Source organism: Python bivittatus, unplaced genomic scaffold, assembly GCF_059951505.1.
Source record: "Python bivittatus isolate LINGU-HERP-01145 unplaced genomic scaffold, Pbiv_v1 ctg000570_np1212, whole genome shotgun sequence".
NCBI classification, from domain to species: Eukaryota; Metazoa; Chordata; class Lepidosauria; order Squamata; family Pythonidae; genus Python; species Python bivittatus.
The window spans coordinates 7,976,433-8,037,380 of record NW_028277097.1 but is presented as its reverse complement, the minus strand read 5'-3'; the positions used below and the strand labels follow the sequence as shown (position 1 = coordinate 8,037,380).

The 60,948-nt window shown below is 40.3% G+C and overlaps 1 protein-coding gene across 1 annotated transcript; it reads right to left on the bottom strand.

Annotated features, from left to right (window-relative positions):
• Nucleotides 1–514: 514 nt before the first annotated feature.
• Nucleotides 515–29,505, bottom strand: GDNF (glial cell derived neurotrophic factor). Its single transcript, XM_088152806.1, has 3 exons — nt 29,140–29,505; nt 14,050–14,247; nt 515–7,571 (listed from the first exon to the last, which is right to left on the bottom strand). The coding sequence occupies exons 2-3, from the start codon at nt 14,219–14,221 to the stop codon at nt 7,084–7,086; spliced, it is 660 nt and encodes a 219-aa protein (XP_088008932.1). The 5' UTR covers nt 14,222–14,247; nt 29,140–29,505; the 3' UTR covers nt 515–7,083.
• Between the last annotated feature and the right edge of the window lie 31,443 nt (nt 29,506–60,948).

Sequence of the window (60,948 nt, the reverse complement as noted above, 5' to 3'; positions counted from 1 at the left end):
CTGAATTCATCTTTCCCATGTGCTTCAACTAGCTGTCTGTCCATATGTATGTAAAATGGCAAACTCAAGGCCAGTTATTGGACAGAGGGGCAAAATTGTTCACTGCCAGCCTTACATTGCCTAAGAAATCAACCAGCCGTACTTCAGTAGTACCCACAAACAAGCATCCTTCAGAGTACCTAAAGGAGCCCCAGAGCAGCATGTCCGTCAGCTAATATACACCTGATTCCAATAAGGCATTCTGGTATTGAACCAGGACATCTGTGGAGAGAGGTAAAACACTCAAGATGGCACCCACAACCATGTGATCCAAGCTCTGCACGAGCAACATCAGAGAAAAGGGGCGGAGCTTCACTCATGCAATTGCAACTGACATCTTGACTCTTTTTGAGGCAGGCATCCCAAAACCTTGCCTGACTTTGATATTCTGCTCCAAAAATCAGAGGCAAAAGCCATCCTTAAAGTTGTGCAACAAGGATAGTTGGTTACCTCATAACAATAGAAAGAAGCTTTATTTCATAAAAAGTTTATAAAATGCATATTGTACAAAAATAAAGTCTGTAGAGAACTTTGCTTAACACAAACGGCTGAGACATCAATTGGAGGTGAAGTAAAAATCCCCAATAGCAACAACGTCCTGTTTTAATTTTTTTTTTTCAATTCTTATTTTCAGAGTGGGCAAAAATCACAAACTTTACCTTTTTGGTTTTTTAGCATTAGGCTGCCATTAAAGGGTGAGACAGGCTGGGGAAAGAGGCTGAGGGAAAGCTATTGGATGCTGAAAGAGGCTCCCAGCAAAGGCCAGATTGATTCCTGTAAAGGTGCTGAATGCTTCATGCAGAGGGATGGAACTGGCCGCCCTCCGGTTGCGTGGGATGAGTATTTTGAGGGTATCACTTTCCTTTATGCAGGCTTGTCTCTCTTAAAAGATAAATGTACTCCTGCATACAGAAAAAACTTGAGAATAGGATCCAATGTTCTTAGATCGTCCTAAATAATTGCTATTATTGTAATCCATAAGGTTTTCCCATTGATGACCACGCAGTATCATGTTATTTGATTAAGGACAAACCAGTCATGTAATTACAACATATCCTAAATATGACGGCTAATTGTTCAGAACACCTACCAGCCAAATTTATGCCTCCTACTGATTTATCCTACAGGAAACAGTATGAGGTACATGCATTACACTAAACCATAAACCATGGTTTGTACAGAGGCTAGAAGCCAAAAATAAAACAGTACATTATGGTTTAGTACAAGGTGTAAAACTGCTCATGGTCCTGACTTGCCAAAAGCAACCATGATTTAGCAGACCAATGGTGTGTAAGTAGCCTGTTGGTAATATTCCTGCAGGAAAAGGATTGCCTTCCATGTTAAGATTCAGACTGTGCAAACTCATTAAAGGACAAACTTTTGTGAAGTCTTGTGTCCTATCATGTGACCATTCTATCACTATTCCTTCACCATTTTTTTGTTTTGGATAAAATCCCGTCAAATTAACAAATTCCCTTTGTTTCAGTGGCAATATTAAACAAATGTTTAAATCCCCCCTACGAAAGCTAGCCTTACAGGAAACATGAAAGGTTCACTGGAAATTAAAATTGGAAGTCAACGTGACAATGGTTCTGGTTGAAAGATTCTTAGGTTGCCCTGTGGAGCAAGTCCTATTGAATGCAATCAGTTTTACTTCTGACTAGATAGACATTTTTGTTGTTAGGATCTGTTTATATTCAAATGTGGAAATATAGGGTAGCAGCTGGCTGTGCTACTGTATCTCAACAGTTTGGACTTCAGTGGCTCTTGGTCTCCACCAGCATGGCTGATGGCAAGGGTCAAAATATCTCGATGGTTCTAGACTGCCTTCCTCTGTGCTAGCTTATAGGGTTATGCCTGCTTCAAAAAGTATATCAGATAAGTCCTTTGAACTTTGCATGTGTGAGTGCAGGACTTCTCTGCTGGACAGTAAGGAGGCTCATAGTTTTTCAGGATGCCATTTGAGCTTGAAGAAAAGTTACAGCAGCTTTAAGAATCACATTATAAGTCAACTCCTTAAAGCAGTGACATTTTTTAGAGTCCTGCCAAAGTCTGAGGAAAAGAAAGCTGTTGAGCTACTGAGCTTGGGTAAAAAGTCTGGAGCCCCTTGTCAGAATCATTTTTGAAGCAGGTGCACCCCTTTTAAACAATTCAAATTAGGGTTACATTCCTTCTCCTTCTCCTTCTAAATGGGAATAAATGCCACTGAATTCAGCAGGACGTATCTTTAAATGAACATGGATAGGAACAGACTGCGCAAATTTCTGGAGCAGCAGCATAAGAAATGGCTTAAAGACAAACATTAGGAATCAAATGGCAGGCACGTAGAATGTAATCCACAGAAAGGTCAACATCCCTAGGACAAAATCAAAATATTTTGCTGGAAGCTTTAGAAACCTTTTCCCAAATGGATGGAACACATACTTGATGACAGAGATATACTGAATTGTTGGCTTAAATCCCACTCAGATCCCGTTCTTGGAATAGATATTCCTGGGATGCATATGCTGTGTGAATAAAGCGTATGCCTAGCATGGCAAAATTACTTATAGACATTTACAAAAAAAAGTGCTTGGAATTATTTTTAAAATAACTCTCATATACCCACTTGAAGGAAATTAATTGAATTTAAATCTATTTCATTTCAGTGGAAAGCTAATGTGATTGGACTTGGGAGTATGTTCCATTGACTTCAGAAAACTTATCCTCAATTTTAATTCGCATAGAATTACAGCCTGGGATATGATACATGTTCCCTGGATTATAGTCCCTTATGTTTGTTGGAGACCGGCAGTATAAAAAATAGAGGGTCGAAAAGAGATAGAAATTGCACTTAAAGTATTTGGACTATAATTATAGTGGTTCCCATTTATAGACTAATCAACAGTAGTCCCACTCCTGTAGTACATTTGCAACGTTAGCAGTATCAGACATATAAAGTCGTGTTTGCAAGTTTAGTCAAAAAAGTCCTGATGGTATTCATGATGGTGTTATTGAAGCTCTGCCTGTTTTTTATGTGTACATGACACACACAAAACAGGCGGAATTTGGAACCCACCATTGTGGCTACCATCTTGCATTTCTTTTTAAGCAATACTTTGAGGACATCCCTGTGGGCAAATGAATAGAAAACAGGGACATCAATTCGACTGTACCTGCTTCCTGGTGAAAAAAATAAGGCTCTATTTGCATGAAGCTTTGATTACAGGATTAATTGATGTTCAGTGCAGATTTAATGTTTTAACTATTAGATAATCCACATCTGTTCTGTAATTTTTGGCGGAACGGGAAAATTGTGACTTTCTTTTCTCTTTGGCCCCTAATCTTATGACATGCTCAGGGTTTCTTCATATTCCACATTAATGATTTTCTAGAATCGTTTTCTGTGTTTCATGGTGTTGCAATTCCAGTAAATAAATGCTCTACCTGCTATAACAAAGAAGTACCTGTTGAATTTCTGCCAGAGGGTTAAAAGGCGCTGACTCTCTTGTTTCTGGGAAAAGACCTCTGAACACTGTAGAACTTGGGGAATTTCTCTGTTTGCATCCAGATGGCAGACTTAATTTGAGGAGATTGTGGAACAAATTGTGCTTGATAGCTCCTAGACATCTCACATTGGTAAATTGTATATATTGGAGCTTGGCTCCTCTGCCCCCATATTCCAATGATATGAAAGTGGGGTTGGCAATTAAGATTGCAGATGGCTCAAATAGGAAATGGTGTATAAAAAAGTTATCTGTCCCAAGAAGCCACAAGTAGTCTTCCTATGAGATATTGCATGGAAAAGGAAAGGGCGGGGCAGGAAGAATGGAAAGCTTAATTCAAGAATATACTGTTAAGTTTTCGGGAAAGTTCCTATACCTCAGTAGTAATAGGCAGTAGTAGTAGCAGCAGCAGCAAACTGGCTTCAAATGTGTAAGGTTCATTCCCTGGTACCTCTGCTTTAAGAACATTAGGTAAGAAGACTGGGAAATAGAGCTCTTTTTAGCTATTGTCACAGAGTCAAAAGAGGGGACAAGATGATCTGGATTATGAACAATTGTCATATGATGGTAAGAATTCTAAAATTTGCATATTTTCCATTTTGTTCCCCATGCTTCTCTTTAAAAACAAGGAGACCCCTATTAGAAATATCTATTAAATTCCTCTGTGTATTTAAGCAGTGTTTTAGCAGCTCAGAACAATACTAAGAACTTGTATCTGCTAAAGACTGCAGAGATGTGACCTCTTTTTCATAATGTGTGAAATGTTCAAGTGCTATGAACATCTTTCCAGGTACAGCATGCTCTTGATCAAGATTATACAAGGACTTTTTAAAAGGCTTCTCAGGAGAAGGGTTTGATTTACAGTATGCTATAAGCAGCCCAAGAAGCGTTATGATCCATCTGAAGTACAAAACTGTTGAAAATGAATAGAGCCAAACTGGGCACTTTCAAATGTTGTTCAGTGGGACAGCATTAAACAAAAGCTTAATTCTCTTGTTTACGTGACCAGTGACGACTAAGCTTTTGCTGCACTGTGTTTGCCTCACCGCTTACTGACTTTCTCATATATATATTTTTATAGCTGTTATTTTAGGGGTTATTTTAAATGATGCAAGCTTGGGCATCCAACAATTTGAATGTAGGTTTCCACTGAAATGTACTTGAAATAATTGAAAAGAGCATCATATTTAAAAATGTGTGCGTGCTTGCAGATGTTCAGCTACTGCACACAAGTCTGCACCTGTTGACCCATTTGCCTCTTATTAAAGGTAATGGTCTTCTAAAAGGATATATCTCAGTTGTTTGAAAACTATCATTAAGTTATTGTTTCAAATAGCTTACATTTGATGGCCATCACTAACTTGACAACCTGCAAACACTTTCCTATGCTGAATGAGGTCAAGGAAGGAACATCTCAAAGTCACATCCATCAACATCTGACAGAAAATTCAAATATTAGAATATTCTTGTTCTTGGTATTTACTGGTCTTTATGATGCTTTGCCCCCAAAAGAGGTAACAAAATATGACATTTCCGGTGGCCTCAACCCTCCCCATCAGCATTGTTAGAAGTTAGGGAATCTTTCAACTGGTTAAAGAAGATCAATGATAAAACATAGTTGCAATCTGTGTGATGAAGTACTATCAAACTGGGCTTCTCTGATTTTTGTTCAAATGGTAAAGTAAGTGATTTAAAAAAAAAAACAGCTTGCATTCCTGTTATTAATCCTTAATACTTTAAAAAAAGAAAAACTATAGACCTTGATCCCAGCATCACTGCCTCATTGTAACTTTGGCACCTCTTTTGAAGAAAGAACCTTTAATAAATAAAGAAACTGAAACTCATGTCTGAACTGTAATAAATAATAATAATAATAACTTAAATCTTAATAAATATTTTCTCTAGATTTGACTTTAACAGGATGCATTGCATCAAGTAGTCTCTCTGTTCACTCACGATGACTGCAAATAAAAACGTAGTTCATTAAGTAAGTGACCTTAGTCCTTCTGTAAACCAACAAACAATCCACATTTTTAAAACGGCATTTTGCCTAGACAGGTGATTAAAAACACAGCCTGCTTTCTTGGGGAACAGAAAAGGGTAACTTCTCTCTCTCCCCCACCTCCAAAAACATTAATCCTTTTCCAGTTAAATTCTAAATGAGTTAGATTTTAGAAATCATCCATCCTTTTGATAATGATTTGGTTAGAATTTAGCTAGCTAACTAAAAGACAAGCTTGGCTTCTTCCCAATATATAAAAAATGTGTCCTTGCTTTCAACTTATATGTAGCTCCACTTGAAGTCTTGTGCCAAGGGGACTCTGTTGCGATTCAACTTTCTGACTGACTGGTATGGGTAGAATAATAATTCTACCTTATTCATAAGGCACAGGAAAAGAAGCTTGTTGTTATCTTTACACTACAGAAAGGAGTGATGTTGGAATGTACAATTTGGCCAAGGGATCTGTAAATCAAGGGCAGAATTTCAAGTTTAGATTTCTGTGAAGGGTTTCTAAAAGAGATTATTAGTAATGGAAGACTAAGGTCTACAATTGCTAGGCTTCCATAAACAAATATCAAGAAAGTGCTGAGTGAATTCTTGGGAACTGTCAATTCACGAGCTGGACAAATTTAGCCAGCAATCTGTATGAACCGAGAGCCCTGCTAGGATAATTTCTCCAAATCATCAAGTGTGTTTTATCCATTGTAGCATTTCTATATATTCCACTCTTCCATCCCAAATATCCCAGATAAATTCCTCAGGATTGCTCACAGTGGCCTTCCCCAACCTGGGATCTCAGTTCCCAGAATTCTTCAGCCAGCATGGCCATTATCAAGAATTCTGGAAGTCCAGTCCATACAATTGGAGGATGCAAGGTTAGGGAAGGTTTGGATCAGGGGTGTCTATGAGGGGAGGGGTCAACAAGAGCAAAATAATGGCACGACTGGGCAATTGAAGCATTGTTCCGTTTTAACATGCATCACACACGTTTAAAAAGGGTTGGGACTTCAGTCACCTGATCATGCTTGCCATTTTGACATTGTTGACTCTCCCCACCCTGCCATGGGAGCTCCTGCAGCTGATCGTAAAACACCCTCTAGTTAACATGAAATTATGCCAGATTATGCCTCCAATTGGGATTAAGGCCAGTGATCATTAGTTTTCCTTCCATTTTGGGGGAGAAAACAAAGAAGGAAGGAAGGATGTTTTTAAAGGGAGCTTGTGTTGATAAGCACCTGTTCAGCCAAGTTTTGCCAGTGGTGGATCATTTCAAAACCAATGGTGTAAGTAATTTCCATTCATCCTGGATCTCAGCCCCTGAGCATTGATGTCTATTTGCCTTCCTGAAGAAACAAAAAGCTCCAACAGTTGTATCTTCTCCAGTTATCCTGTGCTGGATTTCCATCAACCAGGCTCCCACTACAGTTGTTCTCCTGTATACTTGGTCCTCTTCCTTCATTTGAAGCCAACCTTTTCTTTCCTCGGGAGCCCTGGTCCCATTCTTTGCCATTTTAGCAGGAATGCAATATCATAGCAGTGTCCAAACACACAAGGACATCAAACGCACCCACATTTTTTAGCGGAATGTTTCCTCAGTATATGATAAGTTGATAGGTCATCATCCAAAAATGAAAGGTCATCATCATAAGCAATGGGTCTGCAACAAGGCTGTGGCCTGATTTTGTCACTGACCAACTTTCTATTTTGGGTTAAATTGTTTAAAATTTGGTCATACAGGGTTACAGCAGACTCGCACGAACCACTACAATATCGGAAAATCAACTCTTCTTTGGTAGTGTATCCCAAACCCAAGTCAGTCACATTTAAGTGAATCTCACTTAAGACACAGTCCCGCGATTTGAGCCTTTGACCTCTCCGTCCTTTCCTGCTGCTGGAATTATTATTGTTCCTTCCTGCATTTTGCCGGTTTCTTGCCCGTTTGGAGAAAAGTGGTTTATCTGGCGACCTCTTCAGTCTTTTTAAAGTGGTTTGAATAAAATCCATGACATCGGCAAGTTGGCTGGGATAATCCACAGGTATATTAGCTGTTTTGAAAAGGACAAAAACAGTTTGTCAAATGATTGCGTATCCATCCTATTTCATATGAAGAAAATCATCTTACTTATTGAAATTTCTAGCAGGCACATGGTTAAATCTGGGAGTGACAACTGCATATGCTAAAGGCTGTAAAATTCAATTTTTAAAATTTTGTTTATTACTGAATTTATGAGACCAATGATACTCTGGGTGGTGTACAACAACAAAACACAAGTCATAAACTAAAACAGAACCACATAGTGTTAAAACATATACAATATATAAATATGAACATGAAATACAGAATATAAAATGATGACCAGCACCATAATAAAAACAACCAAAAGGGGACTCTGCTCAACTGGGCCTACATTATGCCATGACAATGCTAGTTTTACAGAATTTATATTCTATAAGTATGTATTCAATATTCACAAGGATCAAGGCATTTTTATCAAGGCTAGAAAATCCATTGCTGCCTTCTTCTTTTGAATTATAGGTACAAAAGTTGTATAAGGTGATTGTGAAAATTCCAACCTTACTATTGATGTTTAAAGAGGTCCATAAGACTCGGTAACCTATTTAATGCATACCCATTGGTTGACTAAGTGTTTCCATGGAAAACTAGATGAAGTGAAATATTAGACTGTGATGTATTCTCGCAGCACCTAGTCACTCTTGAACAGGCAGAAAACTTCCTTAACTTGATACTCCCAATGTACTGGAGTACAACTGTAATTCCTATCCAGGGTAGCCACTGGGAATTATGAAAGTGGTGATCTGATACATTTGGAGGGATCAGATTACAGAAAATTGGTCTATTCCTTGTCCATGACACTCTGTAGGTTGTCTGTTCATAGTTCCATTCCATTTCCATAACTGTCTGAGCATTGTTACCCACCTTTTAATGGTAAGAGTGGGCAAGAATTCCACCTGGGGGAAAGGAACACTTTTTTGGGGGTCATCTGCAGGGGCATGATAATGACACAGTGATATCACTCAAGTGGACAGGATTGAAATGTTGGTCTTTAAATTTTATTTTTATTCAGGATAGGTTTACACAAAAAGGTACATTAAGACTTCAAACGTAACACATCACTTTTAAAGTTTGAACAAACTGGTCCCATGAAATATATGGGACCTGCAAAACAGGTCTTCAGGCCGCATATAGCCCATGGTTTATGACCACTCCTGATCTACTGGAAAATGTCTGCTTGGATTCAACACTCTTTCAATCTAGATGTGATTGCTAAAATGGCTGACTGCATCTCCTCCTTCAAGTGGCACTTGCTCCGGTGAACTGCATCACAGATATCCCCTCAACAAATATTCTTACTCTTCCCCATCCCAGCATAATTGGTACTATTCAAAGACTGAGTATAATGATTATGAATTCTGGTAATCATAAGCAACAATAATAAAGATAATCCTGGTATATGTAGAAAGTAAGGAAGATCACCTTGACAGAATATGCAAGCTCCTTTGCCAAGGGAACAAGGGGTAAAACATTTTTCATGTCCAAAATGTCCAGATAATGTTTGGAAGCAACCCAGGCAGATGCCTCCCTAATTCACTAAACTATTAGAAGGAGGCGGAAGATATGGAAAGTAAGGAAGTTGACCTTGACAGAAATAAGCCAGATCTGTTACCAAAGCAATGAGGAGAAAAAGATAGCATAAGTCCTAACCAAGAAGAAAGTATGTGGAAGCGGGTCAGACAGACACCTCCCTAATTCACTGGAATATAAAAAGGAGGAGGAGATACTGAACAATTACACTTGCAAGATTCTGTTATTATAGCCCATATCAAAATAGTTTTAGCCTGCCTGTGGAATTGATTTCTTGGTCTAACCATGAGCTGATGGCATGCAAACACATACAGGTAGTCCTTGACTTACAACCATTTGTTTAATGACTGTTCGAAGTTATGATGGCGCTGAAAAAAGTGACTTAGATCGGTCCTTGCATTTACAACCATCACAGTGTCCTTGTGGACATGTGATCAAAATTCAGGCACTTGGCAAATGGCATATATTTACGATGGTTGCAGCATCCTGGCGTCACGTGATTGCCATTTGTGACTTTCCCGAGGGGGCTTCCAACAAGCAAAGTCAACGGGGGAAGCCAGATTCGCTTAACGACCATGGTGATTTGCTTAACAGCCATGGCAAAAAAGGTCATGAAATCAGGCATGACTTACTTAACGACCACATCGCTTAGCGACGGAAGTTCCAGTCCCAATTGTGGTTGTACGTCAAGGGCTACCTGTATCTAACTGGATGAGGAATTATTGGCCAATAGGTGCAATGCATGCAGTTCCTTCTCTCAGTCCATCTGGTAGGTTGTTTACCCAGCTCTGATAGAGAATCAGCAACTATACTAATCAACTATTTGGGAAAGCAGAAGAACTGATTATGTTCTGCCTTTCTCTGTTGAACAGCTGATTTGCCACAATTGTGGATGGCTGCTGTGCAAATATGACATAACACAGGGTTTCTCCTACCGAAGATACTGTCTACTATTTCCTTCCAGATTTCCTCCCTTATGTATGGTTCATGTCTAAAGCTGTACACTTTAATTCCATCAACGTGTTTCTTGGTTTGCTTGGTGCCAGAAAGAATGGAGATGAAGCACTAAAGGAAATGCTGCCCTCTGTCTATCTGTCACAGTGTGATGGGGTTCTTTTTTTTTGAACTGGAGGTATATTGTTTTGCAAGGGTGACAATTGACACAGAAAAACGTGACAGTAGAGCCTTTTATGCTTTTTACTATATACAGTGATGTTACTTACAGCAGGCGTTTACAACAGGGATGTACAACACAATATATTCACCTGGTGTCAGGGTTCTTCCTAAGTCTCTCTCCCAGAGATTATCCCCTGTATCTCTCTTGCTTTCTCTCTCTCTCCATCTCCCTTCCCATTTCTGGGCTTGATGAGAGGGGAGGGGGAGGGGGAGGGCTGAGCTGGAGTTTACCGTAGCATGCTCAACATGGCTTGACCTTCTCCTGCTCAGCCAAACACCTACTGCTTCTCCATTGGGGGAAGAACCTCTCTCAGGGTCTTTTGCCCAGTCCTTCCCCAGAGACCAGGGCTTTGCCACTGACAGCTGATCCCCTCCTTCCCCCCTTGGGTCTTGGGTGGGGCGCTCATCCCTCTGGGTCTTCACTTCCCTTCTTCCAGGGAAGCCACCCCTGGACCTTTCTTCTCCCTTCCCAACCAGGAATTAACAACTGCTCCACACACTTAATTTCTATCTCCAACTTTCCTCTCTGGCCAGTCTGTTCACTCCATGTGCAGACTTTTTCTCTCCTTCCCTTCTCTTTCTTTACTCTCCTATTTTTAATCAGACTGGCAGAATGTTCCCCAGAATATCCCCCAGGAAAGGTGGGTGTCCCCCCAGCTATATACCAGGCTGGACCAATGAGACTGCTACCTCCAAAATCTCCCCACACCAGCCCTGGCTAGCAGCCAGGTGAGCTCATCAGGCCTCGTGATAAGCGCAGCTGCCCTTCAAGGCTAAAATTGAGCTGTTTGTATTCCTTTTACTCATTCCAGTGGTGGCTCGTGCCAGCAGAACAGCAGCCAGGCCTGGTCAGGCCACAAAAAAACCATATGCCATACTATCTCTTCTTGTTGAATGCAATGAGAATTAAAAATATTTCAGTGCAATAAATAATGATTTACTCTAAGTTGTTTATGCCTCTGAAACAACAAAATCCAGTTTTGCAATGCACTCAGAATTATGCAAACTAATAAATGGTATGTAAATGTGCCAATTTTACATACGCATGCCCAATAGTTTTTTAAAATTATGTAACAACTGAAATTTTACACAATTTCAATGTAAAGGGTCAAGTCCTACCTGTGCTGGGAAAGAAAGAGAGAAGGCCTTATATCCTTGATGGTTCTGAAAGATCCTAGGTATTTTCATACAGAACTCTACAACATCAAGATTGAGATGTTCAGGAGCACGATTCTGTGCATGGGGCCAGCAATATTATTGTGTACATGAGCAAACACTTGAAAGAGCAGGTTATAGGGATAATCACAATCCAAGTCATATATATTGTGATCCAAAACATGCCTCAAAGCTCATATAATATTAAATAGTATTTTATTCCAGTTTATGAAATATTATTCGGGAGGTAGGATCAAAAACTATATTTTTGGGGGTCTTAGTGAGAGCAGCTAGCTATGCAGCACTGCTATGTTTCATGAAGCTTGACTCAGTAATGTATATTTACTGAGTATACAGTACATATTTAATATATATTGTTTAATGTATATAACAGCTTGTGGGGGAAGGAGGCAACTACAAATATGACTGGTTGTGGTTGACTAGACAAAAGATATCAATAGACTATGTTATATCACATTTTCTCCATTTATTCAGCTTGTGAAGCAGCAGTAGTCTGATCAAAGAAAACTTTGGAGTTTCAGAAGATACCAAATTTGTTTTAACTCATCCCCAAATTTAACTATAATTAACCACCAAGATTAATCCAGATGTAATTTCTTACTATAAATATTTCTGGCCGCTGGGGAGACCCTTTGCAAATAGTTATTTCCTAGCCCAGCTTTCACCAAATTAGCTAGATGAATGAAGAAATTAATTGGCCTTTAAACTACTTTACAAGTAATAACTAATAGCAATGATTATAATTAACTGGACAATAATAGTTTACTTCTGACATTTATTGCCAGAGGTTTTTATTTGTGACTTTTCATTATACTATCATATTTCTCTAAAGCTACCAAAGATGGGCTCTAAAGACAGAAACCTGAGACTTTCTAGAATGTCTATTTGTGCATGAAAGTCTTCATCGTACAGAAACTCTCCAGACAATCAACAACATAGTAGAGGAGTTAGTCTAGTAGAAGGAAAAGGGAATGGCAAAAGTCTAAACATTTTGGCTAACTTGCATCATTCCTGTGGCTTCTTTCCAAAAAGTGAAGAGGGAAGCCCAGGAAAGATTCCAGTGGGAAGACAGAGAAGGAGGAACAGACAAGGCAGAAAAGTGGAAGAATGCAGATGTGGTTTTGCATCTGTTGGAAAGATGCTGAAGAGGCAAAAGTGGCTGAAAATCCCTATCTCACCAGAAAGCAGCAGTAAAACTACTGTATAATTTGCTACAAGAAAAACAAACCCACCCTAGGAGCCCAATGGGTGGCTACAACCCATGGCGTATATCTGCATTTGCACATAAGGAGCTGTTCCTCGATCCCATTCCTATTACAACAGAGCAAGGCAAAACCATTGCAAGGCATGACTATCTACAAGCTTCACTGGAGAGGCACTATTCTTTCAAAGCTTGCCAAAAAAAAAAAAAGGCTGATTGCTGTCACATAAATAGTATTAAACTCTCATGTAATATAGCACTCAAGCAAGCAGAAACAAGGGCGGGTTCATTCTCATTCATTCAGTGAATTTAGGAAAGGAAAAAGAGAAAGCAGGACGGTGCCATGTTCCAGTGTGCCACGTTCAGTTCCTACCATCTGCTGGAAGGATCACATGAAAGGGACCTATGAGCAAGCCATTATATGGATCACACAAAAGAGAAAGCAGGACGGTGCCATGTTCCAGTGTGCCACGTTCAGTTCCTACCATCTGCTGGAAGGATCACATGAAAGGGACCTAAGGGCAAGCCATTATACCAATGCTAAGTCTCGCCTTCATATGAACAAAGGCCTTGGGGTGATCAGAGTTCCTGAAAGCATCAAGGAATTAAACATACTTCCACCAACCGCATGGATGTTATAGAACATGACCTTCCTTGGATGCAGATTACAGTACAACCCCGTTCCCTTCCCCAGCCATCCTTCCACATACACATGAAGGGAGAGTGAATAAAAGCCTGCAATATACACTAACACAGTCAGCATTATATTGCCAGTGAAAATATTTCATTTCATTATGAAAATCCCAAGATTAATTGGATTTTGATTTCAAGAAAGTCTGACTTTCATTCCCAAGATGCAACGCAATGCACGCGGGGGTGGGCCCAGCTGAGTTCAGTAGGACTTGAGTCAATAAGTCTAAAACTATAAATTGTAAAGTTCTTAATATGAAGCAAATCTCAAGGAAGCCATCTCTGAAATGTAGCTTGGGGGCTGCAACTTCTATTCAACAACTATGTGGTTATAGCTATATAGAGGATCCAAACTTCCTCACCCACCTGACTTTAAAAAGATGAATTAAAAAATAAAGATATAGGAAGCTGGCCTGCTGGAGAGCAAAGCACCAGCCTGTAGCATCCTACTGATTTGCAGGAATGCCTTTGGGCCTAGTTTATCTTCTACTAAGAAGCAACAATGGCAATTCCTTGACTGTTTCCTCCTTAGTCCCCCCTGTCCCGGCCCCCCAGCCTGTCTCTCTATCAGAGGGCAGAGCTGACTGGATCATCTCAAAATGAAAAAAGCTGAAGGCCAGTAAGCAGCTGTAAAAATAACAAGAAGTGGCAGCAAGAAAAGGGAATGTGTGCTTACAATCCATTTGGCCAGCGTAGGGATTCAGCAGCCTGCTGGCAGTCTGGTCTTCTTCAGCTCTTCCTAGCACTGAGCGGGCCCTCTCAGGAGGTCTCTTACCAGCGGGAAGCGGAAAGGTCGAGATCGAGTTGAGTAGCACCACGCAGACAGCCACCACATCCCATAAATTCATCTTAGATTCCCTTCCAGCACAAGACCCTGGCAAACGGGAGACATACATTAGTTTTCACCTCTTCTTCCCTTTGAGTGCCATCTCTGCTAATCTCTACCTCTCTTTCCTAACCTGGCCTTGCCTAAATGCAACCATTTTAATGATCAATATAATAGCAAGCACAATGCTTGGCTAAGTATGTGTTGATCAATAGTAAGTCATAACTTTTCTTAGTGTCTTTTACTCTGGGACTTAATAGACCCCCAAAAGAGACTAGATTCTATGTATAAAATCTAGGAGAAACTACTAAAGATATAAGCACTATAAAGATTCTGGAACTCCATTTATGGTCCCTACTTTGGACCCTCAAAATTTTCTACAATGTCATCATGGCCATAAGCCCTATATATAAAAAAAAACTTCACTTTTTTAAAGCAACCCCATTCATCTAATTCTTACTTAAAGATAAAGAACACAAAGAATGGAAAGTTGAGGCCCTAAAATTGCTCAGCAACTGTTTCCATCTGGACAGCAGCAGGCTCCTGGTCATACTTTTGCCCTGTACAGTGAAAAGTACCGTATTTCTCTCTACATTATACTTACATCTAATATGTAATATCAGTGTACATAAACGGGAAGCATAACTTTGTTCCTTTTTCTCTTTTCCTGGAGATGAACCCTTTTCCTCCTAACATCATTTCAGGGGAATGTGGGAAACATTTAGCTGCACAGATCCTTAACTAGAGCATGGTTGCTCTATGCTCTCTGGTAAACCCACCAGAATCCATCAATGGAAGACAAGAGGTCCAGCAGAACCATTTTATCCAAGGCTGTCTTGAACCTGATGACATTCTTCCAAGGTCCTGTCTAGCTTGACATGACCCACAATCCATATTTTGGATAGTGGATGACAATTCCCTCCCACCCAGGATGTTTTGTATCTAGAGGTAGCACCAGCAATTCTTTCACAGCCTAGTCATTAGTCCTGATGAAAAACCTTGTCTGTCTGAGCTATATCATTTCAAGACGCAAGTAGATTCCCTTAAACATTGCCCCAAACCCATCCAGTGGTTGCAAATGTAAGGCTCCATTTTAATCTTGAAAATCTCCCCCAAACACTTCAAAAATAGAATTATACCTTGCACACTCAATGATATCAGAAGCACAATTTTATTTAAAGAAGAAGAGTCTTTATTGCAGTCAATGACCAGTCCATAAACACCTTACATACATAAGGTTGCTACCGATTAACCAATCTGGTAAACAGATCAATCAAACTGCTGCACATCTTACATATTGCATGACAAAATTTGGCTACACTTAAGGAAATTGAATCATTTGAAAGTAAAAGTTTTCAATAAAACTGATTGGAGTGACAAGGATATTTAATTAGGTGTGGTGTTAACTCCCAGTGAGTATAAGTGTAAAATAAACTGTATAATAAAACATGTTTGGTGGTTTCAGTGACTCCTTCACCACATGGAGAGTCTGGATTTAAATGGGATGTCTCTGTATCTCCCCTCTAAAACAACTGATGGAAGCATGTTTGAACCATGCCAAGATTAGGGCCCTTCTTAGCTTGGAAACAGTAATTTGATTTAGGTATCTGGCTGGTCTATAAGGAGTACAAAGGCTACTTAAAAATGCTTCTTTGGGGAGGAACATCATTCTATTTGAATATCAGTGTCCTTGAAGCATTGCTTGATTGTCTCTGCTGTGTGTTCTTGCCTTAGTATGTGCACTTGAGTTAAGAAAAAACCTAGAAGTTCAAGTTTTTTATGTATTGCCTTGGCCCAAGAGGAAACAAATTTATCAGAAAGGACCGGGGAGGTAGACCTGCCAGGGAGAAAAGCAGTTTAGTCCAATATGTGAATCTTATTCAAGTGCCCTCAACATTAAGAATGTTGCCCATCTTCACGGTGCTGGGTCACTGTAACTAAATAACTCTATATAGTCAATCAATTAAAAAAAAACACGGCAATTTAAATAAAATATGTCCCTTCACATAAACCACTTAACATGCCACAAGAAAACGTTTTAACTTATAGTCTGTTCCATGACATGCTATTTTCTAGTAGCAGGATTTTTAGAATGTATTTTTTATCCTCTTTCCATTCAAAAAGTGAGCTCATACTCGAAACCTGAAATGAAATGCTCAGTTAGGAATTTCTCTAAGATTTTCCACATTGTCACTGTGGAAATGTGGCTTTCCAGCAAAAATATATTGCTAATAAATAGGTGGATGTCCACTGCTGTTTGCTTAAGCATCAAATCTAAAAGAAAATTAAATATTTACCAAATAGCATAGATGTTTTTTGCAAACTACAGGTTAATCTCCAGGTTTCAGGTATTCTGGATGAAATATTTGAGGCCAGACTGCAAATCAAAGAACTGTATAATTGGAAGGGACTACAAGGATCATGTAGTCCAATCCTGCAACATGCAGGAAAACCAGTTAAACCCCCTATGAAAGGTGGCTATCCAGCTTCTTCTTCAAAACCTCCAGAAATGGAGAACTCAACTTCTGCAGATGGACTTTTCCACTGTTGTACAGAACTTACCATCAGGAAGCCTTTTTCTTATATTCAAAGAAATTGTAGGTAGCTTCAACATATATCTGTCCTAGTTTCTGTGGTCATAGAAAATAATTTCTGACCATATTTTCTGTAGTTCCCCTGACTATGACTATCATATCATCCCTAAGTCCTTTTCTCTAGACTGAACATCCCAAGTTCCTACAGCTTATCCTCATAGGACATGTCCTCAAGTCCCTGTATCATATTTTCTTCCTTTCTCACACTTCCCCAAGTAAGTTATCTAAATTAGGCAACAACCAGTTCCTGAGCAGTGAGAGGTAGGGCTGGGAGCAGCCATGAGTTCAGAATGGCTTCCTACAATCGATGGGGGGTCACCTCCTGTTTGGCTGTCAGGTTGTTGGGGGCAACACCCTGCCTCATGTTTAATTGCCAAAGTTTCTGGGCTGGCACTGCCAAGAACCTTTGGTGGGGCTCTGCCACTGCCTCTTTGACCTTCTAATCTGCCACTCCTATAAAGGCTGAGTGGAGATACCTGAATCTGGAGATGGATGGTTCCTGTTTGTGAGCTATGAAAGACACGAGATCACTGCTCTCTTTTGCTTAACATTTCCAAAACATTTAGCAGGCAGTTTGTAAAATGCTATGGCATCAGATTTGAGACTGTATGCCTTCCTGGCTCTGAAAGGTAAGGTTTAAATCTTCTAAATTAATAGTATTAGGAGCCTTTCCATGAACAAAAGATTGAGAAGGTAACAGAGATACCAGGAATGAATTGGTAATATATTTTTTTTTGCAAAAGTACAGTTTGCATTAATACAGAACAACAGATAGGGTTCCTTTAAAGTAAAGTGTTTTCTCCCAAGTTTAATCAATAGTGAATCAATAGATTGTGTTATATGGACTATTAGTCTGACTTGGAAGAAGGCAGTTCTCTGTGAACTTAAGCCATTTATTTATGCTACAGCCACTCACATTCTGTTTCACATTCATGAACATAAACAGAAGCAGATGAGGCCCATTTAGTGAGCATCTGGATCTACCTTTGCATTACAGAAGAAACACAAAATGCAAAGATCACAAACTCACTTATGCAAACAACAACATGTGTCTGAAAATTCAAAAAGAAAGAAACAGAAAAGAGAAAGAAAAGAAAAAGGTTTCAGTCTCAGTAACAAACTACAGCTTGATTACCTCCACAGACTCAAGGTTGCGGGTCAGACCAGACAAGTCTGTTGCAACGCATGTGATTTCAGGATCTTAACCCAAAAGCTTCCAGGGAGTGCTTTTTGAGAAGCGCTTCTAATCAAAAGACATCCCCTGCTTTCTATCCTGATAATAAGGGGTAGGATGGGGGGTGGGGGAGAAGGTTGACAAGTGAAAGACAGTGACATCTGGGCCCCCTATAAAATTCTGCAAAGGAGGTGGATTGACTGCCCATAAACTTTAACGCTCAACACAGTCTGAGTCATTTGCCTTTTTGCCTTCCAAGGAGAAGGAATTCTATTCTTAGCAGGACAACTGCTCTCAGGGACAGCTATTACCAGCAATAGAATGGAAGAGTCCTAATTTCCTTTAGAAGGTTCATCAAAAGTACAGCTGTACCTCTACCAAAGATGCAGAAGCAGTACCTTCTCTTCAGATGTTCAGCTAATAATAAACAACCTACAAATGGAGGGAGAAGGAGGTTCTAGGATTTTAAATACACCTATAAAAAACCTCATCTGGGCACCAGATGTGGGGTTACCTGGTTTGGTGAAGGATAAAGCCTTCTGTGCTTGCTCAAAGAAAGATTATTATAAATGCCTCATGGAGCAGCACTGACATTCCTTGTGGCTTCAAAATACACTTCTGGTTCATTCGTTCTTCGCAATTCAGAGTGGGCTACAGTTTAAGGGCCTCTCAGATGTTTACAGAAAAAGGCTAATCTGGCTTTCACATCAAAAAAGCAACAATTTGGCAACTTCCAATCATAAAATGTTATATGGGTACCATGCCTGGTAAAACAGGGATTGGGGGAGTGGCTGAGTGGAGAGGAGAATAGAGAAAAAGTAGAGAAAAAAGTCATCTGCGGAGCTGGAATAAAACATAGCTCTGTTTTGGCTGAATTTTCCTATCCCCACTGAAGCCATTATCCGCCTTGCAAACAGGCAATCTGGGACCAATCAGGCATTTCTCATCCTTTCTGCTTGTTCACCAGAGCAGGCTGGTGTGCAGACTGCCTTAAATTCCACTGGAAATATTTCAAAACTGTCCTTTGATTGGAGATGATTTTTTTTTCATTTGACCCCATTTTTGGACACTGAAAGCAGATTGGAGGAATGGGCAAAGGAAGCAGAAGAGTTTGCAGGTGCTTAATTAGAACCAGCATGCAACACTCCCTCCCCTCCCCTCCCCACCCCACCCCATCTTTTTTTTTCACTGCCAAGCTTTCATTCTGTAATGTAAAAGACCATCCAGGTAAACCTGCAGAGCGCTTACCACTTACCACTGAATAACTATAAGCAGCATATCTTCACAACCTGGATTGGGGCTTCTAAAGCAAGGGACATCAATATATTCAACACAAGCTGGCGATCCAAAATCTTTCATAGCCACTTTGATTTGATAGGATTACAGCTCTATCCATAATCCACTGAGGATGAGATTTTGGATTTCACAAGCCTGGTAACACATCCTGAGCCAATTAGATCAGCCTAAACTATATAACACTTAAACGCAGCATTTCCCCTTGTAGGGTTTTAAATGATTATGTACTCTTTCTAGCCTCATTAATTTTGGATGAATTTTACTTCCATGTTCTAGGTTGAGACTTGTTATTTTTCCTGGCTTGAAGTTTTTCAGCATATTATGAGTTTATTTTATTTTTTTTATTTTTCAAATTTGTATGCCGCCCATCTCCTTATAAGTGTCTTTAACACTTGGGATGTTGGTCTGGACATACAGGGCACTTGGAAGTTCAAAATGACCCCAGTACTGCAAAGACAACCACATTTTCAACCAACTTCATCTGATTGATACTGCAGACCTTAAACATTGCCTTTAGATATGCAGATCTGTGCATCTTTAATCAGAAGTACATTCCATGGTGTCTAACCCTGTAGCATTTTCAAACAGAGAGTTCTAAGTGTTTCCAAATGCATTGAAAAGGATAAAATCAAAAGAAGCAATAGGAGAGTTATAAAAGACAAGTACCATTGTCTAACCCTCTCACAAAAGTGTGTATGTAAGTCCCACTCAGTTGGACAAGATCAAGGGAGCAAGAACTGCACAGATTTCAGCAAGGTATCCTTAATGCTAGTCTGGGGTAAATATTATATATTGGAAACTAAGAGGAATTTCTCATTTATAATGTGTGATTGAATGATTTGAAAAGCTTCTTCTTAGGTTTTTTGCCAGCTCGGCTGTGTTGCTGTTTATGAGATAGGCTGCCAACAAACTTGTCCTCTACTCTTGTTTGTATCTAGTCTCCCTTCCATTCCTTTCTCAGCCTTCCCACAGTCTCTCCCAGAATGACTGCACACCAGATGATTTGTCCCAAAGCAACCTCAGCATCGGGGCTATTGTAACAATTCCTGTTTATCCCTAAGCCTTTCTATCTTTATTCGTATAACATCCTTAACCATAGTTAGCCATAGTTTACTCATCTAAACCGTTTTTCTAGGTTCTGATACTATCATAAGACAAAGAGGCCCTTGAGTAAAGTATGCTCTTGAATAACGTATGACTCATGTAGTTTTCTTGGAAGTGCTATGGAAACAATTTGGCCATAGCCTTCTTCCAGAATGCTTTTTATTCCAGCTTTCTAGTGTATCTAACCTACAGTCCTGGAATTCTTTCTTCCAGGTGGTCTCCCATCCAAACACTAACAATGCCTGACCCTGCTTACCTTCAGAGCCCAGATGAGGTTGATCAGGTACTGTCACAAGCTGAGACTTACATGACATATTGAACCATAAACCACCACAAACTAATTGCATAGACAGTGTTTGTGAAATATGAATGGCCAGTCTGTTGTTAAGTAATCATAACTTCTCCCCTCCCCCCCCCCCCCGTTTCCACTTTCAAAAACCTCCCAAGGAAGAGGCTTCTTAATCTTCTCCCTCTTTGGTAGTTCTGCTCTTCCCAAGTGCTTTGCCTTAGAGGAAAGATTAGTTGTTCCGTATGGATAGTGTGTTAAGTATGGTTTGGTATTAGCCAATGGCTCATAACCCAGCATAGCCCCATTCAGAGGCTCCTCCTTCAGTTGCTTCTCCTCTTCACAAATGCAATCTACTTGCTGATGTATTTTTTGCTCTCTGGGCCAAGCAAAGGTGATTATATGAAGAAACAGCAGTAAACCTTATGGCCAGTCTGCTCACCAGCAATCTTTTAGGCAAAGAAGGAGATGGCAGTGATGAAGAAGGAGAAGCAGCAAATAGAGTGAAGACTGACTCATGACTGCATTTGCCAGAGGTAAGTTAAAGACACAGTGGCTATGTTCACAAGACACACCGACCCAACCACACATGAGAACCTAGACAGTGGTTACTTTATGACTGAGTATGTTGTGTAAGTCCAAAAAAACTGAGTTATGTAAACCCTGGGTCATGGATACCTCTATAGCCCGGTCATTTCCAGATCAGAATTATAGCCAACTAATTCCACAGTATCCAAGGGTAATTGTAAATAATGTTATCTTATCCTTGTGTTGTCTGAGATGAAAAGAAAAAAATTATCCTGAGGTTATTCCTCCCTTTTGGCCTCCAGTCACAAGGGATTGAGAAAGGAGAGGCTCTGCAAAAAGTAGCTGCTGCAAACACAATTTCCCTGGGTTCCCCTCCACTTTTCATCTAGCACTCTTTTCACTTGCTTGTGATTTGGCCTAAACGACATCAGCCTTCTTGTGCAGAGGTGACCAGTGAGGAAGGGGAGCCTGTGCGGAGTCTTATTTAAGGGCCCTCCATAATATGGAGCAGACAGTAAGAAAGGCCTGCACTGACACATTTCAGCAATCAAATAAATGTTGGACTGAAAAGAGACCATCCCACCCCCAGTCTGCCCACCTAGGCCTTTAGCTTTAAACAATGTCTAAGGTGCATTTTGCAAGCTAAAAATGTTCCACCGCACATACAAGTTATGCAATGATGCAGTGAGCATAATCTGCACTGGATCTCCAGAGATACTATGCCCAAGAGATTGGCTTTCAACTCCCCAATAAAGTAGGAAGGAAGGACACCTGCTTTGTTCACCTGTTCCTTCATACCTTCCCTACACATCAAATAAGCAGGATTCTTGGTGAGCTGTGTTCCAGGGTGTGCTTGGAGAAGCATGTGCTAAGACTAAAGCAGGTAGGAAATGCTGTAGCATACTCATATTATCACCATAAAGCGCCCCCTCTCTTTTTGCAGGCAAAATCTAATCCAGTTTATTTCAACCCTGGCAATATGTCTTGGCTTTCTCAAATGGATCTTCACCTGGTTGGTGTGACTGTGGGGGAGTGGGCTCTCCCACATAGAACCTTGATCACCAAACTCACAAGAATATCAACACGTTACAAGCAAAAAAAGCCAGGGAAAGAGGAAGAGCGACTGAGAAGAAGTAGACCTGCATCCTGGACTTCAGAAGACCAGATTTTGATGAACTCAAAGGGAAGGTGGGTCAGGTCCAATGGCTTCAAATATTTAAGGAGAACAGGCATCCAGGAAGTGTCCAGGGAAATAAGATACTGAAGGTGCATGTGCACACAAGCCCCACAGGAGGAAAAAACTAGAGAAAGCTAAAGATACATGAATAATGCAGAGCTCTCTAAAACAGTGAAGAGAAAAAGGGACATGTGCAAGAAATGGAGGGAAGGGAACATAGCCAAAGAAGAACACAAGGTAGTCTCCAGAAAATGTAGGAATTCTATCAGAAAGGCTGAAGCTGAGTCTTGCAAGATACACCAAAAACAATAAAAGGGATAAGTTTGGGTATGTTAGAAATAAAAGGAAAGCCAAAGATGGTATAGGTCCATTGTAAGAAGAAAGTAGTAAATCAATAATGGGTGAGGAGGAGGAGGCCTCTGTCTTTCCTCAGAAGGGAAGGGAGCTAGTCATTGTTATGCCCCTGGGAGAATAAGAAAACCGCAGTTTAGGACAGGTAAGGAGAGGGTAAGAGACAACTTCGCTAATTTAAAGAAATTCAAGTCTCCAGGCCAGATGAATTACCTTACAGGATTATGAAGGAACTAGAAGAAATGACTGTAGACCCACTCTTTGTATTCTCTAAAAACTCCATCTTCAAAAAAGGGAAAGAGAGGACCCCAAAAAAGTACACTTCTGTCAGTTTGACATCTATATGGGCCATCAACTTTCAACAGATTGTCAAGCTGTGATGTTCAACATTTTTATCAATGACTTGGATCAGGGAGTGGAGGGGATACGAAGCTGGGAGGGTAGCAAATACTTTGGAAGAAAGAGATAAAATTAAAAAAGATCGAGGAAGGCTTGAGCAGTGGGTTGAAACGAACAGGATAGAATGTAATAGCAAGAAAGGTCAAGTTCTGCATCAGGGCAGAAATAATGTAAGCACAAGAACAAGAAGGTGGAGACCTGGCTTGGCAAATACACAGGAAAGGGAACTGGGTGTCCTTGACAACCACAAGTTAAACATGGCCCGGGAATGTGATGCAGCTGTTAAAAAGGCAAATCTATCTTGGGGGGCATTAACAGGAGTATAGAGTCCAGCACTTTGGAAGCAAGTAATTGTTCTCTGCCCCGGTCAGACCCCATTTGGAGTACAGTACTGTGTCTGATTCTGAGCACCATAGTAGGACAATGACAAACTGGAGCAAGTTCAGAGGACAGCTGCTAAGATGATGAAGGATCTGAAAAACAACCCCTCATGAGACTAAAGGATATAGGTGCATTTGGCCCAAACAACTCTATGACTCTCTAAAGGAATGTCAGGTTTGTTGGAACAGCATGTTGGAAATTATGACCTACTCAGAAGTAGGTTATTGTTCTTATTTATCTTGAAACCTGGCCTGGGTTCCTGTTGTGAATGCTTCTAGTAACCCAGATGTGGGATTGTCTGCTTGTTTCATAAAGCCCCTGGGATAGGACAGAAGACTTGAGTCTTCTATTGCACCAGAAGACAGCAACTAGAATGGAGTCACAGAGCAACCCATGTGTCCTAAACAAATCTCTGCCAGTCCATATCTTTCTACTTCTCTGCACTACCCAGCTTATTAGGTCTAATGGTAGAGTGCCTTTCCTCTGTCAAAGGATTTAAAGGTACACTGTACATCTCAGACCAGCAACCCTGAGAGACCTTGCACAGGAGTCAAATTGACAATGTCTAGGCAACATGGAGGCCCCTTATCCATTTCTTTCCTGGCACCAAGCCTTAGAGTTTGCCTTGAGTTTTTGTTTAACTGGCAGCCAAGTGAAACAGACATGGGATTTTTCAGTACAATAAATAATTTCCATGTTGATAGAACTTTAGAAAAAACATTTGCGTCTCTCTTGTGCTATTTGTGATGACTGTCACTGTTAAAGAGGAACAGAAAGTGGAAAGAATGCTGAATACACTCTAAACCAAAGATTGCATACAAATAATTCTAGATCTATTCTGTTCTACAAACTGAAAAATCTTGAGCACACCCTTGAGAAAAAATTGAGCCTACATTCTCTTGATTATGCTAATTTACCAAAGAACAGGGGTGAGAAACAAATGATATTCCAAATAGCAATGAACCAGAAGCCTGCAGAATCCCAGTCTGCCTGGTGAGTAGTGAAGGATGCTGGGGGTCAACGTTTGCAGGTTGCCCATTAAATTCAGTTACATTCTTGATATAGGTCTTTCTCATATCTTCAGAGGCAGTATCTCAGGGAGGCAATAGATAGTTATCTCTGCATTTTTGTGGCCCCAAGAAGACAGAAGATTTAGCTAGACCTTACCTAGGCATGTCCTGAAAGATCACTGAATAGAAAATGATTCATATTTTTGCAGAACTCAAAGGGCAAGAAACTAGCTTAGACTGTCATTTTGGTTTTCAGAGGGACATCCATATTTGTCTGCTGTGGGGAAAAAAACAGTCTTGTGACTCTTTAAAGACTAACAAATTCATGATGGCATAAGCCTTAATAGATTACAGCCCTCCCCATCAGATGCATCTGATGAAGAATGGTAAAATATATATATTAAAACAAAATACACCTTGTCTTTGAGGTGCAATAAGACTCATTATTTTTCTTTTTTTACTTTTAGTGTGCTTTTAACAGATACTGTACAAATTTCTCTCTCCACTTTTTGATGTTGCACTGTGTTACGTTTATATATATTTGGTAATATTTATGTGTTCTACGTCTTTTTACCAATCTTCAGTGAACTCCCTCCAAGGAAACCAAATTCTGAATAAATGTTCAGAAACATTTCACTGCTCAATTCTGGAATGCACACCCATAACAACACACTACAAACAGATAACTTTCTGATAACTTATTCTTCTTTAGTGTTCTCCACTCTCACTTCACACAACTGCACTTTCTAATCTTATTTGAGTAAATTAATCATGTCATTCTAACAAGATCCTTTCTCCAAGGCGAGGGTGGTGGTGGTGGTGGTGGTGGTGGAACTGTCAGCCCAAGTACAGATCCACTCAGTAGAGGCTCTAATGAGCTAGAATTGCTCTATAGAAGAATCAGAATTGGAACAGGCCATTTAGACCACGGAGTCTAATCTTCTTCCATGTATCAGGTGGCAACTCTCAGCAACATTCTATCATGGAGAACTGAATGTGCCCAATGATAAATAGAGGAAGTTTCCTTATTGTGAGTCGAAGTTTAGGCCGTTAAATCCAGTCCATTCAGGTTGGCCAAGTTTTTACCAGGGCTTCTGGCAAAGGCTCTTCTTCTACCTGCTACCTGGCTTTTTAAGAAGAAGTCAAAATTCAAATCAATTTACTTTTCCCACCCATCTCTATCTTTGCAGATGTCTGAAGTTCTACTTGGACTGAGGTGTCAGATGTTTTGATCAACAGTCCTATTTTTCCTATATTGTGTTTAAGCATCCAAAAAAGGGGAAGAAAAAATTCCTGTGATTCTCAATTCATATGAGAACTTTGACTGAAAAAAGTATTACTTGGGAATAAATAGTTTAGATGCAATGAAACAGGCCTTCCAGTGCTAGTAAAGGCATTCAGCAGGAGTTCCAAGTTTTCTTCCTTCATAGAAGAAGATGGAATAAGCGGTGGGGAAGGATGGAATGGGTAACAAATAAGAGACATCTTTCTCTGGACCCCATAGTAAATGCCATGAATAAAGCAGTGCTAACATATGGCACCTATAGCTGCATCCATATATACTACTTGAGCCAACAAATCATTACTGCACTATTAAACTACTAATTTTGACTTCATTTATCTGGATCCCTACTGTTCTCCAACTTTGGTACTCTAGAGCCAGATCTGGATAAGAGTTAAAGCATGCCCAAGTCTATTATCATTTGGCTAGATATCTGCATTTCACTTATGGTTAACTAATTGTGCCAGTTTCTTTTAGGAGTTTGAACTAGCTCAGTCTTCCCCAACCTGATGCCCCCAGTACTAACATAATCTAACACATGGAGGACACCAGGTTGGGGAAGGCTAATAGGATGCATGTAAAAATACTATTTGAAACTGCCACAAGAGGGCAATAGAAACCAATTGCTTCTTCCAGTTGCAGCATTCAGCTCCTCCCCTTTGTAGATACACACAACCCGTTATTTTGGGATGGATTATGGATGTCCTACCCTATAGAACTTTAGAAAAGACAACTTCATATTGCCATGGATACTGTCTTTCAAAGCCTAGTCAAATTATTCCAAGATGCTTTTGCTCTAACAGCAAGAGGTAAGAGCTTCCCTCTGTGCCCAATTGCATAAAGTTCAAGCAGTCCACGTGTTCTTCCCAATGCAGGAGTCCTCCTTATACTGCAACATCAACCAGGTATCTTTGCAGCACCTTAAATATATTAACACTCAAGCATCTTAACTCATGTGACAATAAAAGTTAGGCTTTAATTTGCCATTAGACATTTGCAGGGAATCACTGCTGTTGAACTCAATGTGAAAGTTGAGTGACTGATAAAATGTTAGGTTTGTAGGTCTCTTCCCTCCCTCCCACCTTAAAATCCAACAAGATGTGACAATAGTTGTGTTCACATGACACACTGAACCACAAATTAAATCATCCCACCACTGGCTTGGATGGTGGGGCAAATCCAACCCAGACGCTTTGTTTAGATCCTGTGGCTCATGAGAACCCAAAAAATCAGGCTCATTCTGTAAATCACAGCTTAGTTAACCATGGTTTAACTTGTCATGAGAACACAACATTAAAGTATCTCTTTTTGAAGTCTATGCAAAGTCCCTAAATCAGAGAGGCCAAAAGGTATGGGGCTGCTACCTGCCAGATGACCTACACAAAGCTACTGTGCTAATTTAAATTGGAACTTTTTATTCCAGACAATGCTCTTGCCTCTCTTCAAGCCAGGCACGGGCCAGGCTTTCAAACATGCACACACTATATTCCTCCTTCGACCAGTCTCAGGGAGCTTCTCTCCAGCCAAAGTTACCTGGAGCTGATCACCTCATGTGTGCACAGGGCAGATTTGGGCTGGGATTTCCAAGAGATTGAATAAAAGTGGCAATGGCATATAGCCATTTCTTACTGTTCTCTGCAAATGGTGGGGAAAGGAGATCAAGGCACTTTTGGGAATCAGCATGCTCAGAGAAGGGGATATTTAGATTCCTCTGTTGAATGGTTTGGTTTCTGCTTAGCTTGCAGGGCTGCTGTTAACATCTATTTGGTTGACTGTGCTTGGGAGAACTCCCTAAACACATTTCTAAGCATTCTCCTTTCTCGTCTCCAGCTTTGGGGGGCCTCTTTGGAGCCCCTGGGTTGAGGAAAAGAGAAAGTCAAGAGGATAAGTCAGGCTCTTGATGCTACCCCAGGGAAAGCTTTCAATTTCAAGCCTTCTTGATAGTTTTTGTAGGAATGCCTTAAACTTGATCTGTGGTTTTAACACTGTATAGTTTATTCAGGTCAGTTTCTTGATCCCCACTTTCAGCAAGTTTACTGCTGACCCTTAACACACATTTGCTCAAAGCTTATTTTTGCAGAAAAAGTAGGCAAACTAGGCTCAGTGAAGATCCCAAAACTTCTTCCCCTAAATCAGAAACTAAGGCTAAGAAATTAACTTCACACATGTTCCAGATCAGCATTTTCAAGAAAGAATTTGGCACAACAAAAACTTAAGCTTTGATATTAGACTTATTTGGGAGTAAAATTCAGTGAACAGAATCACTATTATTTCTGAGTAGGCAAACACTAATGTGATTAGTGCGCTAATCCATAAACCGATAGCCCTCCACACAAACTTGAGAACATCGAGCTGAAGCATCAGATTGGGGAGACCCAGTTGAAATGCCCAAGAAATTCATTGGGGATTTGGAACCAGTTATCCCTCAGTTTAACCTACCTTGCAGGACTGACATGAAGATAAAAGTAGAAGAGAGACAATCTTAGCCAAGGGGGACAGAAATGTGACACGTAAATAACTATTCATATATCCACCCTTGCAGGAATTGATTCTTGGGATTTGAGGCAGAGAGCCAGCGAGTAAACCATTCCAGGCATTGGAGAAAAAAGCGAAAGGGATGTAAAGGAATTTAGCTACAGTCATTTGGATCAGGGGAGTGATTCTGTTGCATGAAGAGGTTTACACTCCAGAATTTAAAGTAACTGTTGTGCTCGGCCGATGCTCCCCGTGCAGGAGAAGGAACAAACAGGAGGGGCAGACCCCAACCCTGGAGAGATTCCATTGGAGGATACCAACCCCTTTTATTTCTCAACCCCTTGGTCCTAGATTAACCATCTCTCTAAATTGTCCCTCGGTCATTGGGAACCACTTGATACCTGGACTGTAGGATTCCTTCCAGAAGAGAAGTTAAAAACAAAACAAAACGAAAGCTTTGGGTTGCAATAATCTGAAGCTTTCTGCTAAGGGGTTATATTCTTCCCCAACTACCTCCAGGGATCCCTCCCACCTCAGAACCAGGCGAAGCCTCGCTTTCTAATAAACTAATGGCGGACCCAAAAGCGACATAGGTGCGGGGCAGAAAAAGAAAAGAATTAGCCAAGGTGGAATAAAACTTCCCTCAGCTCTGCTGATCTAACACTTTGGTACGTGCAGATGCAGGATAGAAGAGAAATACGCGGGGTGGGGTGGGGGAGGGCAGCGGAACCGATTCTTTGCAGATAGTTCACAAATTCTGTCCTAGCAGCAAACCAGACCCCTCCCCGCCCCGCCCCGCGCGGCGCAACCTGTCCAGGTCCCGGAGCCTCCCCGATCGCGGCTGGGTGGGTCGCCGCTTGTCCGGTCGACATCTCCTCCTTACCTTTGAGCTGGTCTTCCCAGGCCCCAGGGTGACATGAACGCCAGAATTCCCCGCTCTCCAGCTCCGAGATGCGAAAGGAGCCCCGGGCGCTGCGGTCCTCCAAGTGGGTGGGCGCGCGGGGTGGGAGAGGTTGCCTTCGGCTGACTTGGCGCTCGCGATCCAGGCGGGGGAGGGAGCTTCTGCTGCTGCTGCTGCCGCCGCGGCTCCGCGCCCTCCCCCCGCAGGTGCAGCCGGGGACGCCTCCCTTCCCCGGGCTCCGAGCGAGCCGGGTCCGCGCGCTCCCAAGCTCAGGACAGACTGCGCGAGAAACCTGCCTGGCCGCGCGGGGCGCCGCCTGACAGGAGGAGCTGGCTCGGGACCCTACCGTTGCCAAGGCGCTGGCTGGAAAGCGGAGAGAGACACCCCATTAACAGCGGCGGGGAGTCCCGTGAAGACATCAGGGGGGGCTTGGGGCGCCAGCAGGTCCGGGGAGAAGCGGGCGGCGGCGGCAGAGGCGGCTGCGGGGAGCCTCGGAGAAAGCGAGGTGGACCGGCGCGCAGGGGATCCGCGGAAGGCAGGGGTCTTCGCACGTGGCGGAGCGGGGCTGCGACGGCCGCGGGACGCCCGAGATAGATCCACGTGGAGCGCCGTGCGGCTCCCGAGGGGCGATCAGCGGCGGCGCTTGCAAATCCACCGCGCAGGCGAGGCTAGGCGAGGCGAGGCGGGCGACCGCGTCTTTCTCTTCTTCCTCGCCCAGGTAACTCGGTAAAATCCGCAGGAATCGAAGAGGGCGGGGAGGGGGGAGAGAGAGAAAGAGAAAGGCGGAGAAAGGAAAGAAGCACGGGAGGAAGGCGATCGATCTCCTGCCTCGGGAGGTGTAGCTCAGCGTTTACACCAGGGGGCAGAGGTGGGCGCTCAAGCCGTCGAAAACATACGCCTAACCGTCTCCTTGCCAGGGAAAAGTGGGGCTGGAGATGCCTTTATAGGGCTCCAGCTTGGTGACGTTCTCTCAATGGCGCCTCTGATTCGCCCGCGGACCTAAACACACATACACACACGCGCGCGCGCGCACACACACACACACAGACGAGCGGGGCTTGTCTTTCACTCCTCCTCCTCTCACCCCCCCCAACCATCAAACAACGCTAGAAGATCCAGCAAATATCTCTCGGCTGAAGTCAGCAGCTCGACATATCGTATATTACATGGCAAGCAACGGAGAAGCCTTCTGAAGTTGGCCCGGCATCTTAAGCTTACATTTTCTTGCTGAGGTAACCTAAAACCAGACTTTGGTGGAAGCCGCCCGCGGGGCATTCTGAAGCCCCCCGCTGCCCCCAATTCCAGAGCGCTCGCATCATTGCTAAAGGGGCCGGTCACCGGAGGCTGGAGCCCAGCTGCGCTCGCTCTCGGCCGTCCCTCCGACCGGCTTGCCTGCCTTTGGGCGCTCGCGGAGCGCAGGCGACGTCGAGGAGCGAGCAGGTAAATCGGCGAGGCTGTCGAGGGAGGCCACGCCCACGGAGCGTGGGCCCCACCTCCGAAGCTCAGGTGTGGAAGCTTCGCGGCCGTACCTGCTGAAGCAGCCGGAGGATGCAGGAAAAGAGAGGAACTCCAGTCGGATGCTCGGACGGAGCCGCTGAGCGTTTCCGCCCAGGATTCTTAGAAGCATCCTTGGATATCTTTTGCACAACTGAGTTTGAAAAAGGCAGCAGAGTTGCAATTAAATGGAATTTAATTGGCATTTCTCTGTGGTAGCAACAACAATAACAAACTTGCTGCACACAGTTGAGCCTGGTGTGGTGGCTATTTCATGGTTCAGCACATTGGGGAAACTCAGCCAAAGATTTGTAAAGTCCAGCCAAAATGTGATGGTGTGAGGTTTTGTGAAAATGTTAAGCAGTCATGCTTTTATCTGAAGGATGACTGACAAGAGATACAGTACAGAGTCCTACAGCAATTTCTAACATCTGACTTTAAATTTGCTTTGCTGTCAAGAGTCCATAAATTGGGTTCTGTAGCACAAACATTAGTTCAGAATTACGTTGATTTGGATAGTGTTGTTCTCACTGTTTGTACTTCTTTTCCTTGTTGCTCAACGTACTGCCACACCAGTACCACTGTGTTACCACAAAGATGGACAGTCTTCCTATATGACGAAGAATTGAAAAATGGAAACTAATGTAAGTTGATTTATTTATGAATGCATGTTTCCTGCTGTCCTAACAGCTCTGGATAGATTACAAAGAATATATATATGTGTGTGTGTGTGCATACACACAGTGTGTGTGTGTGTATATGTATATAAATAAAATTCAAAAACCATTTAAATTTCTGAAACAATATTAAAACTAAAATTTATTTATTTATTTATTTATTTATTTATTTATTTATTTATTTGATTTCTCCCCCGCCCATCTCCCCCACAATAGGGGACTCTGGGTAGCTTATAAAGACAACTAACATCTAAAGGGTTTTAACCCTCCTTCTAAAATGTAATAAGAAAGAGGCCAGTCTCAACTTCATTGACAAGTATTTCTGAGTATGGGCTCTGCATAGATAGAGGAGAATTTCCTGCTGATATTTAAAGTTCTAGAGATAGTTGTCCCATTAAGGACCTAAGAGAACAGGCAGATGATACAGGAGTAAGTTGCAGGAAATTTGGGCATTAGAGTTTTTCACTAAGCTTAGGTTCTATAAGAGACAGCAGGCTAATGGGAGACAGTGCAAATACAATTTATAATACAAAGTATATATCATAATTTATAGGGGATTTTTCTAATTAGCATAACTGGATTCTAGAACTGCATGTTCGCTATCTCTCGTACCTTCTGTGTATTCGAACAATAGAAGGGAATTTAAAACATAATTCAGTATGAACAATACCACTTAATGACATCTGTTTCACATCATTTTCACATCATTCAAGTGTTCAGAATGTTCCATCTTTTTCAATAACCCGTACAACAATCTGTTAAGAAGCAAATATAAGGGTTTCTGAGTGAGTGGGGATAAAATCAAGAGGATTAAAGTTCCAGTGGGATTTCATGGAATGGAATTAGGACAAATGTTGGTCTGGAATTGGAGACACAGTAGAACATGGTGAATCTGAGGCTGAACCAGAATGAAATCTGACTAATTAAAGCTGTTATCAGCCTTGAACGAGATGGATCAGAGGTAGGTTTAGGATATAATGTTGAAAACACTCTGGCAAATCATAGGCTAATAATGCACTGTTTTCATATAAGACAGACATGGGGAATGTGGGATTTCCAGATATTGCCAAACTCCAACCCTCAACATTCCTTCCAACTGGCTATTCTGACAGAACTCAGGGAACTGGAGTACGGTATCTGGAAAGCCACAGATATCCTACTTCTAGACTGCTGTTTTAGTCCTAGAGATCATAATGGGTATTGTGACAGAGCAAAGAATCAATTTTTCTTTCTTGTGTGTTTCTTATTTGAACACTGGGAAAAAAAATTAAATAAGTGTCTGACATATTCACTTTTGTGGGAATGAGGACAATCTCTAGGATGGGTCTCAGCTGGAGGTAGCAATATAGGTTGAAAGGATGGGGAGGCTGAGAATTTTTGTCTACATTTTTCTGTCTAAATTCAGATTCTTCTTTCATTTAGGTGACTATATTAAGGAGTTTCATGCAACCCTCAAACTTACCAGAGTTAACAGAACATGTATATATATAAATGTTAGCTAATCATTGTGGGGTTCCCAAAATCTTTTCTAAAAGAAGCAGAAAAACTCAAAATCTTTTAAATCCAGCACTACCATATCTAGACTGCAAAAATCCTGGTGACCTTGAGATGGCCGCAAAGAATTTAAGTTTTAAATATATTTTTGTTGTCTATGGTCACCTGGATCCTTCCAACCTAGATATGCTAGCCCTATTAAATTGCTTTTTTTTCTGACTAAAAGAACAGGAAAGAACTATATATGGAAATAACTTATTCAATGAACTATGGTTATACAAACCATGATTTATGTGAAGTGTTGCATGGACTATTATGTTTATTCTTGTATCATTTCAGCCTCAGTCCTCAAACAACTGTTTAAACTTAGTGCACTGAATTACTTTACAGTAATTTACAGTATCAGAGTGCCTGCTCTAGCCAGACACTTCAGGAATCTCTTACTAAAGAAATGTTTTCAAGGGGCTAATTGGATGTAATTGTGCGTGGCTGCCACATGTTGCTACCGTTTTCATTTACATTTGGGTCTGCAACATCTATGCCTTTTTCATTACCACCGATTTCACTGGGAGTTTGGCACAAATGTTTGTTGTAATCTGCAAATATCTCACTATCTTCCCACAGGAGAGCTTGTAAGGTTGTACTGGATGCGCAGAAGCTTGGATAATATATTTCTTACTTGGCAGAGATGACAGAGTAAAGACTTCGAGGGAGGGCAGGACGGAGAGGCATCCACAGAGGGGGTCAAAAAAGTCAAGATGGCACCTGTACCTGCATGATCAAAGCACTGCCTGTTTTTTTGCACATTAAAGTAATGTAAACCACATATCACCTCACATAAATCATGGTTTGCTTAACCATTGTTCACTAAGCTCTTTCTTTTTTGACACACACACACAGCCTTTGCAGATGGCCCTGACCATTATGGATAGTTCTCATGTTGTTTCATTTGAATGCACACTTAGGTGAGTAGACTGTCACTTAAAGGAGGCTGATCAGAAGTATATATGAGGGTCTGTGAGGGTCAAAAGGAGGGCGGAGAAGATATCTGCAGACTCTTCACATCCTGGATATAAATGGTTTCAACTTCTTCCTTCAGGACGGCGCTATAGAGCACCGTATGTTAAAACATCTAGACACCGGAACAGTTTTTTCCCTCGTGCCATTGCTCTGCTAAACACTACATGATAAGATATGTGCTGGACAGTGGCTTCTCCTTTTGAAAATGAACAGGTGTTGGTCCATGGCGGTAGCGTTATTCTACTGTGTAGCATTACTGCTTATTATCATTCCTTCTTTCTGCTGTTATCCAAACGCACTGTTGCTCTTGCTGTTTGTTTTTTCACCGAAAATAAATTCCTTGTATATATTTTATACTTGGCCATTAAAGTATTCTGATTCTGATTCATCATTCAGTTCAGCCTGAACAGAGTACTCATGCTGTGTGTGGCAGAGTCACAGGGTTATATCTTTAAGCCACAATATGGTTTATTTGGTTTTGGCTTAGCACAATCTATGAACCTATTCCATAAAATCTGTAAATCATAGTTTATGTCTTAGCCATTGTGGCTTATTCAGCAAACTATAGTTGAAGGTAACTAAGCTTCAGCATAATATGTGAGTCCAGTGGTTATAGTTCAGATCACTATATTATGTGATATTCCATTATTTATTTGTTTGATTCCCACCTTTCTTTCAGACCTTAAGGTGGGTAGCACAGCATTTCTTCTGCCAGCTTTCTCTTACAAGAACGTCTCTGTGAATTGAGTAGTGATTATTCCAAAATCACCCATAAGCTTTCATGGTTGAAGTGGACTTGATTCTGGTCTTCCTAATCCTAGGCCAGGGACATCATCTGCAGGAGTACCAGAATATTTGATGCCCCTTCTTTATTATTAATAATAAATTAAATAAATTAAATAATTAATTTGGTAATAATTAGGCTTTTAAGTTTTACTGTTGTTCAAGATACAGTAGCCCAAAGGAGGCCAGATAACAGAGCAGAAGTTGACTCCTGTCCTTTTCTTTGGTGGGATTCCTACTTCTTGTTAGGAGTTTAAGGTAGCACTTGGTTGCAAAGTGGCCTGCATGAATAGGGGGAGGGTGCAAATGATGTCATGAGCATTGTGACATTATCATGCAAACAATATAAATTACTTATGTACATGATTTGCATCATGTGACTATTGACCCAACTGCTGTATAATTTGTGTCATTTGTGTAATGATATCTTGATGACCTTGCTATCACTTGCCCACTTCCACCGACACTCATAAAAGGCATCTTGCAACAACATGGTACGTGATGGCATTGTGGCTTCTGTTGGGTGCCTATGAGAGCTTGCATTTTCAATTAAAAGCTAACAGTTGCATTTCAGTTCCCTTATGTAAGGTTCACTGGGTGAATTTACAGTCAAAAATAAGTGCCACTGAGTCGAGGGAAGTTTAATCTCAGTCAACGGTGCATAGGATTACAAACTCTGCTCTGCAATCTTACATGTGAAGTTTTATTAGCAGTTTGTTTATTTTGGATTTCTGTGTGTTATAGTGGTATCTTAAAGCGAAGTATAAGCACAACAGAAAATTATTAAGTGTATATATTTCATAATGATGTATACACTTCCTCCAGATAAAACATTTTTCTTTGAAATCTCTTCTGACTGTGTGAGATTTTATTAGGTGTGTGTGTATCTGGGCCATCACAAAACATTCTACATCAGTGATTGCCAGTTTTTGCTACAAGGGATAATACAATGAGTGCCTGCATTTCAAAATTTATTGCTCCACCGTTATTCAACACGTAGCCAACAAAGGCTTATAATAAAAATATATATAATAAAATAGACCAGACAACTAGTCACAGGATGTTTAGTTGGTATGAAAATAACTTATATGTTCATCACAATAATTCTTTACATTTTTAAAGGTTTAGGATTAAAACAGCTTGCCTGCATGTCTAAGAACGATACTGGGGAGAAAACATCTGGGAATGTGGATTTTGAATTCTGGCATTTTACTTGACCAGAGACAATGATGATGTGACAAAAGGAAAAAATATACAGACTATGAGCAATCACATGTTGTTATACCACTTTCAACTCACTGAGAAAAATCATTATTTTTCACCAGACAAATTATGAATGCAACAGATTTTTGAGGGACATCAAATAACAGTAGAGGTTGAGAAGGGCAGTACGAAGGGTAGAGGTTGAGAACCAGAGGGTTACTTCATAGTAAGCTAATTGTCTGTAATTTGTAACCATGCTGTCTGGGAATTTTGCAGAGTGTTGTTCCAAGAGATTTGAAAGACACCAGGTTAGGAAAGTTAATTTAGCTAGGTTCACACATTGCAGTACACCATCATTTGTTAAGCAAGCATGGAATGTCACATATCACAATATAGTTTACAATCTACAATGGATGGGTTCAGATATTATCTTATGTGGAAACCGCATGCCACTTTACTACAGTGTATGAACCCAGTTCTATTACAGTGGAACCTTGGTTCATGAACTTAATTCATTCCGCGACTCTGGTTGCGACCCGAATTGGTAGCGACCCGAAGCAAATTTTCCCATAAAGTTCAATGTAATTACCATTAATCCGTTCTGGCGTGGAGGACAGGGAGGCGGCTATTGCTTGGAGGGAGAGTCCCCCTCCCTACGACCACGTGTCAGGGGCGGAAAATGGCCGCGGACCACGTGTCAGGGGCGGAAAAATGGCCACGGACCATGTGTCAGGGGCGTAAAAATGGCCGCGGACCACATGTCACAGGCGGGAAAATGGCCGCGGACTGTGTCACGGGAGGGAAAATGGCCGCGGATCCTGTTCGTGACCCGAGGCAGAGTCCGCGAACCGAAGCAAAATTTTGCGGCCGGAGCTGGTCGTCACCCGAAAAGTTCGTGAACAGAAGCGTTCGTAACCCGAGGTTCCACTGTATTTCTGTGTGCTACAGCTTCCAGATGCCCTTTTTATACCCATACCTATATGTACCTTTTCCTTTAATGTCTAATCCATCTCTTTGTTTCTGTTCCTTCCATGAATACTGCATCTCCAGCATTATCAAGGGTTTCCCTCCTATGTCTTCTTCAATCTCATTCAGAAAAACAAAGAAAATAAGTAAAGACCCCCTCCCCTTTTGGCATTCTGACTGGATCTTGAAAAATCTGCTGATATATAGAAAATAATTAGCTGAAATCTAATCCAGAAAAGACAGCAATTCTATGTGTAGGAAGTTGGTTGATCTTGGATAATGATATTTCAGGTTTGTAATTTGAGAGTGCTCCTGGTCTCACTGCTATCTGAAATGGCAGAGATATTAGAGCCTATTAGAACTTTTTCAAGCTGTGTTAGGTCCAATACCCATGACTAGGGCCACCTTACCTGGGCTGCAAAACTCCAAACAACCACAGGATGGCAGAAAGGAAACACAGAACATTCCAACTCTTTGTAGTCATCCAGATTTGTGCAGTCCAGATATGGTAGTCCTACTTATCATTTTGTAGTGGAGTGGCTGGAAGTGCCTTTGATTTCAAATGCAGTGTGTGTTGTGCTGCAATTTAAATGAGTCTCGCTTTGAAAACAGCCTAGAAGCTGTTATACAGTATATCTATTGAAGAACAACCCACACTAACCAAGTGCTCCATTACCAAAGTAACAACCCAACCTCCCACAAGAGGAGCTGTGTAAGAACATTATTCAGACAAGCACAAATGCACTGCAGCAACCCAGAACAGCAGAAAAAGCAAACAGGCCACCTATACAACATCTTCCAACAAAATGGATACCCACACAACTTTATCAAAAAGTGCCTGACCACTCAACCCACTACAGCACAACCAACACAAGCTATTAAAAGAATAACACTACCATACATCAAAAACATCTCAGAAACAACCAACAGACTATTACAACCACATGGCATTACTGTAGCACACAAACCAACTATAATCCTCCAAAACATCTTAGGTAAACCAAAAGATCCAGTAGCCCAAGAAGAAAAAACAAGGGTCACCTACAACATACAGTATAAGAACTGTAACAACCACTATGTAGGACAGACAGGCAGAAGGCTAGCAGAGCGCGTCCATGAATACCAACTAGCAGCCAGAAGATATGATGAAAACTTCTTAATCTCACAACACATGGACAGACTGAACCATAATTTTAACTGGGAAACTATGAGCATCCTGGACCAAGCTAAATCCAAAAATGCTTGGGAATTCCTGGAAGTCTGGCATTCAGACAAATCAGTCATCAATAGACTCATAGAAATAAACCATATTTACACACCATTAAAAAAAGACAACAAAAAGCTAAGAAGGAAACAAAAAACCCGGATCACATCCCTTCCAGCAGCCAACCTCCAGCTAAGCAGGCAAACAATCAAGCAGAAAACAATACCCTAATCAAGGAAGTACCAAGGAGAAAACCACACCCCACCAACACTGGCAGGGCAAGCTACTGTATATAAACAGGGAGCAAACCCCACACTCACTAGCACTGATGATGTTACCTAGTTGGGTAATGAAACATCTGCAAGCTACTAACCAAGATCAAAGAGCACCAAGAACTCTACAGTTTAACCCTGAGCTACAGGTATTCTCTTCTATTGGACCTATTATATATGGCTGCCTAGTTGCTGGCATGATCCAGAAGATCTAAAGACACTGTCTAACAAGCCCAGTTCAAAGTCCTGCTTCTAATGGCTTGGGGACAGGTTATCTGAAAGACCAATTTCGCCCATCATATCCTGGTTATAGTTTGAAGCTGGGTCACAGTCTACTATTAAGATGGCTTCACTAGAGACATGATGTTCTTGGTGGTGATCCCAAAGTGTAGAATTTATGCCTTTCCCCTTCAGTTCCATTTAAAAGTCTTATCATTGCTGTCTTTAAGACCACAAATAACGTATATACCCAGGCCAGTTTTTCCAGTTAAAATGTACATGTTTTCTTCTTACACTGTTCACTGTAGGTTTTCTTATTTTTTTGTATGTTAATTTGTGACAGCATAGCTATTTATTTATTTAGGCTTATGTGCTACTTTAATAACAACTTCCAGTATTAGTAAAATACTCGTGCCATCACTTGTATTATTACAACTGCTAATAATACAAATCTTGATCCCATTCACAGAAGACACATAGTAAAAAGCATTCATGCATCTGAATACTGAAAATTTTAAGCAGTCAATAGTTATAGTTATGCAAGCTCCAACCACAGTAATGTAAAAACTGCCATTTGGGTTCTTAGAAAAACCTCATACAGATCTCCAGTATTCTTGCAGACAATGACAAAAATGACATCAACTCCCATTTGTGATCTTGCATTATTCTGCAAGTTTCTGCAGCCATAATTCTTGTATTAATCATGGAAGTGCACAATGGGCTTGTTAGTTTCTTCTCCCTCCTCTATTTCTCTGTTACAGCACAAATACTTTCCTTCTTCCTGTTACCATCCATACCTCTGGTTGAGGAATCCAAACTCATTTCAAAGTCTGGTTTCCTATCTTGGTTAAAATGGCAGCCCTGGGTAGTACTGAGGTACATGTGCTGGTAAGATATGGTTGAAGCCAGATGAGAGATGGGATGAAGTTCCTTGCTGCTACCTGATCTTGTAATCATGAGATTAGTAGCATGACATTTGCACCATGCCTGCAATATAAGTCTTTACCATTTGCATTCTCTCAGTCCATACTACTTCACATACTGTATCTATCGTGCTAGCGATAAAATGAAGGAACTTAAAGCTCCTGGAGAACAGGTAAGATATAAATCTAATAAATACTGGCAATAACTACTTACTTTTTAAAGTAAACCCAGCCATTGTGATTCGGTGAAGTGTGATTTGTGTGAATCTTGCTGCTGTGATGTATTCAATAAAGCATGATTAAAACCATGGCTTAGTGCAATCTGTGAGCCAAGCTAATATTTCTTGTGGTTATATTTTTATAAGTTATATAACGAAAGTAATCAAGCAAACAGATCTGTGCTTTCAATATGTATCCCTAGTGAATAGACTTAGTTATGTAGAATAGCCTTCGCCCACCTGGTGAATGTGAATTTAGAATTTGGAGAATCATAATCCCAAACACATCTGGAAGACAGTAGGTTGGGAAATCTGATGTAGTAATTTAGTACTGTATACATTATCAATGAAATGACATGTTCTCAAATTCCATGACAGCTGCTAGATGATCCTGGGTCAATTAATTGCTGGATTCACACATTGTATAAAGCTAACCATTCTGATTTGTAAATGTGATTTATTTACTTAGTATTTTTTGTGAATCCAATTATAGCTTGCTTAATGCAACATAGTTAGCAAGCAATGGCTTAGCAAGGGATATCAATCCAAGCGCTACCTTTCAGCATCAGCTACCCTTCCTTACATTGGGAATTCTCATATCATTGTCCTGAATGTATTGGAGAAAGAATGAAATCTTAGTTTGAAAAAATGAAAGCCTTTGTAACTGTCTGTAGCACTGTGCTTTGGAATGGCCTTTCCAAGTTCCAAAATTGTTGCTATTTAGACAAAACTCCATTCTGTTTAATCTTGGGACTGTCAGGTCCTAAGGGAAGGTAAATAGCATTGAATCAAGTATGCTGAAACAGAATTTAAGCTATTTTGAGAGCACTGGGAATATACACAGATAAATCAAACAGAAGGCCCTAGTAAGAGATGAAACTATCTATTATTCACAGCATTGTTTTCATATTGTTCTCATTACAAAAATGTTCAGCAACATACAGATTGGCAATACAGAGCCAATAAAAGGTATCACATCTGAAACATAGGGTATATCTCCAAGGTAACTCAGAATGAGAATTCCTGTAAATTCTCCAAATTTTCTCTCCAGTTGGATCTTCTCCAGACATTGTCTTAATACTTGGTTATTTATACTTTGACCATTTTATCAGTATTTTTCAACCTATAATATTTAACTTCCAAAATTGGGAGAAATGGATAGATTACACAAAGTGATGTTTAACCAAGGAGAACCATTCCCTTCTTTTCTCGATTTCCCATTTCTGCCCAAAGATCTGTATCTCCCAGATTGGAAAGGAAGCCAGCAAGTAGGCTTTATTTGTTAGTGATTCATGGAAGATGTTTCTCCTTAGGGCAACCCAGGCCATTTCCGTACAAGGACTTTGCAGCAGTTTGACCCTAGCTGTGGTCTTCTGTGAACTCAGGACATTGGCCATGTTTCAAAGCTAAGCCTGACTACATTTGAAACAGCAGCAAAGTTACTCTTTGAAATGTTGTGGTTCTGTGGAGTTGTGGGTGGTCCATTTGTCTACTGGCAGAAATTCTTGCTTCATTCTGGCTTCTAACTCCTGGATTTTAACTATCCTAGCAGTCTTTCAATAGAAAAGAAGATTTGGTGCTATCCCTCATGGAAGTCTCTTGGAATTCCCCCCAAACCTAAACCTACCCATATGTGGGTAGGTTCCACCAACTTTGCAGATTTTCATTTCCTCCAAATGTTCAGTGTGGCCCTGAAGTCCTGCCAACAAGCCCGTGAAAGGCATAAATTGTGGATATGTCTGAAAGAGTCACATAGTTCATTCCAAATATTAAACATCTGACAGCCCAACCTGTTTGGCATGATTGTGGAAGCCTGTACATTTGCCACTTTCTCATTTAAGATATACGCTTATGTCAGTGTTGTCCAAACTTGGCCACTTTAAGATGAATGGACTTCAACTCCCAGAAAGCTGGCTGGGGAATTCTGGGAGTGAAGTCCACTCATCTTAAAGTGCCAAGTTTGGACAACACTGGCTTATGTCATTACTCTGTTTCAATAATCAAAATAAATGTTGCTCATAAACACATGTAAATGTTGCTGCTTTAAAGGCAATTATTTTGGGTTTTGATTTGCCATTTGGTTTTATTTATTAATTTAATTTATTTATTTATTAATTTAATTTAATTAATTTATTTAATTTATTGGCTGCCCAACTCCAGTGGACTCTGACTTTACACTGTCACATGTGAATTCTATTATCAGTTGCCTTTTCTCTTTTCTTTTCGTTGTTGATTATTTTGCATTTTACTGTATTTACAAGAAACAAGCAGATCATGTCATGATGCAGTTAGAGAAAAATCTGTAAAGGATATTAATTTTCCTAATATTATTCAAGCCCACTCAAGTTCTGCACTAGAAACTAGGAAACCATAAGTTTTAGTCGTCCCTTAGACAGAGAAGCTGGCTGGGTGATTTTGGGCCAGTCATGCTCTCTCCTTCCATCCCATCTCACAGAGTGGCTATTGTGGGGAAATTAGGAAGAAGGAATTGTGCTTCAGTTGTACAAAATAAAGTTGGGATATAAATTAAATAATAAGCAAATAAATACATGGGGATTGGGTTAGGAATATAAGATGCTACTTGCAAAGTTCAAAACTATCTTTACTTTACCACTTTTGGGTAATCAAAAATTAACCTTGGGGTAATTACTTTTCATTGTTAAGTTTGTTTTTTAATTTTAATTTTGTTTTGGAATTTTGTTGATAGAGGTTTTATTATATTGGGTTTGTGTGTGCATGTGTGTGTGTATTGTTATTAGCCACCCAGATTTATGTATGGGCAGCTGAATTTCTAGATGACAGATAGATAGATAGATAGATAGATAGATAGATAGATAGATAGATAGATAGATAGATAGATAGATGTTATAGAATTTCCTTGTCTGAATATATATATTCATTATGCACTTAATTTTCCAGGAATGGGTTTCTACCAGGGTGTGTGTGTGTGTCAAAAAAGTCAAGATGTCAGCTACAATGGTGTGAGCAAAGTCCCACACCTTTTTAATGTGCATTGATGCTTATAAGAAAGGGGCAGGACTTTGATCGCATGGCCACCCTTGTTTCCAAGCAACTGCACTTTTAAAATCATAGCATTTCCTATTCATGGCATACAGAGTAGTGTCATCTAATTCCAGCTTTTAAAAATTCTCCCTTCCTCTCCTGTCTTAGAAATCCCTTGAAATGCTGTTTGGCCTTACGGGTGTATATGTTTAAAACATTGTTATTTCCAGTGAGGACTAGATATTGTTATTCCCCTGAAGATTACTGGCAAAACCTACTTTTCCTTTTCCTGTCAAGGATTTAACCCTTTGCTCTGAGATGCTTTCTTGTTACATAGGCAGAAAATAAAATTTTTGTTTCCATTTTAGCAAGTGCAAGAAGGGAGAGCACAGAGAATAACATGCAGAAAGTTTTTGCTTGGGATATGGAAAACATTACAGTACCTGCTGCATCAAACTTCCTTTAGAAGTTCCATTTTGGCAACTCAGTTTAAAAAATAAGTAAGAAAAAGGCCTGGGGAATAAACGTCAGATTGTGAAAGGTGATCTAAGTCAGTCCAGATAGTACTGGATTAGATGGGTTAAACCATTTAGCCAAATATGGCCTCTTATCCAAATTTCTATTAATGTGATCAGAAAGAAAATGAAGAGACTAAGGACCGAACTAGTGAGTTACATCTGTTATTTAAGATATTTCATTTTTGTTCATTCAGTAGCAACTAAGGATCTAAATTAGGACTGAGACAGCTGCGCTTGCTGACAAACTCTGGAACCTATAGTCCCAACACATCTGGAAGACTGAGTTGGGGAAGAATGCCCTATTATATGTGTAAGAGGATGAGTGGTGAAGGCACCCGGCTAGGAGACTGTGAGTTCTAGTCCTGCCTTAGGCATGAAAGCCAGCTGGGTGACCTGGGGACAGTCACTCTGTCTCAGCCCACGATGTCAGGCTCAGGCAATAAGCTGGTTGGCAACCAATGGATCAACATTCGGTTGATCAGAAAAAAGTGGACCCTGAACCTGCGGGAAAATGCTAGGAAGAAAAAAAATGTCTTAGTAGATGGCAGTATTTGACATACTGCCTGGCTGAGAAATAGCATTCTTCCTGGTCAGGATATGGATGGGATTACCACAGGGAATTTCAGGATTAGGCTAGACTGAAGTGAAAAAAAAAAAAAAGAACTCTGGAAGAAAATACTGGCAAACCATATTGTTAAGGAAATCACATAGACATGTCCATGCAGACCCCAGACGCTGAGGAGCCTTTATTTTTATGTTTATATACACTATACTAGCCTAGGTTCTTGGTCTGCACCATGTCTGGAGAGCTGTATTCAAAAGAAGGTTCTTTCAGCTCTGTCACGAAAGAAGCAATAGACACGTAATCATCATTGGCACCATAGGTGAGTGAACTGTGGGTGACCAAGGGCTGCAATTAACATGGGGATGTTCAATAAGGGCCAAAAGCACAGATGTGGACAGGCTTAGATTTGTGGGGGGAGTTATTTCAATTTTCTTTGTTTCTACACACTATAGTATGTCAATTTTAGGGGCTAAACTACAGTTTTAGTATCTTTTCTGTTTCATGCTAGCAAGAAATCCTACTTTCACCTCTTAGCAATCAGTCGATTGCCAGTTGTGCAGTTATCACTGCTGTCACTTTAGATTCTGACGAACTTATCTTGCACATTCCCCCTTTCAGACAGCACTTTCTGTCACCTCACATATTTCAAAATGATAGAAGCTAGTCCTCCCGCTTTTGGGACAGCCCAAGCTGTTTATTGGGGCCCTGGACTTGTGCCCTGAAGTCTTGCCCTGATGGCGCCACTGTGTATAATGAAGCAAAAATAGGATGCAATTCAAGCCGATCTTTATCTGGTGGTCAAGGCCAGTGACTCAGTTGGCCAAGGCTGGTTCATCTATCTCTCTATTAAGAAGGAAAGGAATCCTTCATGCAAGCAGCCCAGTTGTTCTGAAGCATCAGTTGACTGGATTTTATCTTTCTTGGTATTCCATCTGTGAGAAGAAAGGCGTTCTCTGCTCCAACCTGAAAAGCAATCATATGATAATGTTCAATCAGTTTCTTCTCTGCCCAGATGCTGTTATTTGAAAGATTCAACCTATGGTCCTTATAAAACTATGTGCGTTTCATAAATCACTAGCAGAGATTTCTCCCTGTATCCTCCCAAGATTGAGTATGTTGATTTATTTATTTATTTTATTTATTTTGTTAATCAAATTTATATGCTGCCCATCTCACTGTGCAAGTGATTCTAGGCAGCTTACAAGTAAAAAAAAAAGAGAGAGAAAAAACAATAAAAATCTATATAAAAATATACAAAGTTAAAAAGCGGAGAGAGCGTCTTCAAGCCATCAGCCACCCCCAGTGCTGCAAGCCCCCATGTGATCCCCATGCTAGTTGGTAGAGCCAGGTCTTAACCCCCTTCAGGAAGGCCAAAAGAGTGGGGGCCAATCTCACCTCAGGGGGTAAGATGTTCCCCCTTGATGAGAACATCATGATAAGGGAATGCTCTGTGGATACACCAGGGCTTCAGAACCAATGGTGCAGATAGATAATTTCATACTGTGGACTTAATGGTCTTTTGATTACCAACACTCTTTTTAAAGAGAATAATAAAATATTTTAAAGTAAAGATAATAAAATAAGCATTTCTTAGGAGCTCCTGATTGGTCTTGGAAAAGAAGCACTGGATATTAGTAGTACTTGGATGGAAATCCCCCCATGAAACCCCAGTAGAAGGCAAATCACAGAAAACTATGTGGATGTGTCCTTGGAGTCTCCAAGAATCAAACTCTGCTTGTGGGAATTTTCACCTTTAACCACATAAATTCTCAGCCGAACTATAAAATATTTTTATAGTTTTTAAAAGAAGAAAGTATACAGTAGCAAGGAGTGCAGTCCTGGGAAATCTTGCCTATCCATATCAGTCCAAGTATTGATGCTGTTGACTCAGTCACCTATCACATTCTGACTGGGTTCATACAACACATTAAACCCTAAACCCTGTTTAAGAAAACACCATTGTTTCAGTCAATGGTGTGTACACATTGTGTTGAAGTACAAGCAAGTCAACCCCATTTTTAGTTTAGTGTAATGATGATTCTATGAATGGTCATTTGAGACCTCCATTGGCTGCGGGGTTCTGAGTTTCTATCTGGAAGATCAAGTTTTTGTTGCATCTGTTCTGGGAACTGCTTCTTTAATCCTTTCTCAGTTATCTTTCTAACAGCAAATGAAGACTTTAATGCAGTCTCTCCCACTTTGTTCTCCAGGTGTTTGACTATAATTCCCAGAATTCCAAGCCAATACCCCTGGCAAAAAATTTCAAATTCCTTTGAGCATATCTCAGTCTTATACACTTGCTATTAGAGGTTTGGGGCATAATAACACTGACCTAGGAATACTGGGTTTTGAAACATATGGAAATAGGATAACATGGCAGTGTGTTTTACTTTAGTGACCTTCTCAGAGTTCCCAAGATCTTGGGCATTTCCAGTCTTGAGGTCCCAAACCATAGGAAAAATATAAAAACTCCACATAAAAAGAAATTAAGACTAAAAAAATAACATAATTTGGAAATTTTTCAAATAAAAATATCTAATGTAAATCTGAGATCCTCTTGGAGACACAGGCCTACTTCAAGAGTTCTTTTCCTTCTCCTCTGCATCTGGAAGACAGTATCCTATCTGAAGTCCTGTTATATGACCAAACTGGATCTGAAGGTGAGATTCTCTGTTTGAAGAGCTGTCCAGTCCAAACCGTGGTTGAAGATAAAAAGAACAATGGGAAGTAAGAATTGGAGCTTTGAAGCTCCATACAGATCACTGCTGCCTTTCCCATGATGACAAGATGCATTTCTCTTTGAATTATTTTTATTGCATATGTACATACTCATTGTTTCCTTTGGAGGTAGGCAACATTATGCAAATGCAGAAAAAGAGTAAGGCATACAAAGGAAAAGAGGTCAATCTAACTAAAAAGCCAATGTAGTTTAGTGCTTGAGGTTTTGGGCTAGGAATGGGGAGATCCGTGTTCTTGTCTCCCCTCAGCCATAAAAGCTCCCTGGATGACTTTGGGCTAGTCATTTTCTCTCAGCCCAACCTACTTCACAGGGATGCTGTGGGGAAAAATAAGAGGAGGGAGGTCTTTATATGCCACCTTGAACTCCTGTTAAAAAAGGCAGGATATAATTGCAATAAATATTTATTATTTGTTTTTATAACATTTTGAAAGCCTCCCCTTCATTTAAAGCAATTCCAAAGGGCTACAGTATAATTGCTGTAATATTTCCTAAAATTGGAAATACACCTACACTGTAACAATGCCAACTGGATATCAACTTGTGTTCCCTTTTGTCATTCCCTTTTTCAAGGCTGCATTTCTTCTGTTTTGGCCACATTATATGGGAAAGACTGAGGACTCTCTAGAGGTAAAATGTAAAATGACTATTATTCTGAAACAATATGAAATATCATGCATATATTCATACCAGAGATGGAGACACTGAACCATTCACATCTCTGTATATGAACGTGGACTTGCTTGAACAAGAATGTATAATGGGAATAGATTGTATTGTTGCCAAAAAAGCTAGACATCCTGCCCCCCACCCCCCATGTGACTTGGGACTACTGAACTCAGCAGTGGGTTATCTGAAAAAGTGTCTTCACACAGGCTGGCCTTTCAAATTCTCCAGTCTTTGGGGCGTCACTGGGTCTTTAGTGACTTATCATAACATAACATGTCTGCCTGGCCCTTGGAGAGCCTCCTCGTTCATGAACTTTAAGCCAGAATGAGGTGATGCTGGTTAAACAGAAATAGCAGGTTCTAAATAGCTGGCCTATTAAAGCATCTTCATTCAGAATAGTCAGGGAAAGGAACTGTCATACGATCATTCCCTTGGCGTGAAAACACAGGTGGGAAAAATGACCTTCAATATTGTCTACATGAGCCTTGATTTAGATGTGTCATGTGTAAAACTAGGAATAGGTTTGTTGTGTGAGCACAGCCTATATGCTTAGTTACCTCAAGGCTACAGTCTTATATGTGATAATTTGGGAGTAGGTCTTAATGAATTAAGTAGGACTTACTCTTCATAGATATGCATAGAAACATGCAGATAACATGACCATTTTCTCCACTTGCCATTTCCCTAGAAGTGTCCAGCTGTTTGTGAATTAGATGGGTTACTGTTCCTTGCCTGTAGTTGCAGAAGTGTCAGGTTCATCCCAAAGAACTCCATGAGACAGTGCAAATACAGTTCTGTTGCGTTTATTAGCTTCCACCTCAAGACAGAAATCTCTCCAGACTGAACCTAAGTTCCCAACCCAGCAAGCCACAACACCGTGAATTCCTTAGGGTGGTGCCAGTCTCATCTTCTTAAACTTCCCACACTCCTGTTGAGGGCTAAGGAAATGCTTATCTCCCTGAGTGTGGCCTTCATAACACCATTCCATCACAAGAAGTTAGTTCTATAACAATTCCCCACTTATTATTAATATTCTCCAGGATATCTCTACAATATTCCCTTCCTCAATTTACCCTCACACCTGTGAGGAATAATAGGTCAAGATATGAAAGGTGATGGATCCTAATTGTAGCAGATGGGAGCACCAAGCTGATTCTGGCTGATCTTGAAAAAGCTAAGCAGGATCATATCTGATTGGATGGGAGACCAGGAAACTCTAGGACTGCATGCTAGACAGGGAAGTAAAAAAAATCCTGGAAAATGGCAATGGCAAACCATTTCCATTAATACCACCACCATCACCAATGATACTAGTTCAAGAATACTGTATGAAGTCACCAGGATTTGAACTTGACTTAGGGGAAACTTTATAAGTTTAGCATTGGTACCACTTGGTGGATCAGGAGCTATAGAATTAAATTAGACCCAAAGGAAAATTTACATCAGCCTTGCCTTCCATTCTTTTCAGAGGAATATTCATTCAAATTCACATCCCTTTTTATACTCCAAAACAGTTAATGATATTTAAAAAGCATGACTAGAACTGTGTGGGATCAGAACCCTAAGGACTATTTCTTCACTAAATAGGAGTAAAACCCTTATCAATGAATACAATCTAGGAGAAGTCATGAAATCCTAATATGAGCCTAGTGAATGGAATCATCTGATGGCACCTGGACTTCCAACGTTAAGATGCAGGTTAAGCTAGAGTGAATATTCTCAGAAAAGATGAGTAGGAGACTAGGTTAATGTGTATATGACTGGGTGTGTATATGACTGGTATTAATGAGTAGGAGACTAGATTAATGTGTATATGACTGGGTGAGTATATGACTGGTGAGTGTGTTTGCTCACATCATATTCTGGTAAAGTATACTTAATTTTTATTTTTGCCACATTGCCTTTTTTGCAGATTTTCTGAAAAAGTTTGTAGGTTTAATTGATTTTTGAAATAAGTAGCTGGATTTATGTAGTGTACTAAGCTGTGATTTCTTTTTAAATGTTGGTTGTTGAGTAACCCACAAATGACTGGCTTCACACAATACACAAAGCCATAAATTATGCTTTACTATGCCAGAATCAAACAGGATAGAAGATATGTGAACTCTGTCAAAGTCCTGCCCTTTTGCCCACAACCATTTATCCTGCAGAAAGACCAGTCCAGGGGTGGAGCAACTTCCTAGTTCTTGATGATAAACTAGTTGAGATCTAGGAGGGTACTGGGATAGAGGCTCATCTTCAAATTCCCTCTCTGTGATGAAACTCCTGGGGTATGTTACTGCCGCTCATAGCGTTGTTCTATGGGGAGAGAATGATAGGCACTATTTTGATGTCTCTGGAAGAAAGACGTAATAATAGTATAGGAAAGTCACACCTAAAAGGAATAGTCATCAGCACCGAGTTTTACTTCTGCTATTTCTTAATCAGATTATACTGTCCTCTGAAACCTTTATTACACTGCTCTATAGAGCTGGGAACTCCAGTGAGTTCTTTTAACCCATAATCTCAGGTGATGGAAAAAATATACAAAGAGCTGTTGTATTCCCTTTCTTCCTACATTAGAACCCAGGGCCCTCTAGTAAAGCTGGGTGGCAGAAGGAATGAAAGGAAGCATTTTTGCACAGAAAATGTGACTATACGTACCATCCACAGAATCAGAACTCTCATGAGCCTGGATACTAGAAATGAGAAGGTTGCACGACACAGGTCTTTAGGGTGATTCAGCAAGGCTGTGGAGTTGTAATGATTCTTAGGTTTATAATGAAAAAAAGATAAAGAATTGTATAAACAAAAACAAAAAAAATCAGTGCGAATCCTTTGTTAGTAGGAGAGTCCCTAGTGTTTTTTCCATTTCTCTTTGCTGTCCTTGACCATCAATTTTTCTCATTTGCCATGACAAAGTTCTTGTCATTGCCAATCATGTTGGCACTAATGCTTCTGCTGCATTCCTTAGTTGTTCACCCATTGCTCTTTAGAGATTCTTCCAATAATCCCTATAAGTGAGTTTATCCTATTGTTCAACAATCATTTGCACTTCAGGGCAAAGTTCCTGATCTTTCCCTATCCTCCACACTTACTCTTCCTTTGTTGTTCTGTCTGCTGTTATGGCAGCCTCAGTTGGCAGACTTTTTGTCTCCTTTGCTGTCACACCACGATCCACACGGTGTTTTTATATCTATGAGAAAAAGCTCGGCAATTCGCTGGGCTACTGGGTTCATCTAACTCAGCAGGCAGAGAGCAAACATTGGATCATCTTCTGGTATCTGTTTTTTCTTGTTGTGTGTTTGAAACTGGAGTTGCTAGAGGCTCAGTGTCTCTCATTAGGAACTCAAAGACAGCCAGCATGGTCAGTAATTCAATCGTCAGGCTGCCCTTGTACACTTTGGGTCAATCTTGCTAGGATTAGATGGTGTAAAGAAAGCTTTTAAGAATCCAAGGAAAGAGTAAGAGGCATTTGCTAATTGCTACTTGTCCCCTAAGTCTACTAGACAAACTTCACAATTCCGTTTGATATACATCTGACTTCAGAGGCAGTAACAATAGCAACAGACACTGTGGGCAAACAGCTTGATCTAAGGCGGCTTCCCTGTCTACTTCTAAAGCTGAGTGACGTTCGTTTTGAATCTCCTCTGGCAATTTTGTATTCTGAATTTGTCGAGAAATATGAACAGCACATATTTAAGAGATGCAAACAGTGCCTATCACTGTCTTTCTGAGCACATTTCAAGGTGCTTTTTGACACCACAAAGCCCTAAATGGATTATAGCCTGACTGTCAGTGGGAGCACTTAGCCTAATATAAACCTATCCAGGTTTATCCCAAGTCCCAACTGCATCTGAAATGGTCTAGTCAAAAAACATATTTTCATAAGAAGCTGCTCCTCCTGATGTGTTTTTTTGCTTAGTCCCTTTTCAACATGAGGTCTTCCCAGATATATTGGACTACATCTCCCTTTTTCAGCCTGGGCACCCTCCAGAAATGAGTTCACAGAATTCCCCAGCCAGCATGACCATGGTTGTAAAGTCTGGAATTTGAAGTCCACACCCCTGGAGGCATGAAGAATGAGGATGGTTGTTCTAAGATATCATAGGCATTGACTGGGGATGACAGGAACAGGAATCAACATATCTGGAAGCCATCTGGTTGGATAAGGGTGTGTTGTCTGTTGTGCTGCCTATAATTTAATCTGAAAGACTTTTTCAAATCTTACACCATGGCTATTTTATTATGTTAGACTTCTTCAAGTTGCCCAGACGGAAGAAATGTAGAGTCACAGATGAAAATAAATATTTGCATGTGCTAATTTACATGTACAGTATAGGTACAAACTGACTATAAGGTAAATAGAAGTACTGACTTGGTCTGTAAGCCATCCAGATGCTAAATATTGGGGGAACTTCAAGCTACTTCTTTTGAATTTGAACCTATCCTCTGTAAAGCAAGATCCCTAGCTGTTTCAATCATGATTTTGATTGTGTTCACACATCATGCTTAACCGTGGTTTCTTGAATCATGTTTTAGTGAATATTACCAGGGTTTACATGTAATCCTAAACTACAGATCAAGTTACCCTTTGGTTTAGCATTCATGGAATTTAGCTTTGAGCTGCATCATTTCTTCTTTTCCTATTTCTTGGATTGTCAACTCTGCACAGACATTGTTGCACCGCTCTAGAGCAGGGTTCACATTTTTCAGGCCACAGAACCTATTTTAAAAAACCCTGGAATCTTTCATCAAGAGGCAAAGCTCTAGTGATAGAAAATTGGCTGTGTTTGAGTGAACTCTCCAAGTTCTCCCAATATCCATAAGAAGTGGGTCCAGATGTACTTACTGTCTTGCATAGTAATTATCACGAGTCTAAAATCTGTCTTTCCTTAGCACTGAATATGGATTTTCAATGGTTACCAAGAGGCATGGGTATTGAAAAGAATCCTGAGTTGTTTTTTTCCTATATGCAAAACTTTGACAGAATATGAAGGTTTCCTTTAATTTTAAAGCTATTCTTCCAGAATTATTAAGGGAAGAGAAGAAGCCACAAATCACAAAGGTATCTATTTTTTGCTCATACAGCTGAGCTGTTTTTAATTTCCTTACAGATCAACCACGTAACCTCAAACTGACCTTAATGTAGGCAAAAAGGAGTACTTATATACAAGGGTTAGCAAGCAGTAAACAAAGGACATAGTTTGAACCATGTGGGAGAGAAAATAGAAACAGCACTCTCTTCCCCCCCTTTACAAACCCTGTATTTTACTGGTTATAGTAAACTGCTGTGAAACAGGGAATCATAATGTGGAAATTGGACAGTGGGAAGTCTCTTGACATTGTCCTTATCTTGCTGATCACTTGTGATGTAGTTTCTGTTATATATGTACTATAAAGCATGAGAAACAAGGCTTTCCAGCAAGTGTCAAGGCATGTTCTAGCGCTAAATTCAGCCCTGTTCACCTTCCTGTCCCTAAGAACACCATAATGTAGTGCAGATAAATCTAACCAAGTACCTACACCAGTAAAGCAGAGGAACAGTTACGACTGGAGTTCAGAGTCAATGTTCAGGATGCCATTGCTAACAGTGACTCCAAGGTACAGAAGACTGGAAAAAAGGACCACCATCAGCATTTGATATAGCATGAGCTAAATTTCTTTCCTGTAGCAACCTTCTTTTAAAAATAAATTATAGTCAGAGTCATCTGGCTGGGCACGTACTTGATTACTGATGCTCATATTATTGTTTTTCCTTTTAAAATATGTTGCCCTTTATTTGGTCTCAACTAAAGATGTTTAGCATTAGGTCAGCAGGACCAAATTCACTTTTGTTCTTTTAGTCTGGATGGTGGGTAAGGGTTTTTAAACTGAAAAACTGCATGCATTCAGACTATTTTCCATTTTAAACAAAATCATGGTTAGCAATTTTTTTTAAAGAAAATCAGGGTTGCTATTTTTCCCAACCCTATTTTGTTTATTTGGCTAACAAACTAAGATTTTAACCCTATTATATAAGCCATCTAGAGTTACTGTAGTGATTGAGGCAGGAAAGGGAAGGGAAGGGAAGGGAAGGGAAGGGAAGGGAAGGGAAGGGAGGAAGGAAGGAAGGAAGGAAGGAAGGAAGGAAGGAAGGAAGGAAGGAAGGAAGGAAGGAAGGAAGGAAGGAAGGAGGGAGGGAGGGAGGGAGGGAGGGAGGGAGGGAGGGTATGGGGGAACCAAGGGGTAGAACAATGGTATAAACATTTTCTTTATATTTGGGAGAAAATTGAGGACAGTATTTCTTTTTAGAAGACTGTTAAGTTTATTTTGTCTGCTGTAGGTTGTAGCACTTGGCCAACCTTGAAAAAAACTAAGCAGAATTAGTTAGTAATTGCATGGGAGACTACTGGAAAATCCCAGAGCTATAGGAAAAAAAAATCCTGAAAGAATTTGGAAGACAGCAACAACAAAGTCTTCCCACGTTGTGACCAAGAGAATTCCATGGATGTGTCCATGGATATCACCAGGAGTTTTGCTCAGCTTAAGGGCATCTTTGTTTTTACCTTTTGGCTTACTACAGAGTTCTCTCTAGTTTTCAGATTTGCTTTGCTTCAAAATGGTGGGATCATGGGGATCGTCTTTGGATGTCAGAGACTGTTCTGAGAACTGCCAAACAAAACAAAACACCCAACCCCAAATGATTGGGGCCCACTTGTGGCTCTAAAGCTGTAGGTTGCCCACGCTTGCAATAGGACACCAAATTAGGAGCGTGGGAAATTTTGACAGATACACCTCAGTATTCTGGGAATATTAGGGGATGCTGCTGGTGCTGCAGTGAAGCAGCAGCTGAGAAGTTTCCCAGTGTACAGAAGACACAAGGCTTCCATTGTGTTCTCAATTGGCCTCATTATGGAGTGAAGCCTGTGCTTAATTTTTTGTCAACATGAGCATACCCAGATAATAAGGCACTCTAAATGTCTGTAAGCAACTTCTTTTGTAATCTGTTGGCCCTTTCTGCCTGTGGTTTAAACTTTGACATATGTGGTAGCACAATACGCCATGCAACCAAATGTCATAGATGTTCCCTGAGGCCCAAACTGAAAAATTAAACTTGATACCCATCACCCATGCACTGATTGATCTGCCTGGCCATGAACACATCTGGAGTCTAAACTATGCTGTTTCAGACTACAACTATCTGTTTCTTTCTCATGCTAAACAGCAGCCATTACTATTTTCTCACCATGTAAAAAACAAAAAACGTGGGGGAGTGGGAATGAAATCAAGACCTATGACTTGCAGGAGCTGCTCATTCGATGAATCAGTTCATTAATGAGCTAGAAAAAGGTTAAACCAGGTTCAACCCAAGTAAAGTTACTACTGCAAGCTCTAACGTGTGATTCTAAGCATGCATTAGCCCTAAGTATGTATTCTTAGATGAAAGTTTTCTCTCCTCCCCCCACCCCAGTTCAGCTGGGTTATTGCAGAGTAAAAGAACCAACTCTTGCTGATAGCAGAGGAGCAGAATGGGCAGGTTTTATATATAAGGATGCTTGGGGTTGAACACCTCTAATGCTATTTCTGTTGAATGCCTGATTGTTGATGGTATGAAAGCGAAGGTGGGAAAAAGTGGTTTGTAAGGTCAGTTCACATTTTGAGCCATGTAGATTTCACATTGACACTCCTAAGCAAGGCTGCTTTGAGACATTTCTGTGGGGAAAGTAGCCCAGAGCTCTCCTGCTGTGTTTCTAGAATACTTTATATAAGAATAAAATGCGTAAGAGTACAAAATAGTAAACTATAAATAATATTATGGTAATATTATTTGCAGCTGAAAAGATATACCGTTGGTACTAAATTATGACTAATAAAGTTTCTTTGATGAAGGAATTTCACAAAGAACATATGACTCAAGGCCATCTTTCTGGTTCCATTTGACTCGTCTTAGATTACTCTTGATGTTATGTCCATGGTGTCTGGTGATTATGGGCGTTCTAGCACATCCAAAAGGGCTCCAAGGGGAAGAAGCTTGTCTCCAATGTTGAGTGTAGAAGTCAGAGATGGATAAATCTAATAAATAAGGTTATTTTATCAAGGGGCTTGGAAGAAGATGACTGCAAAATGCATGCAGAAACATGTTTTCTGCAAGAGATACAGTAAAAAATCTGAGAGTTGGAGTTGTTGATGCTTTGAAAGAACCATGAGTTGCTGGGTTATGAGGATTTTAGACTGCAAGCTGAGCAAAACAAATTCTGAGGCAATTTTGTGGCTTCTTTTAATTTGAGGATGTTTTGATATCATTAGAGTCTGTCCCAGTGTAATTGTCAGTCTGGATCATGTGAATAAGGTTTTGCTAAATACACAGCATTTCATGCACAGATAACATTTTCTCTAATCCATCCTGAGATGGTAATCAAGGCAGGAGCAAATATTTTGACTTCTTGAATGAAAATGGAAGCCGGGTCCAAAGTTTTTTGTATCATTAATAATTAGAAGCTTCAGATAGTCTATACATGTAACATATAGGCAGCATACATGAAGAAGAAATTTTGTTAAAAAAAATAGGGAAAATTTCAGAGACAGTTTAATAATTGGCAGGCAAAGCTATGTGGGAGGTGAAAAGTAGAGCAAAGAAAAATAAATTCTGGGTTATTACTAGACTTTTATTCTCGTTACACCAATATAAATCTTGGAAAGTAGTGGAATTTACACCAGCTTAATAAAGATCAGAATCTACTTCTCAGCCTCAAACTATCATTTTCACTAAGTGAATATTCTGGATAATTATACAATTTCTCATTATGTGATGAAGACATCTTCTAGCTGTAATTATACTTGACTGAATAAGAGTGAAAAGAAAGAGAGAAAGATGAGTTAGAAGAAAGAAACTCAAGGACATAAAAAACATACATTTGCATAAAGATAAGTTTCAAGCAGAAACTTTTGAAAATGGTAAAATATTTAAAGGGATTGATGTGACACCGTTTGTGTCTCCAAAGAGGATGGTATCAGATGTGGGACAGGTGCAGCAGGCTGTGGCCAAGAGTCAGAAGCTGGAAGCTGTAGGACAAGCCAGAAGTCAAAGCAAAGTATTTGATATTTGTAGAGGAGAAAAGGCTAAGTCTTCCAATGGGGGGGGGGGGGTCCTCTCTCCCATTCTATTCAATATCTATATGAAACTGCAGGTAGAGGTCATCCATCCATTTGGGGTGCATTACCATCAGCATGCTAATGATATTTAATTGTACATCTCTACCTCTACTGCCCAGGCCTTTGGTGAGGATGATTGACACCCCTTTTCTTCCTTTTGTTTATTTCATTCATTCATTCATTCATTCATTCATTCATTCATTCATTCATTCATTCATTTGATTTATATAGCCCCCCATCTCACTTTTACGTGATTCTAGGCGGAGTCCTTGTTCCCATCTGGGTTTGCTTTCTCTCCGTCTCTCTTCCTTTGTTTTGTTTTTGTGTTTTTTGTATTGTTCCTTGTTTTTAAATGTTTTTATCCATTTGGAAACTACTCAGAGTTGCTTATAACAACAACAACAATAATTTCCTTTATAGTATTGCGTAAGAAGAAACCAGATCTTTTCCAGCTGATGATACCCAACTTTCCATCGCTCCTCCAGGCCATACTGGTAATGCCATTGAAGTCCTGTCCCAGTGCCTGGAGCCTGTGAAGGCATGGATGGGAGAGAACAGGTGAAACAGATCCTAGCATGATAGAGTTTCTGTTTGTCCATGGGCTGGATGGGTGTCTCTGTCTATTCTGTGTGCATTTAAAGTGCTGGTACTAATCTGATGCTGGGAAAGATTGAAGGCAAAAGGAGAAGAGGACGGCAGAGGATGAGATGGTTAGATAGCATCACTGAAGCAATGAGCATGAAACTGAGCAAACTCAGGGAGGCAGTGAAGGACAGGAAGGCCTGGCGCGATATGGTTCATGGGGTCACGAAGAGTCGGACACGACTTAACGACCAAACAACAACAACAACTAATCTATCAAGCCCTACATGGCTTGATGCCCAGATGTTGCAGGACTGCATTCACCCATTGGAATTGGCCTGGCCGCTTGATCTCCCTGGGAGAAACTACTTTATGGAGTGAGAAGGGCTGAGGCTCAGCAGCGCTGCTTTTCAGTGACTGTGCCAGTTCTTTGGAATGGCTTTCCAATGAACACATGGTTGGCCCCGCCCTGGCTGCCTTTCGGAAGCTACTAAAAAAAAAAAAAGAAGCTTTTTGGGAGGGTATTTAGGCCTTGATTCCATCTTGGTCTGGTTCACAGTTTGGTTTGGTTAATTTAATTTTACTCTATGTCTTCAGTAGTTGTGGAGACTGCTTTCATTTGTACTTTTGCTTACTACAGTTTTATCAAATTTGGATGGAGTTTATGGTTTACCTTAGTAGCAATAGATTATAATTTGGTGTACTCTCTGTATATGGTAAATTTTCACATGTATAACACCCATCTCTTTATTCACATTGTAGTAGATTTTGGGGGGGTATTTTCTATATCTTTTTTTTTTATTTATATGTATCTTGGATTTATGTTAATGTGGTTACCTGATATTGCCTGAAATTAAAAAAAATGCAAAAAAATAAAAAAAATAAAAATGGAGCTCCCTCCCACCAAAAAAAAAAAAGTACTTTGGCTTATTGCATATTGTTTCTGGTATACATTATTTGTAAACCACCAAGAAGGTTCCAATAGAATGATGATGATGATGATGATGATGATGATGATGATGATGATGATGATAATAATATATCTGAAGTGATACATGGGAAAGAACTAATAATAATAATTTATTGTTAATTATATACATAAAGATATATATGTGTGTGTGTGTGTGTGTGTGTGTGTGTGTGTAAATATATAAACATCAAAGAACATCTGCCTATCTCAGGTCCTTGGGAAGGACTCGATAGGTAGATAAAAATGCCAAATCCTAATTCTAAATATCTGGCTGATTGTGCATCCAATCATCATCATCATCATCATCATCATCATCATCATCATCAGAAACAGTGGGCCACCTAGTCAGCTGCTCCAAGAAGATCGCGCAGACTGATTACAAACAACGGCATGACAAAGTAGCAACAGTGGTACATTGGAATATCTGCAAGAAATACCATTTGCCCGCAATTAAGACCTGGTGGGACCACAAAACAGACAAAGGAATAGAAAATGAATAAGCTGAAGTGCTCTGGAACTTTAGAATTCAAACAGACGAGCACCTGCCATGCAACATCCCAGACTTAACAACTGTTGATAAGACAGACGAATAAGTCTGGATAGTGGAGATTGCAACACCTGGAGACAGCAGAATAGAAGAGAAAGTACTGTAGAAAATCACAAAATATAAAGACCTGCGAATAGGAGTAGAACGACTATGGCAAAAGAAAACAAAGATAATACCAGTAGTAATAGGTGCCTTAGGTGCAATCCCAAAACATCTGGAGCATCACTTGAACATCATCGGCATTGACAAAATCACCATCAGTCAATTGCACAAGGTGGCTTTACTTGGAACAGCTTCCATCCTGCGACGATACCTTTAACACCATCAAACAACAACATCTGCCTATCCCAGGTCCTTGAGAAGGACTTGATAGGTGGATAAAAATGCCAAATCCAGTCTAAACATCTGGCTGACTGTGCAACCAACCATAATTTATTAAACTCGTACACACACACACACACACACACACACACACAGAATTGCTGCTTGCTGTTCATAAGTTGAACCATATACATGTGTTTGAAGTTGGGTATCCAATCTTACTGCAAACATATGTCACCCCTAAGTTCAATTTTGCCCTTTAAATTAAGAAAAGATTTAAGAGCAGGTCATGATTATGCTGTACTGTATGTACTAATATATACCAAGTGAGTACAAGTTCTAAAAATACATTGAATGCTGACCCATATTTTGAATAAGTACATACTAATGTCCAAACTATTCCATAGTATTTTATTTCACTTTGCTGGAGAGGAAATTAGTCTCAAAACAAAACAAAACAAAGCAAAAAACCCCCCAAATGAACTTAGTTCTGGTTGGATTGATACAACATTCCTTTTCCTGTATACGCGAACTTATTACTCCTCTTGCCACAAATGGAAGAAGAGAGGGGGTAGGTTTAGGGTCCAGGAAGTGTGGCAGAGTAGTTTTCTAGAATATGCTGAGATTGGTTTCTTTAAGTTCTCCTGCCAGCAAATAAATAATAAAAAAGATTCCTGAGAATCAAAAGTAGGCTTTCTGTACCATATGAAGTGGGTTATGAAGTTCTTCCTTTGCCCTGCTCATTAGTCTGCCTACTCCTCAAATGATTTCTGCCTGCTCACATTCTGGCCAAGGTGTTAGAGTCCTGGAGCCCAAGGAGCTCTCCGATTATTAAGAAGATCATGTTCTGGAGCAGATGTAGTCACCACCACAACATGGTAATGAATAGTATTCCATTTTTCCACGTGGAGATGCCATTTATTTGTTCGTTTGTTTATTTATTTAAATGTATTGGCTGCCCAACTTCATGTGGAAGATGCTTCTGCTATAGTTCAGTGTATAGTATCTATACAGTTGTGTGATTGGCTCCTGGAGAAGCACAGAAAAGGTAGATTGGGATAACTGAGTTGGGAATCTCTTCTGAAATAGATATATAAATATGGGACTATAGTTATGGGGCACTCAAAATAGGGCTGACTCTACAATCATATGTTAATCCCAATAAATAATAAAAAGCTTGGGCAACCATAATGTGTTGAACAACAATCTGTTTGAAAGACATCTGCCAATGCAATTCCTTTCCCATTGGGCCATGAACAAAACCAATCGTGGAACCACTTACAGTTAAGAATGGGTAGTATGTGGATACTGCCATTATATGATTTAGTCACTAGATGGCACTGGACATCCATATCTAGATAGAAGTAGCAGTTTCCTGTTCTGTTCTTATTTTAAAGAGACAATTTAGTTGTTGTCTAGGTTCCTGCTTGATGTTTCCTCTTAGCTGGTCTCATGAGTATATCAGGAGTTGTCTAAGTTGAAGACAACTGGCTCTAAGCTTCTGAAAAAAGTCTGAGATGATGTGAATTGCAATGAAACAGCTGAGTGATAATAAGTGTGTATATCTTTTTCTGACCTGAGGGAATTGTTGACAGTTACAACTTACTGTCCATATATTTCAATATATATCCAAAGACAAGCTGAAGTCATGCTTATCAAATGTGATTTTGCTAGACTGTTTTTCATGGTTAAATTGATTAAGCCCAGGACAGTTTGGCATTTGAGGTAGAAAATCCAACCAATGGAGTCTTGAGTAGTGTTCTTTTATTTCAGTGGGATCCTATGAGAAAACCCACCACTAGATTAACCTATGAGTCAAATCTCTGTTGTCCATAACAATAATTAAAATCTATTATCTGTAGTACATGAACAAGAAACTTATCTGAAACCAAGGGCTGCCTTTTCACCCAACTGAGCATAGACGCCACACGTGCATGTCTGTCATTCAGTCATCCATTTCACACATACAAGTACATTCATTCACACATTAATACTCAATACAGCTGAGCAGAGTCCTGGGGGGGGGGGGAATTCATTTCTATTCCTTCAAGTAGTCCTACTGCACTTCACTGCTTTCCTATTTTCATTACTGTGGGAGGCCAATGATCATTCTTCCCTGGCACATCTCTGTTGTTGAGATTCCAAGGTCTTAAAAGGTATGCTATGGTGATAGGAATTAATCTATATTCATTTGCTCTGGTTGCGGGTTAATTCAGGATTATAAGTTCTATTTCATTTTTTTTACAGAACTGCAAGATCTAGCCAGTGGGTTCAGGTGAAACGTATTGGCTT

Excerpts from the sequence above, each read along its gene's own strand:
- GDNF (XM_088152806.1), bottom strand. The coding sequence starts at position 14,221 with ATGAATTTATGGGATGTGGTGGCTGTCTGCGTGGTGCTACTCAACTCG. Across the intron at positions 7,572-14,049 it reads CTACGCTGGCCAAATGGATT|CTAATATACCTGTGGATTAT; the intron begins GTAAGCACACAT and ends TTTTCAAAACAG.